At 42.0% G+C, this 72089-nt stretch overlaps 1 protein-coding gene across 1 annotated transcript; it reads right to left on the bottom strand.

The window, feature by feature from the left end:
* Window positions 1–31265: 31265 nt before the first annotated feature.
* On the bottom strand, window positions 31266–56783 carry LOC108696050 (tumor necrosis factor receptor superfamily member 6). The gene is made up of 11 exons (XM_018225038.2): window positions 56636–56783; window positions 47781–47946; window positions 44517–44654; window positions 43955–44075; window positions 43170–43225; window positions 38009–38059; window positions 37899–37915; window positions 36772–36804; window positions 34240–34260; window positions 34002–34023; window positions 31266–32735 (listed from the first exon to the last, which is right to left on the bottom strand). The coding sequence occupies exons 1-11, from the start codon at window positions 56669–56671 to the stop codon at window positions 32452–32454; spliced, it is 945 nt and encodes a 314-aa protein (XP_018080527.1). The 5' UTR covers window positions 56672–56783; the 3' UTR covers window positions 31266–32451.
* Window positions 56784–72089: the final 15306 nt, after the last annotated feature.

Here is a 72089-nt window from a genome sequence, read left to right as displayed (position 1 = left end):
CCTGTCCGGATTTCACCCAGACCGTCCGGTTTTTGGAAGGGCTGCCGGCTGAACAGTGCCTGTCCAGATTTCCAAATTTGAATAACCCGTACAGGACATTGAAGTCAATGACATGGCAATCAGCCAAACGCTTCTAGCCATGTCATCTGTCCCGCCCCCTTTGTCACCCACGGAGCCCCCGACATCATCCGGCCCCCAGCCCGGTTTCCCCAAGGAAAAAAGGTGGCAACCTTAAATACGACACTGTCTGTCTCTGCGGTTAACTAAACTGAGATGGGAGTCTTGGGACAGCAGCTGAGATTGGGGTGAGATTTGGGACAATGTCTATTGGCTCTTGTAGCAGGGACTCATTTATATACTATTATAACTATGAATAATTTTTAATATATCTGTATCCTTGTTATGAGCTAAGGGGTCCTGACCAAAGGTTCCATTTCTAAGGGCAGGGCTCCATTGAAAGTTTTTGGATGGAGTTCCCCTGAACTAAAGAAATTAGTTGTAAAATGCGCGAGTGAGACAAAACACATTTACTGCAGGGAAATCCCCCATATATGCTGATTAGTTCATTACCTTGAAGGCTTCGCTCATACAGTGACACAAATACTGTATATGACGGGTTCATAGTGATTGAGATAAATAGAGCAGCTGGGCAGGGCTGTGCCAGATATACAGGTATATTTATATAGGAAAAAAGAAGAATAATTGATCAATGCACATTCCCTGGTCCCCAGTCATATCAGTAATCTATGCAGATGCATGTATTTACAAAGACAGGGGGTTTTTTAGTTACAAAATTATGATCATAAGATTGATAAGCCACCATACCACGTCAAGGTAAAACCCATATGGCGGTCCCTAACTATTTACCTCTGGTCATAATTTCAAATGCTAAAGCCTCCCGGCATAAGAGCATTACCTGAAAAATAAGGTCTCCCGACCTGGGCGTTGGTTTTCATCATAGGGCTTAGTCCTCCCCCCGCCATTAGCTTTCAAAGGGTAGAGATAACCTAGACCCCAGCATTGGTTCCATGAGATTAATCCTCCCCCGCTTGCGGCTTTTAAGAGAGAGAAACTGCCCAGACCAACACCCATTTCCAAAGGCCTTGTTCCACCATTTAAAGAGACAGGTGTGGGGGTGCTACAACCACATGGAAGCCTGGCCTGCAGCATAGCTGCAGGCCAGGCTAATTAATTTGATTAATTTGGCCAGATCACTTCCAATGTATTTTAGTACATTTTTATTAAGCCATGGAGTGCTCTCACAATTTTTCCTTTTTGTATTTTATATTTATATAGGAACAAATATACAGGAATACAGTACTATGGCCTCAATCAAATTCATAGCTATTTCATTATACTGGATACTGCTGCCTTTTCCCATTAAAAGAGGGGCTACTATAAAGTGTAAAAGGAGTTTGCAACATGGATGCGTTTTTGCAGATGAGAGAAAATTAACTCTAAAAAACACCATTTCAGTTAGGGAATATTTTACATGCAGGGAATGGAATCCGTTATCCAGGAGCTCCAAATTACAGGAAGGCGGTTTCCCATAGACTCCATTTTATCCAAATTATCCACATTTTTAAAAATAAGATATAATTAATCCCTAAGCCTATTGTGTTTATCATTTTTTTTAATGTTACATGATTTTCTAGTAGACAAAGTATGAAGGTCCAAATTATGGTAAGATCTGGAATTCCCAAGCATTCTGGATAACAGATCCCATACCTGTACAGCTGGCTCTTGTGACTTTGGCCTGTGAATGTTCATCTACCTATTGCCCCAGTCCCATACAGGTTGCTTGGGTTACTGCAGCAGTTTGGAACGTTTGGGCTTCACCACCAGCCACCGAAGTTCATAGAAGACCAACCCAAAAAACTGGTTATAGATAAAGGAGAGTAATATAAGAGTAATGAGTAGTCCAGACACAGTTCCAGTTATAAGACAACAAACAATAGCAGTCATTTACAAACATTTACACAACATGCAAAGTACAGTTGTCAACAAAAATTGCTACTTTTTTTACTTATAATGTAACATGTTGTCGACAATTCCAGCATAATTGCACTTGATCTGAACCTACAGCATTTGCCTACAATGAGGCAAAATATATTCAAATGCTCTTGCGCTTTACAACAACCAATCAGGTGCAAGTTGTGCCTACGATTTTCAGAGTAGGAGGTGGCGTCACTTCCACCACATGAGTTCCTAAAGTCGCTAGAATTACTATTAGGTCCAGGGTTCCTGAGAGGAGCACTTGCTCATCCATCAGAAGAGACACCTTACTTGATTGCACCAACACATGCTCTCAATTTTAGAGCTGGTGTGTTCATAAATTACCCCTATTGTGTTGACCCCCTTAGTATTAAAACTTATTTTGGCAAATTATCAGGCCATTCTCCCCAAATCTGACCCAGCCTGGGAACCAAGAATCTAGTATCTAGACCAACCTGTAGACCAGAAGAGCCCTATCTTTAACGCCTAAGGAAACCCAATGAAGTCATTTATTGGAAAACTATGGATCTGTCAATGGACTTTGTATACACAATCATGTGCAGAGAGCCAAATACGAATGTCATTAATATAATGTACCCAAACGGGTGCTGTGGTCACTGATGCCAACTCTTTTTTTATGGAAAGTTTTTACTGTTGTTAGTGGTGTTATGTTAGGGGTTGGGAGAAAGGTACAGGCTGCTGCAGAGGTAGAAGAGACATCTCATTGCCAATTTGTTATGTTTTGGGTAACCAAGAATGAGTAGAGTATAACAGTGCTTTATTAGCAGGCTCATGCAGCCATTACACAACAGTAAGCAACTCTAACACCACAAGCTGTATATAAAGTATGCCCAGTTTACGTCTTGAGCACAGTGACATCTACAGGCCATTTTTATAAACACCACAAGTGGAATATCATCAAAAACTATAGTGCACAAGTTTTTTTTACCCGTGAGCCACATTTATATGTAAAAGAGTTGGGGAGCAATGCAAGTATAAAAATGTTCTCTTACTGAAGACAATAGGGTGGAACCTGGGGAAATAAAACGCTTTGCTATTTTTGTTCAATGTTCCATTACAGATGTGAGGATGGGGTGAGAACTTCTTATTAACTGTGTAACAAGGAAGGTGTTGAGACTCGTTTCATGAGAGATTGGAAGCTGGCCAATGGAAAGGCGGAATTTTCATCACTTCCTTGCACACACAATAGCTGTTGTTTCCTTCTGAGCCAGAAGAGAAGAAGCGATCGCAGAACGCACGAGATACTGACATAATATTTCCTTTCCCTATCTCACATTCCGTCTCCCAGCGGGAGTTCATTGAGAAGCAAAATCTCGTCATGTGGAGCCAATATAATAATTCATGTGTTTAAGACAAAAAAAAGGGAAAAAAAAACCTAAAAAAATGTTTCTCTTTAACATTAAAGGTCAAGTAAAAGCCTAATAAACTCTTTCTAATTTATTCTAAATGTTTAGCTTTAATGACAATATTTCCTGCAAAGGCTGGTGTACATTTACATTTGAAATCTGACTTACAGGGTCGCTAAATTCTCAATCCCTATACTTAGTACTTTGCTCAGGGAAATACCTGTGCTGCCATATGAGCCTAGGGTCTCAAAATTTTAGTGGCAGATTGCTGCCTGCAGACTGCTGAATTGTGCTTAGTACAGGGAATACCTATGCTGCCATAGTTTTATGGGATCTCTCTGTACAGACTATGAGCAAACTTAGGGGACTGTTCCTGCTGAATTGTGCTTAGTACAGGGAATACCTATGCTGTCATAGTTTTATGGGATCTCTCTGTACAGACTATGAGCAAACTTAGGGGACTGTTCCTGCTGAATTGTGCTTAGTACAGGGAATACCTATGCTGTCATAGTTTTATGGGATCTCTCTGTACAGACTATGAGCAAATTTAGGGGACTGTTCCTGCTGAATTGTGCTTAGTACAGGGAATACCTATGCTGCCATAGTTTTATGGGATCTTTCTGTATAGACTATGAGCAAACTTAGGGGCTGTTCCTGCTGAATTGTACAGGGGAATACCTATGCTGCCATAGTTTTATGGGATTTCTCTGTACAGACTAAGAGCAAACTTAGGGACTGTTCCTGCTGAATTGTGCTTAGTACAGGGAATACCTATGCTGCCATAGTTTTATGGGATCTTTCTGTATAAACTATGAGCAAACTTATGGGCTGTTCCTGCTGAATTGTGCTTAGTACAGGGAATACCTATGCTGCCATAGTTTTATGGGATCTCTCTGTACAGACTATGAGCAAACCTATGGGCTGTTTCTGCTGAATTGTGCTTAGTACAGGGGAATACCTATGCTGACACATTATGTAGACATTAATATTCTATGACAATTTTCATTTCTTATAGTGAATTATTCCTCTTATTTTCTATTTTACACTGCTATCCATTCGCAGGGGGCAAAGACTCAGGGCCAATAAAGTAGTGAATAGATTTGCAGAGCTATTATTAGTGTTTATTGCTTATTTTTCTCATCAGGCTCCGCCCTCCCCATCTTCCTGTCTCATTAGCGATAACAAAGCAGGTCAGCCTGGTGCTTTATTAGGGGTCACAGGCGCGACACCTTCTCCCTGACTTCTCGGATTTTATTATCTGGAATTTATGAGCACAAAACAAGTGGCGGAGCAGCAGGAGTGTAGGCAGAATAGGGGGAAGCGTTCCTTAACTTTACTCTTATATTTATATATACACAGACTTTGGGAAGACTGAATATTCCCGCAATTGCTTGGGGTCTGTCTGAGTATTTTGGCAGCTGTACAAGTATGTTACACTGAATCCTTTACCTTTTCATAGTGTTCTCTAATTCATCTTGTTTATTTTAAAGGGATACTGTCATGGGAAAACGTGTTTTTTCAAAACACATCAGTTAATAGTGCTGCTCCAGCAGAATTCTGCACTGATATCTGTTTCTCAAAAGAACAAACAGATTTTTTATATTTAATTTTGAGATCTCACATGGGGCTAGACATTTTGTCAGTTTCCCAGCTGCCCCCAGTCATGTGATTTGTGCTTTAATAAACTTCAGTCACTCTTTACTGCTGTACTGCAAGTTGTAGTGATATAACCCCCCTCCCCCAGCAGCCTAACAACAGAACAATGGTAAGGTAACCAGATAGCAGCTTCCTAACACAAGATAACAGCTGCCTAGTAGATCTAAGAACAACACTCAATAGTAAAATCCAGGTCCCACTGAGACACATTCAGTGACATTGAGTAGGAGAAACAACAGCCTGCCAGAAAGCAGTTCCATCCTAAAGTGCAGGCTCTTTCTGAAATTTTATATTGTAGAGTGAATTATTTGCAGTGTAAACAGTGTCATTTAGAAATAAAAACGACACCATAAAAATCATGACAGAATCCCTTTAATGTGACATTAGGGTTAACCCTATTGCAGTTGGCCATATCTTGGCATTAATGCCTCTGCAGGGATTACCGACAGGCAGGTTGAAGTAATGCAAGTTAATGATTGGATGACCCTATATGAATATGAAATGCAGCCACACCATGAACCATGATCAGTCTCATGGTTACTCGTACATAGATAGACTTCATGGCATGATCAGTCTCGGTTCTGCGTACATAGATAGACTTCATGGCATGATAAGTCTCATGGTTCCTCTTACACAAATAGATTCCATGACATGATAAGTCTTGTGGTTCCTGTTACATATCCTGTGTGGGATGCTCAGTATCCTGGTTGTTCTTAATTACATGATTACAAAGTTAATTTTGGGTTGACATAAATGTACATATAGCTATACCTACACACACACACACATATATATATATATATTCATACCCACATATAGACAAATGCAAACATACATATACTATATACTGTTTATATACACTGACATACATACACTAGACTAACATTGGATATTAATGTAGCCTTGGACTGTACTAAATTATTCCCCACTAATTCCCCACTAACATATTTGTGTCCATGTATAAGCCGTGAGATGGTTAGTCTCATGGTCCCTGTTGCATATCTGTATAGAGGGAAGGACTCATGGTTCATTTAATATATTGTGTATATTCAATCTAATAATCCTTTTTATAGTCAGTTTGATGGTTACAGATACTGTATGTTGTGTGGGATGGTCTGGTTTGTGGTTCTATTAATGGTACATTGTGTGTGGGATGGTAAATCTCATGTTCTCCATGTGATTCACCTCTATGGCTCCTGTTACACACACTGCATGGAATGGTCTATGTAGGCTATATACTGCACTAATAGTATGCATATTAACATAGTATAGTCTCAATATACCTGGGTCCTAGTGATGTGTGGGCTGGCCCGAAACCCACAGGACCCGCTGTTTTACCCGAGGGTCAGATGGGTTCACGCCAACTCCTGCACAAACTCTTCGGATCGCGGGCGGGTCCAGGTTGAGCTCTTCTCCTGCTCTCCCCACCCTCAACCGAGCACTTCCAGCTTCCAGACCCCTAAATTTATAGACTCGCGCCCGTGATGTCACTGCAGGGGGGGAGCCAGGTGAGGATTGGGAGGTTAGGGTTGGATGCTGAATGAGAATTTCTTGACCTGAACACCACTACTGAGTCCCCTTTATTATTTCCCCTTATTAATGTTTTACATGGCAATTTCTCCCAAATAATGAAAATCTGACATTTTGCATAGTGAAAGAAATTGTTACTCCCAACAGCTTTCCAATATGAATTAATAAAACATGTATTTGCCATTATAGCAGAAACCAGCTCCGCTCCAGCCAAGACTCCAGTTGACACAATGACATCACAGGTCTGCTCCATTGTTTCAGTAGTCAGAACTAGCAGTGCACAGAACAGCACAGGGCAGACAGATACGGCTTTCACTAGCAATTACATTTACACATTTTAAATGAGCTCAAAATGAGATTTTCTTTCAACTTTTCCATTATTTGGTTGCAGCTTCCCCTTTAACATCATAAACCGAGGGGACCTACCGGATCAGAAAAGGGAACTAAAATATGAATCAACCCCAATGCAATAGGAAACTTTATGAGACGAAAACAGGAACATTGAAAAACAACTGTAATACTTCCAGTTTGGTTCTAAGGAAGAAGAATCTGTACTACTCAGCAATGGGCACTAATTCATGTCAGCCCTATTTCCAATCTATATTTCAACTTTTTCCATATTCAGGATGTTTGTTTGTTCTTAGAATCATTACTCAGTAATGTTACACTTTGTTAAGGACTAGTTAGCAACTAGATGTCACCATGACATGGATGAGGCTATAATAAGTTTTTTGCCATGGCTTTAATTACTTTTTTATGGCTATAGATTATAATTAGTGATGGGTGAATTTCTCCTGTTACCAAAAAAATTGCAAAATTCATTTTCATGCGAAATTCACTTTCATTTGAATTGGCACCCTCACCTTAGTGTCCTCATTTTATACTCTTTATACAAAAAGAAAATCCATATATTATATGCAATTAGATATACAATCACCCCATAGACCTGGGGTTCATGTTAGGAGACCCACCCGGCATCCAGAAAGGCTCCATCTCCTTTAATAAGAATCCTTGATGAGATGGACATGGGGGTGAAAAGTGGGAAGCCGGAAGCCACCGAATGAGAGCCGAAGCCAGGAGCTATTGAATCGGAGCTGAAGCTAAAGCCACCGATTGGGACCAGAAGCCAAACCAGTAGAAATGGGAGACAAAAACGCTGAATGGGATTCGAAGCCATAGAATGGTATCCAAAGTAGAAGCCGCAGAGGAGAATGAAGAAGCAGACCACATTATTGAAATCACGGGCCACCAAAGTTTTTTAAATTTTTTGAGGGGGAAACGTGACCACCACTTTTTTTTTTTACTTTAATGGTTTTATGGGGGGTCCTGACCACCAATGTTTATTAGATGTGGGCTGCTTTGATTTTTGCCAGGACTGCTTTTTACACCCAGCCTGGCCTTGCTCCTACCCTCACTTAATCAAATTCTATAGAGATGGTTGCCGGTTAACCAAAGACACCAATCCTGGTTCTTACAGGGTCTCATGGTCACAATGTCTCATTTGTAACCCAAAAATAATACTTCCAGCTTTAGCCCATTATGAAGTCATTTGTAATTGCTTCCACATTTAGCGTCATTCTTTTGTTCTGGGATTTGCCATTGAGCAATGTAACCCTTCCTCGTTGACAAGCTAGCAATTAAATGTCAGTATGACATGAATGAGGCTATAATAAACTCATTTGCCATTGCATTTGGTATGGATTATAATTATAATTTTGGTTCTGAGACTCTACAGTTGCTCCTAGATGCCCCAGTCGGCCTCCATGTCTTGTGTTTCTTGAGGAGCAACTCATAAGATCCAACTCTCGTAAAGCTGATCCTCATTCATGGGATCCTTTCTCCCTGATTTCCACCGAAGCCTTCTTTTAAACAACAGTTCACTCATTTTAATTCCATTTATTTATATGTGTAGAAAAATGTACTATTGTCAAGAGTAATACAATAATAATCATTTTTGGATACAAAATTTACATTAAAAAAATTATCAATAGTGTTAAATAGTGACAAAAATTGAGTATAAGAACAAGCAACATTGCAAGAAAGTTTGTCACTATGTACGTAAAAACAAGAAATGAACTTGTTTAATGAAAGACAAAGGGGCCACCAAATAGCCAATTGCAGCCCTTATTTGGCACCTTAGGAAGTTTTTCCATGTCCATTTTGCTCCCCCAACTCTTTTTATTTTTGAATGTGGCTCACGGGTAAAAAAAGGTTGAGGACTCCTGGTCTAAGCTTTGTAGAAACCTCAAACTTTAAGCGGTTCTTCGCTTTGCCAAAACTTTAGTATATGGCTTCCTTGGTGCACAGGTCTTGTTATTCTAACAAGGCCTCATTAAAAGTGGGAGGAGAAGACTCTATTTTTTGAAAATAATTCTGTGAGCAGCAGCCAAGATCAGTCTGACAAACGAGGAAAAATGAAGGTAGTTGGAATCTTTAGATTTGTGTTTTAAAGAGGAAAGATTAATATCAGTAATGTCTCCTAGAAGAGCTAATTCTGGTGTTAATGGGAATCTTTCATTTAGGGGCCGATTCACTAACTTCGAGTGAAGGATTCGAAGTAAAAAAACTTCGAATTTCGAAGTGTTTTTTGGGCTACTTCGACCATTGAATGGGCTACTTCGACCTTCGACTTCGAATCAAAGGATTCGAACTAAAAATCGTTTGACTATTCGACCATTCGATAATCGAAGTACTGTCTCTTTAAAAAAAATTCGACCCCCTAGTTCGCCATCTAAAACCTACCGAACTCAATGTTAGCCTATGGGGAAGGTCCCCATAGGCTTTCCTATGTTTTTTTGATCGAAGGATATTCCTTCGATCGTTGGATTAAAATCCTTTGAATCGAACGATTCGAAGGATTTAATTGAACGATCGAAGGAATAATCCTGCGATCGTTCGATCGTACTATCTGCGCTAAATCCTTCGACTTCGATATTCGAAGTTGAAGGATTTTAATTCCTAGTCGAATATCGAGGGTTAATTAACCCTCGATATTCGACCCTTGGTGAATCGGCCCCTTAATGTTGTGCTCAAAAATGTTTCCATTTCTTTCCAGATTTTCTGAATTAATGTACGTTGCCAAGTCAAATGAAAAGTATTTGGGGATGATGAATCACGTTTGGGACAGATCCAGTGGTCCCTTTCATCTCCCCTGGGCTCTGGAATCTCTCCAAACTCCTCCATGAAGGGAACCGTACAACAAGGACACGGCTGTTCCCCTTCCCTTTTTTACACATGGGTAGAGAAAACCACCTTGCTGCTGTGCCAATGGGATTCTAATATACATAATATATGATTTGGTGAGGCTACACTAGCTCCTACCTATACATATTTAAGGAATCATCTTCTTTATGGGCGGCCATTGACTGCCCATTGGCACCAATCCTGGTATTTACAGGGAAAGAGAACTTGGTTTTCCATTCAACTTATTTTGTTTTTGACAAGGTCAAGCCAAGTTCCCTAGGGTTTTAAATTGATAAAACCCTAGGGATTACTCGTACTTCAAACTTCTCTTTATTTTCCAAGTTCCTCCAAGTTTTTCTCTGGGAATTCATATGTGTCGTTGAGATCAAAATCCCTGCCCCACAAGAAGCCTCAATTTTTCCCATCAGTCAATCCTATAATTAGTCCTATATAATAAAGGTCCTTCCAGATCTGAGCTTATCGCTTACCAACTAATAGCCTTCATTTCTGGGTTTCATGTACAGTACCTATCCATAGACACATATATTTCTAATAGTAAAGTAAGGCTTGTGATCATCATGGTGCACCGAGATAATTCTTCTCTTTCCTTCATACCAGGATCATATACGTCACTAAAGGGCCAAACTGTACTGCTGAGAAAACAAACTCTGGAACTAAAAGAAGTAGTGGACCCTGATACTTTTGGGTCAGCCATTGAGGTCCCACATGCAATATATGTTTCGAATTCTGATTAGCCAACAATTGATGACATTAAAATCTGTTAACATGTCTTCAGCTCTTGGTCTGTAGCTTCATACTAGGCATTCCATTAGCTTTTGATGGAGAAAATCATCAGAACCCATACACACTATGGTCAAATATTCCACTGGTAGCAAATACTGATGCAGTAAATACTTGTAGTAAAATTAGGTCTAGGTACGTAGTGCCTCCTACACTGACTGGGAGGCCCACTGGGGGTGTCAGAAGAAATCAAAAAGGAGGAAAGGAATATAACTATAGGCAATATAGACTATGCTTTCTTGGGGCCCAGTTTCCTTGAACTGAGCGTCTGTATATACAACTGTCCTGCTGATATGTATTTAGTGGGCAGAATGTTGGTGCATCAGATTGAATTATTGCTGTGCACCTCTCGGCTCTTGGGTTTAGCCCAGTGGGTACATGTCCTTAAGCTGTAGGGGGGGCCCGTCATTGTTGGGGCTTTAAAAAACTGATATGTAGCAGCCTGTTATCATATAGGCATTTTACACATGCATCTGAATAATATTCTAAGTGTCCTTGCTATTTAGTGAAGAATTTTCCTTATTTCCATCATAGAGATGTTCAGCTACTTGGAAACAGTGAAAGCCATTATAAGCCATGGCCAGATGAAAACAAGTTCTCCAGCAGTCTAGTAGAAGGCCAATCTCAAACGCTGCTGAAAATGTTTAGCATTCTGAATAAATTCCCTCGTAATGGCTGTCTATGGAATTGTCTTTCTCAGAATAGGATTTAGATGATTTTAATCCAGAAAAAGTTCTTGCAATCTCCACCTCATTTCCATGTGGATAACGGAGCTTCTTGGCCCATGGCTGAATCTCAAAGCAATAAATGATGGTTAATAAGCCTGTAAGGGTTTAATATCCCTCCCTCTGGTTGTTTTTGTATCTTTCAAAACAATGAACTATTCTCTTGGTAACATGTCTCTGCCCATGCTCCCTCCCTACTGCAGGAATAATTCATTATATAGATAGTTTAGTATCACATCCATGTGTGAGAAGGACCAGGCCCATTTCCCAATTACTCTCAAGGCTCTTTTTAGATTGGAATAATAGAGTGCAATGCAAGGTCAGAGCATAGATTGGACCCTTCACGACTGATACAAAACCAGAAAACAAAGTTCTCTATGTTGTAATTTAATTTGACTAAAAACAGAACCTGGTGGATGTAATCTCAATCAAAGAAGTGATATTATGGATGGACATGTAGGAGCTCATTTACCAACCCCATCGTCAGTAGGGCACCTTGTGGCCCTTAGCGCTACCTAGTCAGTGAATCTGAATGATGCCAAGCTAGAAGCTTCCAGGAGGCAACAACATACTGCCAACTTACCACCAGGATCAGACTGGGCCAGTGAGACACCAGTTAGAAACTTGGTAGGCCTCGACCCTCTTTGGCCTGGCAACCCTTACCAGCCTGGAACCATGGGTGCTTTCTTGTCATTGGCGAATTTGTCCCATTTTGCTTTGCAGAAAAATTTTCAGCGAAACGGTGAAAAATTTTGTCCAAATGCATTAAAGTCAATGGGTGTCCAAATAATTTTGACGGCCGGGGGGGTCCGGAGGAGGGGCCCAGCGGGGCTGCTGTTCAGGGCCCCTCCTCCCAGTCCACACCTGGTTGGGCCCCTGATTCCCCCTCTTGATCACAGCCACAACACAGAACCTTATGACTGCAGCTGGGGCCCCGGGGGTTGGAGTGGGAGTCCCTGAGGTGACAGCCCTGGTGGACCCTTGACCCTAAAGTCCAATGCTACTTACCACCCCTTTTGAATGCAGGGCCACCAAATTCAGACAGACCAGCTCACAAAGATTCAGCCTCGGGGCCCAAATAGCAGTGCAACCTACAAAGGAGAGAAACAGTGTGTCTTGTGCCTGTTATTTGCACTTTGTATATTGTACCATTGGTAACAACAATCAATTAGGCAATTTGTCTGAAAACATTGTGTCCTGGTCTCGTGGGCATTCAATCAATATTAAAGGAGAAGGAAAGGTTAAAACTAAGTATGCTTTATCAGAAAGGTCTATATAAATACACCAGTAAACCCTCAAACTAATACTGTTGTGAGTCCTCTGACAAAAGAAACATCACATTTCTTTCCTTCTATTGTGTACTCATGGGCTTCTGTATCAGACTTCCTGTTTTCAGCTTAAACCTCCAGGGCTAGGGCTTGAGCATGCTCAGTTTGCTCCTCTCTCCCTCCTTCCCCCTCTCCCTGCTGTAATCTGAGCCCAGAGCTATAAATGAGCAGGGAGAGACTCAGGCAGGTGGTGATGCCACACCAAGCTAATATGGCAGCTGCTATCCTAAACAAACATAGAGCTTCTAGAGCTAGGTATGGTAAAGCATTCTGCAGAATAAATACAGTGTTACAGCTTGCACTGTTGTGGCTAATCTATTGGCAATAATCTGCCTCAGTAGCTGTCCTTCTCCTTTAAATGGCTAATATAACTAGATGTCACCGAGCCCCAGAGCAAATATATTTTAGGGCCCCAAAAAAACCTTTGACCTGTTTTACCAATATTTACTGAAATTTCTTATTAATAAGGGCCACACTGGTCCCTCACAGGCTCAGTTAAACCCATGGTGAGAAGAACCATGGAAATTCCAGCCGAAGCCTCTGCTCAGGAGCCTTCTCTCACCACATAATATCAGACGTCTGTTACAGTTTTGAACTTAGGGAACGGCACCTGCAAAACTCCCTGTAGTTCCAGCCGCAACACCACAACTGAGAGAGAGAGAGATAAAAGGTCTGAGAAGCTGCGGGACATTTACTCTCAGTTTAGGTGATTTCTGGGACTTTTGCTTATAGGGAACTTGTTTTTCAGCCATTGTAAATGTCAGCGACCCGTGGGGAAACAAAAGGGCAAACAGGATTTCCCTAGAATATTTACACTCAGAAAAACTGCAAGAATTAAATGTTATCAGCGTTCCCTTTCTAGAGACAAATAAAGGCAAAATGAAAACAACTACAAGTTGCAGTTATGCGGAAATAAATAGATATATACAGGAATAACAGTAGGGAAGCCAACCTCATGCTTACAGGGGACCAAGGGCCACTTTATAACTTTGGAGGATATTCTTTTTTAAAGGGGTTGTTCACCTTTAAATTAACTCTTAGTGTGATGTAGAGAGGGATATTTTGAGACCATTTGCAATTGGTTTTCGTTTTTTATTATCCAAATATCCCTAGCAACCAGGCTTTGATTTGAATCAGAAACTGGAATCTAAATAGGAGAGTGTCTGAAAAGAATAACTTGTAATAAATGGTATTGATAACAATGCATGTGTAGCCTTACTAAGCATTTGCTTTATTAGATGGGGTCAGCGACCCCATATGAAAGCTGAACAGGGTCAAAACAAGATACTTTAAAAATGATAATAAATGAGGCCAATGGAAACGTTGCTTAGAATTAGCCATTCTATAACATACTAAAAGTTAACTTGAAGAAGAAGCACCTTTAAGAAGGGTTGTATTCTTCTGAAACCTCCCACTACAATAAAGGGTCATTGGCCTTTAAAAAGTGTGTGGAGGATGTAGGTTTCCTAGATGAATTAAATATTGGCCCCTATATAAGCTAAAACCATCGCAAATAAAGCCGCTGTTTGTACATCATTTTTATGTTTAGTAAAGAAACACAAGTAAAATGATAAAGCAGTGCTCTTAAAGGAACAGTAACACTGGTAAAACTGATGTATTTGCTTCAGAAACACTACTATAGTTTATATTAACAAGCTGCTGTGTAGCCATGGGGGCAGCCATTCAAGCACAGGATACACAGTAGATAACAGATAAGTACTACTATAGTTTAAATAAACAAGCTGCTGTGTAGCCATGGGGGCAGCCATTCAAAGGAGAAAAGGCTCAGGTTACACAGCCGGTAGCAGATAAGGTCTGTAGAACATAATGGTGTTATCTGTTATCCAATATTTCACCTTTTTTCAATTTCCGCCATTGCTACTCAGCAGCTTGTCTGTATAAACTATAGTAGTGTATCTGAAGCAAACACACCAGTTTTACCAGTGCAGGGCAACACTGCATTATATTTTTATTACTTTAAAACAATTTAATTTGTTGATGTTACTGGTCCTTTAACCCTAATTCCCTTACAGCACATCTCTGTTCTCTTGCCTGTACTGTGAGTGGCTCCATTAAGATCAATGGGAATAATATCACCGGTGCATTCCCCTAACTCAGTGGCACATGGGGGCTTAACAACGGACTTGGAATCCAAGATGTCCGAGCTCACAAACACGCTTCCAGGCCATTCCCGAGTTTCTGAACAAAGAGAATGTTCCGTCCAGCTCATCTTCTGCCTAAAGTAATTTACTTTAATTAAGGTTGGGTGAGAGAATTTGCCAGAACTAAAGGCATGAGATGAAATTCCTTCATTAAAGCAGTAATGTAAATATGACATAATAAGATTGCCAGGTCCAACTAATTTATAGGAGAGTAGTAAATTTCCACCCATCCTGCAATTAATCCATGATGAGTGTCAGCTCCCCTTACAAAAAAGGGACGAGAGTTTGCATGGGTGGGATACTTAGCGACTTATTTACTAAACCACAAATTTATCTGGCCATTCTTTTTGGGGCAAAAACTTAAATTTTTCATGGAATATTTGAGATTTATTATACCCTGATGCTGCAAATAGGCCGAATCTGAAAATCCCCCATCTCAGACCTGTCGAGGTCACGTATAAGTCGATGGGAGATGTCCCTATCCCAATTTGAAGATATCATGGTTTGTTGCACTCACCCAATACGAAAGCCCCGCACAAAAAAAAGAGACGCCACAAGAACATACCAAAACGAAAGTCCAACAACAAAAAAAAAAAAATCAATCACACAACACCACGACAACAAATAACGCAACCAACAAACACACAAACAACAGAAACCAAAACAACACCGCCACAGACACGAAATCCAAAAAAAAACAAAAGGAGGTGTGCTAAAACATCGACCCCAGCCCCATCAACCCAAAAACTACACGCACCCCGCAAAATAACACCCCCCACCACAAGCCGGACAACAACAAAAAAACAAAAAACACCAAACAGAACACGAAAAAGAACCAAAAAACAACCACTAACCATGACAGAAAACATAAACAAACACAAAAGGCAAGGCCAACCAGACAGCCCGCCCTCACAAAAACACCAACTGTATCCAAACACCCCCAACACCAGGCGAAAAAACAACCCAGGAAAAATAGATAATTCAAAAAATGCAGGTGTTCTTACGGGCAAAAACTCACAGCACCGATCACGCGTCTCTATGGAACCAACCGGAATTCATAGTATATTTTCAGGTTTTCCCTTCAACTTGGTTGCTATCCATGTGGAGTGCAGGCAGCATAGTTGATGTAGTCCCCTAATAGTGGGCACCGCGTGTGGGTGACGACCGTCGGATAGTTAAGTGTTAGTTATACTAGGTAGGACTGTGACCACACGGTGCTGGGTAGTTAGTGTAGTCCTACTAGGTGGAACCTGTGGGTGATGAGATAGCGTTAGAGTGTTCCTACTAGCGCTCACCGTGTGTCCGAAGTGCGCTCACCGATTGTTAGTGAAATAGTACATACATAGGTGCTGATCCTAAGGCTGGGGTGAGGAGACCTCTTAGTGTAGTCCAACTAGGTGGACCTGTGGTACAAAGATGACGCCAGCGTTAGTGTGTACCTACTAGGTGGGCCCTGTTCAGCCTGCAACAAAACAAGACACTGTAACAAAAACCGCCCTGACCAAACCACCCCCTCCAACCACGCCCGGTCCACGACCCGTCGCGGACGGGCATCTCGCTCTCTCTCTAACCGCAGTATCGTACGGATCCCTTCCTGAGGGTTGACGGAGATAGTTAGTGGTCCCATATCCTACTAGGTGGAACCTTGTGAAGTGATTGAGATCTTCGTGATTGATCAACTACGCTGTGACCCTGTTGAGTGATGACCCATGTTGGCCCACCCTATTTCTCTTCCTAGCATGGACCCTCGTGGTCGCTGATTGGGCAATAGTTAGCCTCTAGTGCCTACCATAGGGTGACACATAAGTGGGTCTGGATAGTTGCAAGCCCCCGGACGTCCCATCAAGATCAACCTCGTAAGGTGGATCATAGATTAGAATACTAGATCCAAATTGCCAGACTGTATAAAGGGAGAGGATGGAGCTACTATACATTTTAGGTATGTAAGCTGTCCATACATGAAGTTGCCCACATTGATCCACAAAGAATAGATTAGCATGAATATAGACTAGTATAGATAGTCTAACTGTACAAGGCACCTGTTGCAATTCGATCAATACATAGTTAAATAAGATTTCATATAAAAACATACGAGGCCAAGTCATTGTTGAATCCCTGTTATAGTAGAAGGAACATGGTCTCCCATGAGTGGCCATCAGGCTGCTATTGTGGCCACCATGAAAGTATTGTTCCGCTTTCTCGGTTTACGGTAATATTGAGTTTCAGAATGGAGATCCTATGGTGATAAATTGTTCTATGAAGTTTAGCTCTTATGTAGAGACACGGATGAGACACTGAAGAGTATAAGAGCTGGGGCAGGAAAGACAAGAGTTGGACACGTGCCTTTGGCTGCCTGTTGTTATGTCTGGCTCAGTCTGCTTTCCTGTCATTCTTACTCCTTATGGTAAATAACAAGTTACTGGTAATCCACTTACATAACACTCTTGGCTGGATCTGCTAGAATGCTAAAGGGGTCATGGAAGTATAAGAGGCTCCCGAAATTCCCTAAAATGGGTTCTGGGTGGAGTCTCATTCATTTTCAGCTGCCTATAAACCCCACACAAAAATGTTTTTCCAGGTTCATCCCCCTTGCAAGAAAAAAGCAGGTCAACTGCAGCACAAAATCAAACGGAGGTCGGCCAGGATGAGCAACAAATTCCATTTCTTTGGATGTACCGAATCCAGGATTCGGCTCGGGATTCGGCCAGGATTCGGCCTTTTTCAGCAGGATTCGGATTCGCCCGAATCCTTCTGACCGGCCGAACCGAATCCGAATCCAAATTTGCATAACTAACTTTTTGTTAGAAAACAAGGAAGTAAAAAATGTTGCATATGCAAATTAGGGTTCGGATTCGTTTCGGTATTCGGCCGAATCTTTCACAAAGGATTCAGGGGTTCGGCCGAATCCAAAAAAGTGGATTTGGTGCATCCCTATCCATTTCCCTATTCCATTCCCTATAAGCAGAGGTGAATGTAATAGAGATATAGGGGCAGATTTACTTAAGTGGACTTTATTAGCGAAAATTTGCCAAAATGACAATTCGCAGGGACATCGCCAATTTACTAATGAGAAGCGGCCATTGCTCTAGAGAAAAAGTTATGCGCCGTTTCGTCAGGCTAATTTTCGCTCAGGCTAACGATCGTTACTTCCCAAGTTTATCAAACTGCGAACTTTCCAATCAGTTGCCCTTTTCACAAGAGTCTGTTTCGCGGTTTATAACCTGGAGAATTGATACGATGAAGCCACACCCTCAGCATCGTTATGTCAGTGACCTCATATCCTGGATGCCAAATCATAAAAATGCTGGAGTTTTTTCAGAATTGAATGTGGGATTAGGGTTAAGTTGTAACTGTTAAATATATGTTATTGACACAAAGCGAAAATTCCCCCTTTAGTAAATTTGTCCGATAGTCTCTATGGCTGTGGTTGTCAAACTTTTTTCATTTCATACCTCCAACATTTGGTCAGGGTCTCCTTTGCTCAAATAGGTCCAGATATCAGAAAATATTGGCGTAGTAGACATTCAGTCATAGTTTCAAAAATATTCAAACACATATTCACCTAAATTCTCACCCCAACTGACCTTCAAGATGGCCCTAGGTGTATCTAGGAGAGCAAATGGCCATTCTCCCCAATGCTCATCCTAACTGACCTTCAGACTGAGCCTCCTCTGCCCCTGCTCCAAGTGTCCCAGGGTGGAGATCCCCACAGATCTATGGAGCAGTCCCATGATGTTGAGAATGGACATCGTTAGCCAGGTTATCCCAGGCATTGACACTATTTCTTCTATACCTTAGGGCAGTGATCCCCAACCAGTAGCTCATGAGCAATATGTTCATCACCAACCCTTTGGATGTTGCTCTCAGTGGCCTCAAAGCAGATGCTTCTTTTTGGATTACTGGCTTGGAGGCAAGTTTTAGTTGTATAAAACCAACTGTACTGCCAAACAGAGTCCCAGGGGGCGGCCCTTATTTTTTAAAAGACGGAAGAGGATCGCTCCGAGGTGCTCACTGGTATAACCCCGGGCTGGTGCAGTTTTCTGCTGATAGGAGCACCGGCCTGGGGTTTCAGGTAAATCAATACAATCATTTGGGCGTGACTAACATGTGGCACCCCCAAGTGCTAACAGACTTTCCTTCTCCTTTAAAACCTAATAAAGGCAACCTCAGCACATAACCTATATGTATATTTCTGGGCAGACACCGTCGTGCCGACACATTGTCCTTTCTTTGTGCCTTTGAGTCTCGTACTCCATCAACCACAGCTGCTTTATTTGCACCATACAGATATCCAAATATTTCTATCTACCCAGAAGCTACTGAAATAATAAAAGCTTTGCTGATCTGTTTCTGTCTCTGAATAAACTGAATAAACATGATTATGTCTCATCAGCCAAAGTTTCATTATATAGGAATGTCATCCAGATTGCTCGGGGCCTGGAGTTTTCCGGATAACTGATCTTTCCCTTAAGTTGGATCTTCATACCTTAAAAGGATACTGTCCATTTCTCAAAAGAGCAAACAGATTTTTTTATATTCAATTTTGAAATCTGACATGGGGCTAGACATATTGTCAATTTCCCAGCTGCCCCCAGTCATGTAGCCCCATGTCAGATTTCAAAATTGAAAATAAAAAAATCTGTTTGCTCTTTTGAGAAATGGATTTCAGTGCAGAATTCTGCTGCAGTAGCACTATTTACTGCTGCGTTTTGAAAAAAACACGTTTTCCGATAACAGGATCCCTTTAAATCTTCTAGAAAATCCTTTAAATATTAAATAAACCCAATAGGCTGGTTTTGCTTCCAATAAGGATTAATTATATCTTAGTTGGGATCAAATACAAGTTATTGTTTTATTATGATAATGAGGTGGACATTTTTTTTTTTAAATTTGCATTATTTGTATAAATTGGAATGCATGAATAAATTGTAATTCAAAGCTTTCTGGATAATGGGGTTACCCATACAAACACACGCTTACTTTGGCACTTTGTTATTAGCCAACAAGCAATGAGTTGTTGACAATTAAAGTACATGGACAAATGTCATTTCATTCCTTGACCCTCTTTCTTCCAAAGAGTTTTCGTATATTCAGAATCTCATCCTCTCCTGTGAGATTATGTTGAATTAAAAAGACATAATAAAGGTTCTGGGAATCAGCCCCTGCCAAGGTTTTTTAGCTGAATCCAACCCTTAATGCCCAGAGTGACTTTCCTTGGAATCGCTATTGTTACAGATGTGCCGGAGCCACAAGTCGTTATCATTAAGTCTTGTGGTGTCACCGCAGGTTAATTAAGAGAAGATTTCATAATATGTTTTCAGTTTTCTGGAAATAAATGTAACACAAGAAGGGCCACAGAACAAGTTCACAAAATACAATCCAGTTCATTTTATTTAAAGGGCAAGTAAAGCTCTCATGTGCATGGAATATTCTGGTTGATCCAGAGTGGCCCTCCTTTAGGGATCACAGGGGTTCACTAACCATGCGTTACACCCCAAACAGTCATGGAGAAAGGGGGCTGCATCAAGGGGGCTGCATCGGGTTGCACAGAGAAATAACTGGCACCAACTATAGTTGGCTGTGGGTACCAGCATAACATTTAAAATGGGCATTTGGTGTGCACAGAGGCTCAAACAGCCCCCTAAAGACTCATTATAAAGAACTGGTGGTCTATGTGTGCGCATGATATGATGTGATTGGTGTCTCCAAAACATAGCTGAAAACACAAGATACTGTCAGGTTCAGAGGGGTTTGTTTAACCAGGGCTCATTATCTCTGTTTAAGGGCAAAGACACATACTGGCGACAAATCTCCTCTTCTTCGGTGACTAATCTTCTCGAACTGCCTTACCGCCCGCTAGAATCTAAATCGATGGCGGGGTGGCACTCGGAGTGCTTCGTTTTCCGGCGAGTCAGCCCGAAGTTGCCTCACAGGAAACTTCGGCTGACTTCAGAAAACGAAGCACTCCGAGTGCCACCCCGCCGGCAATTTACATTCTAGCGGGCGGGAAGGCAGGGGAGGCAATTCGGGGAGATTAGTCACCCCCAAAGAAGAAGAGAGTGTGTCTCTTCCCTAACGCAACTCTGTTAAGTGCAGAGGAGATAGTGAGAGTGAAAGGAAACAATGCTCTGTTACTCCTTGCACTTTCATCCATAGTCAGACATCCATTGTTCCTCTGTGTTAAAACACAGCAGCCTGCAAGAGACAGCCGGATAAGCACAGAGACATAAGCATGTGATTAGAGTGCTCATGTTCCTAGCGTTTCATATAATCCTTACTAAGGGCAACTAATCCTACTTACATTCCTACTTACATTCCTACTGTCCTTGTAAAGTTCCAGTACTTGCGAATCAGGAGTAGGGATGGGCCAATCTGTGCCGTTTTCTCAAAAAATTATTGAATATACCGGAAAATTTGCAAAAAATTTACGAAACGCATTGAGCGTCAATTTTAATTTGATGTGCGACAATTGTGATGCGAGGGACAATTTTTATCTGCGCGACTATTTTGTCCAAATGCAATAAAGTCAATGGGTGTCCGAATAATTTTGACGCGCAACAATTTATTTTTTTGGCGCAGCGGATTTTTCACCTGCGAATTTTCGCCGCAGTTTTACAAATGTGTTCACTGGCGGCGAGCCGTGTAAATTCGCCGTGAATTTGTGACTGGTCGATTTATTCGCTCATCATTAATCAGGAGTCAAAAAACTTAAACGATACTCGAAAACACAAAGTGATGTGTTATGAGAATAGGGTCGCTGACCCCCAACTACCAAAACAAATACCACATTGGCTGGGCTGTCTGAGTCCAGTCATTTGTAGAATCTTTCTCTTAAATCTCTGGACTCACAAGTTGACGGGATCAAGAGGAAATCATTGCGCAACTGTAACATGAGACGACTGAGCTGCACAAAGTCCAGAGTCTTTAGAATTAATGTATTTTTAGGGAAAATTTGTGGAAAGGGGAGGAGGACGTCTCAGTAAATCAATTAAATTTTCTATTTGTGTAAAAATTAGCTGGAATTGAATGACGTAACTCTCCCTTCCCCCCCCCCCCCCGCACTGCAAGAACAGCGATTATTATTAGTGGGATTGGATATGAGTCAGAACAGGAACAATGCAAATAATTGTAATTGTAATGAGGAAGGGGCACCCCGCCAGGCCATTAGTAAGTCCCCAGAACCACCTAGTTATTTCCTACCACTGGCTTTTAAAGATGTAGTTCACCTTTATATTCACTAAGGCAGATAGTGGTTTTCTGTCCTGGGCCCCTCAAAAACCTTAAATTTGTTTAGGATTACACAAGGCGCTTGACGTTCATCAACAGCTGGACAGTTGTCACTTACCTTATATAGAAGTTGGGATACTCGGAGTTGTAGTTCAACAAGAGCTGTAGGGCCACTGTTACATTTAAGGCTAATGCCAGATCATGTGAATTCATCAGTAAGAGCCTAGGCTAAAATAATAGAGACCTCTGCTTAAAGGAGAACTAAAGCCTAACTAAAGAAGTAGTAGAAATGTTGTACATTATGTTTTGTGCTTCTGTACCAGCCCAAGGCAACCACAGCCCTTTAGCAGTAAAGATCTGTGTCTCCAAAGATGCCCCAGTAGCTCCCCATCTTCTTTTCTGCTGATTCACTGCACATGCTCTGTGCTGCTGTCACTTACTGAGCTTAGGGAGCCACTCACAATATACAGTACACATAGAATAGAAATGTCACAATATAAGGCTGATTAGTAATTAATACACATAATTACTACATGGCAGCACAGAAACCAGTGCAATTAGCATCAGAATTGAATAATCAGCAAACCTGTAGCATCAGCTTATATTACAGCCAGGGAAGCTCATTTTCTGCTGGATAATTAGTGACGAGCCCTAAGCTTAGCTTCTCAACAGCCAATCAGAGCCCACTGAGCATGTGAGTGTCACAGACACTTTCCAAGATGGTGACCCCCTGTGACAAGTTTGAAGTCCTGGATCATTGCTGCTATTGACAAGCTGAAACTTTAGCCTCGTGCAATAAGTTCACTATATAAAATATGCCATTTTTAGCCACATTTATTTTTAGGGTTTAGTTCTCTTTTTAGGATGAGCCTTGCAATATGGTTGTACTACTAATATCTGTCAGATAAACAACACGGGTTCCTAAGCTTCATCAGTATTTATGGCTTTGCCACTTGCAGTACCATTTCTAGCCTGTAAATCTTTTACACAGGCAGCAAAGCAACTGCGCCACCAGTTGCAATTTGTGCTGTAGAACCAAAAAGCCGTCAAAATTGACTAACAGAAATGGCAGCAGTCTCAATGTAAACAGCACCTTGTATATAGTACCGTTATATTAAAGGTTACACCATCGTGTCATTGTTATTGGGCTGCCCACCGCAGGATTCACCACAGTATTTATCAGAGTGGGGCCCCTTCATCTAAAATTTCAACCCTCCTTGTCATATTTTATAACATATACAGTATCAAGTAATCCTATTAACTATAACCTGTTTGTAGTACTTTGGCGACACCTGCTGTTCCGTATTGAATTTTTTTACCATTTGGTTATAGTTACATTACCCAGGACTAATATTAATTATAATAATAATAATGTAGATTATGCAAATACATTAGCTAATGAAAACGATTGTTATCATTATTAGTGGTGTTGTTATTATTATTATTTTAGATTGGTGCATAGCAATTACACATAATACTGTTTTATACAGGAGGGAAAGAGGTCGCTTCTAATTAGAGTTAAACTATGTAAGTTACCAGGAGTAGGTGGATAAAACAATGGAGAGACAGGAGTAGGTGGATAAAACACTGGGGGGGATGGCAGTGGGTAAATAACACAATGGGGAGACGGGAGTGGGTGGATAACACATTGGGGGAGATGGGAGTGGGTAGATAACACAATGGAGAGACAGGAGTGGGTGGATAACACAATGGGGGAGACAGGAGTGGATGGATAACACAATGGGGGAGATGGGAGTGGGTGGATAACACAATTGGGAGATGGGAGTGGGTGGATAACACAATGGGGAGATGGGAGTGGGTGGATAACACACTGGGGGGGAGACAGGAGTGGGTGGATAACACACTGGGGAGGCAGAACACTAACCACATTTGGATCAAAAGCTGATCTTACCCCAGGCAGGGCCACATCTTCTGGAGCACCTATGCCTCCACTATGGGGTGCCAATTAGGGATGGGCAAATTTGACCCGTTTCGCAATAAAAATCGCCGCTGGCGAAATGTCGCCAACCCCCATTAAAGTCTATGGGCCTCAAAAAATTTTTGTCTCACGGCGACATTCAAGTCTATGAGCGTCATTTCCGCGGCGAAACAAGGCGGAAAAATTCTCCCATCCCTAGTGATGGGCGAATATATTCGGCAGGCACCTTTGGCCGGCAGCGAATAAATCTGGGAAGCTGCGATGAAAATTCGCCTGCAAAAAATACGCTGCATCAAGAAAATTTTGTCACGTGCATAAAAATTGTCGCACATCAAAATTATTCGGACACCCGTCGACTTTAATGCATTTTGCCTTCCCGCGAATTTCATTGGAAAATTCGCAAATGTTTCGCCAAAACAGGACACATTCGGCCATCACAATATTTCTGAAGTTTCTAGATAACGGGTTTTCGGATAACTGGTCCCATACCTGTACTAGGCATAGTTTTGTATACAGGGTGTATCTGGGACAACCAACACCACATTCTCCACAGGTGCAATTTCCTGAGAAAAAAAAAACAAATTCACAACAGGAATATGACTATTGGCAGAAAATATGCTCAAAAAAGTGTTTATTCGGCACAAACCAAATTTGTAGCCTTCTGGCTCTGTGTCAACACTCACAGCTCTTATGTGTCCCTGCCCAATGCAAAAAGAAATCACCAGATAATAAATCCAGAGCAATGGCCGGCACAGAATGAGCCGCTGTGTCTCTCATCAGTAGCCATAGTGGCAAAACACAGAAACATTGACATTCCTCCAAACATTTTAAAAAATAGAAAGAGGGGGAAAAAAATTTGCAGGCGGAGTGCGGCAAAAACATTTTTTAACCACGACCATTTTGTAGCTACACCCCTTAATTACTGTGTTCATTTTACAAAATGTGGCAGGATATGAAAGTGTTTTTATGTGTTATTACAGTTCTGCTAATGAATGCGAATTGCCCTTTTGAGCTGCAAGTCAGTTTCCCCAAGAGACCTGCTTATCTTAAATTGTTACAATCGTTTCTTTGCTTATCTTAAATCTTAACGAATGTATCTAAGTGCACCTGCCACGTATTCTAGGCTCTCTGCCAGACAGCCTTTTATTTAATTACATTTCAGAAACTTTGTATCTTTTTCTGACTGTTCAGTGCAGGAGATGAAAGAGAAAGTCGGGACATTTCAGTATCGGGACATTTCAGTAACAATCCGGGACTGCGGGTTGAGCTGTCAAAATCGGGACTGTCCCGCGAAAAACAGGATAGTTGGGAAGTATGCACTGGTACCAAGTTGTGAGTCCATGTACAAGTGGTGTACCAGGCATCCCTGCAAAAGAAATCTTTAAAGGGGCCTGGTATACTCCGATCCCCATCCTCCCGCCCACTTCCTGTCCTGCCTCCACCCACATACCACCTCTGCCCTGCTCCAACTTGGCTCCCCCTTTCTCACTGTCAAGAAAGTGGCTGGGGAGGAGGGGGGTTTCTTCCTCTATAGTTACGCCACCGCTGTGTGCCACGCCATGTATTCCATGTAAGTCTTTGATGTAAAGACTGTGCCAAGTCTTCTTGCAACACCAGGGCTCATCCCAAAACTCCCTGGGGCATGTTCCAAGCCAATGGGGGAGGAGGATGGAGAGACTGGGGAATGGGTGGATGGAGAGAAAAGGTGGGAGTTAGGAGACGGGGTGCAGAGAGAAGAACAAGGAAAAAGGAGAGGCCTGGAACCTGGGAAAATGCCAGAGAGTGCAATGAAAGCAGTTTTGCTCCATATAAAAGTATCCAAAGTCGTTAAAATGGGAGCACCTTCCATCATACAGAGAAGAAGCAGGTGGTGGGTGCAGGGTCAAGTCAAACAAGTATGAACGTGAGAAGAGAAATATAAAAGAGAAGGACCCCTTAGACCTGCACATTCCCATCATTATTGTCCAAACATCTCTCAAATAAGGAAATAGGATAAAACATATAAAACAAAGTACGTCTTTTGAATAAAATAAAGTCAAGAGCGCGGGAGAAGGGACCACAGGTTGATCGGATTAGCAATACTGGTGGGAAAACCATTAATTCTGTAAAAATAAAAATATCCGAACCAATTTGCATCCATCATTACATAGTACATGTTATATATTAAAATAAATGCTTCTTTGGTTTTCCCAGCCCACTTGCTGATAGGGATGTAGCGAACGTCGGAAAAAATGTTCGCGGACATGTTCGCGAACGTCCGGACAAAAATGCGAACGGTTCGCGAACGTCGCGAACCCCATAGACTTCAATGGGAAGGCGAATTTTAAAAGCTAGAAAAGACATTTCTGGCCAGAAAAATGATTTTAAAGTTGTTTAAAGGGTGCAACGACCTGGACAGTGGCATGCCAGAGGGGGATCAAGGGCAAAAATGTATCTGAAAAATCCATTGTTGACACAGCGCTGCGTTTTGTGCTGTAAAGGGCAGAAATCACACTACGTCACTCAGGTGATGTTTCTGGACACGGAATGTGAAAAAGCTCACACAGCTAGGTGGCACTTGGTTAAAGACTGGGCAAACAACGCCTGCAAGGGCAACGTATACAGTAGTGGATACGGAATATATTATTGCTGCTTGAAAAACGTCACTCAGGTGGTGTTTACGGACACGGAATTATTATTGTTATTTAGACAGAATGTGAAAAAGCTCACACAGCTAGATGGCATTACTAGCCAGCAAAGCTAACTAACCTAAAATGTCCCTCAAATCCCTGCAGAGTTCTGTCCCTACAATACAGAGCAGTATCAAGTAGATTACTAGCCAGCAAAGTTACTATCAACTGTCCCTCATATCACTAACAGCTCTCTCCCTACACTAGCTCTTCCAAGCACACACAGGCAGAATGAAAAAACGCTGCAGGGCTTCAGTTTATATATGGAAGGGGAGTGGTCCAGGGGGTGTGGGGGTGGTCCAGGAGGGAGAGCTTCCTGATTGGCTGCCATGTATCTGCTGCTCTGGGGTGAGAGGGCAAAAATAAGCGCCAGCTAAGGCGAACCCAAATTGGCGAACGTTGCGCAACGTTCGCGAACATTCGGCGGACGCGAACGGTCGATGTTCGCGCGAATTAGTTCGCGGGCGAACAGTCCGCGACATCCCTACTTGCTGAATCCGTTCCAAAGATTTAGCAACTTTTCATGATCTCCGACACGGAACCTACGGAAATTAAAATACTCAGAGGTGGGGCGATCATTTTGGTAAACGAGCAAAATTGTTAACAGAATTCTAGAATATAAGAAAAGCGCAGGGAATTGTCAGGAATCCCAGTCTCAACTTCAATAACTCTCCCTTTAGTCTTTTTAGCTTTCTGAAAGGCACCAGGTTTAGTGGCCCACAGCAGCCACTCATAGTCACCTCCTCCTGCTCAGGGCCGCCATCAGGGGGGGACAGGGGGGACAAGCGTACCGGGCCCGGGCATGAAGGGGGGTCCGGCAGCGCTGCATTTTTTTGAAGATCCGGGCCCCCCTTACGAGCGCCCGAGCCGTACGTCTTGCCTCTTCAGTGCCGAATGCGGAAGTGCCGAAAAGCCGAAGCCGATGCGCCGAAAAGACCCGAAGTCACAGAAAAAGCCGAAGTCACGAAGCGCCGAAAAGACCCGAAGTCACGAAAACAGCCGAAGCCGAAGTCCTGAAGTGGTGAAAAGACCCGAAGTCACGAAAGGAGGCGAAGTTGAAGTACTGAAGCCATGAGTTCAATCCTACTGAACACCAGTTTGTGTGTATTTTTTTTTTTAATCCCCTGGCCACCACTGTGTTATTTTAATATTCTATAGGCCCCTGCCACCAATCTTTTTTTAAAAACAATTTTTTTTGGGGCCCCAATTTTTTTTTTAACTCTTAACTGTTTAACCCCTTGCCACCATTGTTTTTTTTTGTTTTTTTAAAAAAAAAATTTAATTTTTTTTTGGCGGCCCCAATTTTTTTTAACTTGTAAGGGGGGCCCCTGCCACCAGTTTTTTTTTTTTCAAAAAAAATAATTTTTTTTTAAAATTTTTTTTTGGGGCCCCAATTTGTTTTTAACTTATAAGGGGGCCCCTGCCACCAGTTTTTTTTTTTTTAAAAAAAATGTTTTTTTACTTTTTTTTTTTGGGATCCCAATTTGTTTTTAACTTATAAGGGGGCCCCTGCCGCCAATGTTTTTTTTTTTTTTTTTTTAAAAATTCTTTTTTTTTCAAATTTTTTTTTGGGGCCCCAATTTGTTTTTAACTTATAAGGGGCCCCCTGCCACCAATGTTTGTTTTTTTTTTAGTTTTTTTTAAATTTTTTTTTGTTGGGGCCCCAAGTTTTTTTTAACTTATAAGGGGGCCCCTGCCACCAATGTTTTTTTTAAAAAAAAAAAAAATTTTTTTTTTTGGGGCCCCAATTTTTTATAAGGGGGCCCTGACCATCAATAGCTTTTTACAACTTGTGTGGGGGGGGTTACTTTTTTAGCGCTGATGTCAGTGTGGTCTTTTAACTGCGATGTGGAGTGGGTGGGATACGGGGTGGAGCTTGGGCGTCAGTGTGGGCGGGGCCCAGGGGGCCCCGAAAATTTTGTTGTACGGGGCCCCGTGATTTCTAATGGCGGCCCTGCTCCTGCTTATTGGTTTCTATGGGTTACTGGACCCGATGCTAAATTTGCACCTTTTATTTCATTACACCCTCTGTGCATGTAAATATCTAGTACTTGCATTATTTGTGTGGCTTGAGTTTAATCTTGGGAAGATTTTATAAAGGCAAAAAGTGCCCATTTCTTATCCCAAGTAACAACCGTTTAGGATAACGAAAGGCTGCTGTAAACTGTAAGCTCCTCGGGGGAAGGGCCTCATTTCTTATTGAATCTCCTCCCACTTTATTTTCTGTCGTCTAATAGATGATAACTATGCCACTGTTAAAGGGACAGGTCATTTTTAAGTTATATTTCAGCATGTGATAGAACGGCTAATTCCAAGCAACATTTCAATTGGCCCTTATTTGGACCCTAGCAACCATATTGTTGAAATTGCAAACTGGAGAGCTGCTGAATAAAAAGCTAAATAACTCAAAAAACAGAAATAGTAAAAAATGAAAACGGATGGCAAATTGCCTCCGAATATCCCTCTCTACGTACAAATAATAATAATTCCACTGGAGAGCTGGTTACAATGCAGTGTTGTGTTTTATTGAAGATGCATAAACACTACATGTTTCGGACCTCTAGGGTCCTTCCTCTGATGCAGTTGAAGAAATTTAAGCAAAGTGTGCCTTTTTAAAGGCCTTCACCCCCCACAACCCATCATGTGACCAATTAAAGGTGACCAATTAAATGTGAAAAAGAAAAAAAGGTACAAATAAACAATTCTTCCCAGGTACACCAGCTCCATCTAGTGGCCAGGTGTATGTATATACATTTCAGAAACTACCATTGGTCTATCACATAACCAATATTTAATCCTACCATCTGTTAGAGTTCAATGCACTCTAACAGATGGTGGGATTAAATACAACTTTGCTGCATATTGAGATGGTTAAACACTATTTGTTACCATGTGTGTTGGTTATTTTTATCTTTTTCACCTTTAATTGGTCACCTTTAATTGGTCACATGATGGGTTGTGGGGGGTGAAGGCCTTTAAAAAGGCACACTTTGCTTAAATTTCTTCAACTGCACCAGAGGAAGGACCCTAGAGGTCCGAAACATGTAGTGTTTATGCATCTTCAATAAAACACAACACTGCATTGTAACCAGCTCTCCAGTGGAATTATTATTATTTGTATCCTGAAGTTTATGTGGACCTGGCGAACCCCACCACTGTATGATTGAGCAATTGACACTACTACACCAATTTGTGTTTGAATCGTGTAAGTATCCCTCTCTACGTCATACCACCAGTTATCACTTAACGTGAACAACCCCTTAAACTCATAAAAATAATAAAATTCCACTGCAATATCTTCGTGAATTTATTCGGTAAAGCATAGTACTACATGTTTGAGGCCACAGGGCTCCTTCTTCTGGTGCAGTTTACAGAACAGCTCCATCTACTGGTCAGGTATACTTAATACCTTGTAATATAGGATATAGGGTTTCCCTGACCCGACCCTAACCCGCCCTGCTACAACCCGCGCCCGCTCCACGTTTCCGGGGTCCTTTTATAGACCCGCGCCGCACCACCGGTGACGTCACAATGAGCAGACGCGAGACTATAAACCGGAACCCGGAAGACGGATGCTGGCATTTGAAGGTGGCGACTGGGGAGAGCAGGAGAAGAGCTCAACCGCACCTGCCCACCACCCGTGAGGAACACTGCGAGGTCGACCCAAACGTGCCCGACCCGTGGGTATCTGGTCGGCCCGCACATCACTAATAGGATAGTATAAATGTGTCTGTTCAAGAAACCCACCTCTATTGTACACATTGTTTCTCATTTAGAAGTATCATAATATCCATAGTATAAAACAGGAGTGCTCATACTTTACTAATGTAAGATCTACTTTTCGGGGCACATTTACTTCGTTCGAGTGAAGGAATAGAATAAAAAAAACTTCGAATTTCGAATGTTTTTTTTTGGCTACTTCGACCATCGAATTGGCTACTTCAACCTTCGTCTAGGACTAAAAAAATCGTTTGACTATTCGACCATTCGATAGTCGAAGTACTGTCTCTTTAAAAAAAACTTTGACCCCCTACTTCGCCACCTAAAACCTACCGAGGTGCAATGTTAGCCTATGGTGAAGGTCCCCATAGGCTTTCTTAGCTTTTTTTCGTCGAAGAAAAATAGTTCAATCGATGGATTAAAATCCTTCGAATCGTTCAATTTGAAGGATTTAATTGTACGATTTTTCGTTTGATTGTTTCATTGAACTAATTGCGGTAAATCCTTCGACTTCGATATTCTATTTAACCTCGACAGTCGAATATCGAGGGTTAATTAAACCTCGATATTCGACCCTATGTAAATCTGTCCCTTAGTTCTGTTGCCCCATTATGATCTACATCCATAAAAGCATTGTTAGCATTCTGTTCCATGGAAAATATTACTTAAATATTGATTTATGCAAAAAGTATATTGTTATATTCAACAAACATCTATTTCTTACGTAACCTTAACATAATAAATATGTGAATAAAAAGCAAGAAACCGGAGGGTGATTTAGCTGTTTGTTGACAGAGTCTTGAGATCTACTGATCACCAGCTAAAGGTCTACTGATAGATCCCCGTCAACCTTTTGGGCACCCCTGGTATAAAATAAGATCATTTTTTCTTCGACTTTTGATAAATCTCCACAAAAAACGGGGGGGGGGGGAAAGAAGTGATAAAAGCATATTGAAAGAGAGCTGGAAAATCAGTCTATTTATTTCTGTAAGGTACAATATATATCATTTCATGGCATCTCTGTTTGACATGAATAAAAAAAAAATTGTTTCAAAGGCTCAGAGATTGGAGTTCAAGTTTTTCTGAAATTGTGCAGTCCATGAAATCCCCAGCGACTGATTTCTAAAAACCACCACAGGTATTATATGGCCTTTTTCCTGAGTAAAACAAGATAATTCCTATGTGACAGAAATGTATTTTTAGAGCCTTGCTTTTCTTGGCTACAGGTTGGCCTGGTAATTTAACCATCCCAATGATCTTATTGGCTACAGGTTGGCCTGGTACCATGAACATTCCATGATCTTATTGGCTAAAGGTTGGCCTGGTACCATGAACATTCCATGATCTTATTGGCTAAAGGTTGGCCTGGTACCATGAACGTTCCATGATCTTATTGGCTACAAATTGGACTGGTACCTTAACTATTCCAATGATCTTATTGGCTACAAATTGGACTGGTACCTTAACTATTCCAATGATCTTATTGGCTACAGGTTGGCCTGGTACCATGAACATTCCATGATCTTATTGGCTACAGGTTGGCTTGGTACCATGAGCATTACATGATCTTATTGGCTACAAATTGGACTGGTACCTTAACCATTCCAATGATCTTATTGGCTACAGGTTGGTCTAACACCTATGCCATACCAATGATCTTAATGGCTACAGGTTGGCCTGTGAAAAGAACATTCCATTGATCTTATTGCCTACAGGTAGGCCTGGTACTATGAACATTCCAATGATCTTATAGGCTACAGGTTGGTAGAGCACCATGGACATTCCAATAATCTTATTGGCTATAGGTTGGCCTGGTACCATGAACATTCCAATGATCGTATTGGCTACAAGTTGGTCTAGCACCATCTAATGATACTAATACTCCAGTAGAGTTAAATGCTGTTCTCCCTTCCACTTTTTCCTAAGAACCATGAATAATGAAAATGCTCCTAATATTCCCATGAAGAACACCCAGCTTGCATGGGCTGCATCATCTTCTTCCTCCAATTTGCATTTCTATACATATAACATGATGATGATTTGCACCACTAATATTCATGAAGAAATAGAGTCTATTCAAGATGCCCACAGTCAAACCACATTTTTTTTAGCAACAAATATCTGCACCTTTCTCCTGTGCAATCTCTTCTTAGGGCTGCACTTTACTTTTTAAAAAATCAATGATATTCTGTGCAGGTCTATTGAAGCCGCGCTCTTGGAGAGTTTCAATGAGTTGCTGAAATGCCCCCGTCTGGCCGTGATACGTATACCAGCTTCTCAGCAACTGGTACTTTCCTTCAAAGCCTTTTCCATGGCTGTTTTTAATGTCATCTATGACAGGTTCCGTTAGATCCATTTTTCTTACACATTGTACCATCTGCTCGTACAGCATTTTACCAGCCAGGTCTTGTAGATGAGGTTCCAAATCAATATCTAAGGGGAAAATACATGTTAACATGATCGGTTCGTTTTGAATTCACTTTAAGATACTGGTGCACCTAACGCAGAATTTGTAGCAAAGGATTTTGAGCCTGGAAAAAACATCATCCCATGTCAGAAATGGTTCTAGGGAGTGAAACTAAGGCAGAAAACTGTTTTTGGTTGAGGAACTGCTAAATGCAGGACACACAAATAACTGTGTGTCTACAACCAAATGGGCCCATACCAAAGTGAAATAATAATGGGGGTATTTATTATAAGATAAAATACAACTAAACTACTTTAGATGTCTCTGTGTCATGTCCACTTGAGGTGGATCATGGGCCAATTTGGATCAGTCCAAGTCCTAACAAATTTCTCTTTGGATAAATCCTAGTCAGCCCCTTCATGTAGGTCCAAGACTCATCCCCCCTTTCCCTGGCTATGGAGAATAATAAAGCAGTCCAGGAACTTGTGAGAACCAGAGCTCTGTACCTGGGTAAGAACCCAAGTAGGAATGGGTTCTTAAAGGGATACTGTCATGGGAAAAAAAACATTTCCAAAATGAACCAGTTAATACTGCTGCTCCAGCAGAATTCTGCACTGAAATCCATTTCTCAAAAGAGCAAACAGATTTTTTTATATTCAATTTTGAAATCTGACATGGGGCTAGATATTTTGTCAATTTCCCAGCTGCCCCTGGTCATGTGACTTGTGCCTGTACTTTAGGAGAGAAATGCTTTCTGGCAGGCTGCTGTTTTTCCATCTCAATGTAACTGAATGTGTCTCGGTGGGACATGGGTTTTTACTATTGAGTGTTGTTCTTAGATCTACCAGGCAGCTGTTATCTTGTGTTAGGGAGCTGTTATCTGGTTACCTTCCCATTGTTCTGTTGTTAGGCTGCTGTGGGGGGGATATCACTCCAATTTGCAGTACAGCAGTAAAGAGTGACTGAAGATGATCAGAGCACAAGTCACATGACTTGGGGCAGCTGGGAAATTGACAATATGTCTAGATTTCAAAATTAAATATAAATAAATCTGTTTGTTCTTTTGAGAAATGGATTCCAGTGCAGAATTCTGCTGGAGCAGCACTATTAACTAATTCATTTTGAATAAAAATGTTTTTTTTCCCATGACAGTATCCCTTTAATTGTATCCCTTCTCTCCCATATCATTTCCACCCTGTACATGCCAGGGAATGGAAGGCTTCCATTGTTTGCATTAAAACCTTATCAATATACCATGGAACATGAACAAATTAATACATGTTTTTTTTTACCTTTAAGGTATGAAGGATAAGGCTAGAAAAAAAAAGAAAAGAAATAAATCAAAATATTGTCCTATTGTCCTAAATATGGATATCACTGAACTAGTGGACATTTGGAGTCCAATCAAAATGAATGTAACATTGACAATATCACTCCTAATATATAATACATTAATGAACAAGAATTTACATTTGATACATAAAATGAGCAAGAAGCATTTTAACAGGCAGAATAGAATAAAATCATTACCTCAGCTTGGGGAGCTCGTGGCTAATGTCAGGAAAGGAAAAGAAAAAAACACAAACTGTCATATGGTCCTCCTGACTGTCACATGTCCCCCAGATGTACCAAGAAAACACACACATAGATCCATAGGGCAACTTGCTAAAGCAGCACTCGGGTTATTAAATAGATAACTAGCGCTCAACTTAGTCCTTCAGTGGGATTCTGCGGCACTCTATTCACTTGTATAGGATTTTCAGGGGTGTATTTTTCAGTGGCTGAAAGTTAAAGGGGTTGTTCACCTTTAAATTAACTTCTAGGGGCAATTTATCAAGGGTCGAATTTCGAAGTTAAAAATACTTATGAAAATTCGACCATCGAATTAAAATACTTCGACTTCGAATATCGAAGTTTTTTTCATCGAATTTGGGGTTCCTGCGGTCGAAGTAAAATCGAACGATCGAACGATTATATCGAACGATTGGAACGATTTTATCGATCAAACGAATGATTTTACTTTGAATACCAAAAACTTTAAAAAAAAATGCATTAGAAGGTCCCCATAGGCTAACATAGCACTTCGGCAGGTTTAATTTGGCGAACTATCGAAGTCGCAGTTTTTCTTAAAGAGACAGTACTTCGATTATCGAATATTCAAACATTTTTTTAATCGAATTCGAAGTAAATTCGAAGTAGTAGTATCCTATTCGCTGGTCGAAGTATCCAAAAAATTACTTCGAATTTCGAAAATGATGTAGAAAGTGATATTTTGAGACAATTTGCAATTGGTTGTCATTTTTTATTATTTGTGGTTTTTGAGTTATTTAGCTTTTTATTCAGCAGCTCTCCAGTTTGTAATTTCAGCCATCTGGTTGCTATGTCTCAAATTATTAGGGATGCACCGAATCCAGGATTCGGTTCGGGATTTGGCCAGGATTCGGCCTTTTTCAGCAGGATTCGGCCGAATCCTTCTGCCTGGCCGAACCGAATCCTAATTTGCAAATTAGGGGTGGGGAGGGAAATCACATGACTTTTTGTCACAAAACAAAAGTAAAATTCCCACCCCTAATTTGTAAAATTATCATTTGCATATGCAAATTAGGGTTTGGATTTGGTTCGGTATTCGGCCGACAAATTATCCTAGCAACGATGTACTGATTTGAATAAGAGACTGAATTGTTTTTTACAATTGAAAACTGGAAAGAATCACAAGAAGGCGGCAAATAATTAAAAATGATACAAAATAAATAATGAAGGCCAACTGAAAAGTTTCTAAGAACTGACGATTCTATAATATATTAATTGTGAAATTAAAGGTGAACAACCCCTTTAAGTTTGCCATACAAGTAAATACAGACTTGCGAAATTTTCCCTCTGATAGACTGTGGCGTGCTCTGTCTGATGTTCCCCCACATGTGACATTAGCTCCCTGTCACCCAAACCTTCTTAGTAATGGATCCTGCCTGCAATAGTACAGGCCCCATTAAGAAAAATAAAAGCAATCAAACTAGCGTTCATGACCACACCCCTGATCCACCCACACAACTAACTCCTCCCCACCCGCTCTCCTATCTGCGAGTGGGGAGGGAAGATTTAAGCGAGAGAAAGACGCTGGCAAGGAATGGATTGGCGAGGGACCTGCTAGGGATCGATGTGCGCCAGGATTTTTTTTCTGGGGGGGGGAAGGCACACACTTACTGCTATTGTAGTATCCACTGGGGCCTCTGATTGGTTTCCCATGCCTGGCGGTACCGTGTCAATACAAAAAGGTTTGTATCTGCTCCATGGGGCACATTTACTGCCATTCCGATTTTTTTTTAAATGTGAAATCAAAAATCTAAAATCTAAAAAAGTTAATAAACCGACCCATAAATGTGTGTTTTCTATACAAACCAATTGTGTCCCTTCTTCTAATACTAATGCACTATTTGCAGCTCATGATTAGTGACGGGCGAATAAATTAGCCAGGCATGAATTCACGCCAAATTTCCACGTTGCGCAGCCATTGAATAAATTCGCAAAACTGCCGCAAAAGTTCACTGGCGTCAAAAAATTTTGGACGCGCGCTGGAGAAGTCGCTCGCGTCAAAAACAGTCACGCGTCAACATTATTCGGACGCCCATTGACGTTAACGATGGAGTCAAAATGCGGGCATCAAAATTTGTGTTTCGTGAAAACGTTCAAATTTCCCGATTTTTTCACGAAAACGGTAGAACTTTTTTTGTAAACTTTCCGATTTCCAGATTTTTCGCTAATTTTTCGCCGTTTCGTGAATTTCACATGAAATTTGCTAAATTTTCGGCGAAGCGAAACAAATTCGCCCATCACTACACATGGTACACAATGCAGAACACAGTGGGGATCATTTATAAAACGATGGGTAGATTTGCTCCAGGGCGGCTTCCCATAGCAACCAATCACTAATTAGATTGGATTTGTCTGCAAACAGAACAATGGAACAAACATCTGATTGGCTGACATGGGTGATACTGCAGCACTTGAGCAGTGGGAACTACAAATAAAACGGATGCAATGATATATATGATGAAAGCAGCCTACCGGAACTATGATCCTTGTCTTTTGTCTGCATCTCTGCAAAGAGAAGAATTATGATTATTCAACAGCAGATCATTTGCTTCTTTTGCTCGTTTAATTGCGACTCTAAATACAGATTTTGTTTGTTTAGTTGCCCAAAAATCCTCCCTTGGTAACTTTAAGGGCAGAGACACACGCTCAGATTCGGGGAGATTTAGGGGGCCGATTCACTAACTTCGAGTGAAGGATTCGAAGTAAAAAAACTTCGAATTTCAAAGTGTTTTTTGGGATACTTCGACCATCAAATGGGCTACTACGACCTTCGACCACGACTTCGAATCGAACTATTCGAAATAAAAATCGTTCGACCATTCGATAGTCGAAGTACTGTCTCTTTAAGAAAAAACTTCGACCCCCTAGTTTGCCATCTAAAAGCTACCGAACCCAATGTTAGCCTATGGGGAAGGTCCCCATAGGCTTGGCTAACTTATTTTGATCGAAGGATATTCCTTCGATCGTTGGATTAAAATCCTTTCGTATCTTTCGATTCGAAGGATTTTATCGTTCGATCGAAGGAATAATCCTTCGATCGTTCAATCGCACTATTTGCGCTAAAATCCTTCGATATTCGAAGTCGAAGGATTTTAATTCCCAGTCGAATATCGAGGGTTAATTAACCCTCGATATTCGACCCTTTGTGAATCGGCCCCTTAGTCTATCGGCTCATCTTCGGGGCGACTAATCTTCCCGACCTGCCTCCCACTGGCTAGAATGTAAATCGACGGCACTTCCTGCCTCACGAGGAAACTTCGGGCGACTTTGGAAAATGAATCTCTCCAAGTGTCATCCCACCGGCGATTTACATTCTAGCCGGCAGGAGGCAGGTCGGGAAGATTAGTCGCCCCGAAGAAGAGCCGAGCGACTAAATCTCCCCCCGAATCTGAGTCTGTCTCTGCCCTAAGAAAAGGGGAGTGTGGAGGGACAGTAGAGGCAAATAAGCAGTTTGGGGGAATGACAGGCAGAAACTGATACATCAGTAAGTCAAGCAGAAAAGTAAAATATTTCCCAAATTAAAATGGCCACTGAACCTGCTCAGTAGTGAAAAACAATATATGAAATGTGCCACATTCAGGCATTGGAAATGTACTTACTACACACACAACTGCACCTAGGAGAAAAATAAAGAAATATGGTGTTTATTCAGCTGGATGGCAGTTGCATGGAGGAACTAGTTGACTTGCTGTATTGGCTCAGTACTTACACACAACCAGTGGTATCAGTGCTCCTAATGCCGCCCAGTGGCTCCGGCTACCTGCACAGGAGACATCAAAATACAAATATCTTAAAGGTTCTCACTGCAATATCCATACAGTGCTCTACAGATTAAAGGGAACCTCAGACTTATAGTATTTTCTTGGTTACGCTCATCCTATTGTTACCCAATCTTTAAAGGGATACTGTCATGGGAAAAAAAAAAAATTCAAAATGAATCAGTTAATAGTGCTGCTTCAGCAGAATTCTGCACTGAAATCCATTTCTCAAAAGAGCAAACAGATTTTTTTATATTCAATTTTGAAATCTGACATGGGGCTAGACATATTGTCAATTTCCCAGCTGCCCCCAGTCATGTGACTTGTGCTCTGATAAACTTCAATCACTCTTTACTGCTGTACTGCAAGTTGGAGTGATATCACCCCCTCCCTTTTATCCCACAGCAGCCTAACAACAGAACAATGGGAAGGTAACCAGATACAGTAGCAGCTCCCTAACACAAGGTAACAGCTGCCTGGTAGATCTAAGAACAACACTCAATAGTAAAATCCAGGTCCCACTGAGACACATTCAGTTACATTGAGAAGGAAAAACAGCAGCCTGCCAGAAAGCATTTCTCTCCTAAAGTGCAGGCACAAGTCACATGACCAAGGGCAGCTGGGAAATTGACAATATGTCTAGCCCCATGTCAGATTTCAAAATTGAATATAAAAAAATCTGTTGGCTCTTTTGAGAAATGGATTTCAGTGCAGAATTCTGCTGGAGCAGCACTATTAACTGATGTGTTTTGAGAAAAACATGTTTTCCAATGACAGTATCCCTTTAAGAAGACAGTCTGTAATTATGGTACAGGCATTTCTAGCACCAATATTACAGCTAAATACACTTGCTGGTTCAGGAATGACATTTTATATTGTAGAGTGAATTATTTGCAGTGTAAACAGTGTCATTTAGAAATAAAAACGACATCATAAAAATCATGGCAGAATTCTGTGCTTAATCTCCTCCAGCACAAGTGAAAAAACATCAGAAAATACCAATTCCCGCTGGTATCCGTGTAAATCACTGGCGGTAAAACATTGTAATCCAGTAAGAACCTTATTCTGAGGCTGATTCAAACGTTTTAGCAGCAGCACAGATCTAAAACTCAAGCCTTTACCAGGATTTGGATGCATTTAGCAGATGATAAAATAACTAAGGCAAAAGGAAACGTCTCCAATGTATTTCAAGTGAATAAAAAAAGGAATCGGACACGAAACAGGGTTTTATAAAGGTTAAAACAATGAGGTAAAAGAGCAACTCAATTAATTCTTAAAAAGTTAACTTCTCTTAGAATTCAAAATATAACTTGAATTTTTACTTTCACTCTTCTTATCTCCCCCACCCCCTTACCCTCCCTCAAAACTAAACTAAAGGTGACCATAGAGGCAAAGATCCTATCGTATGAATCGTGGATTCGTACGATTTTCGGACCATTTGTGGAGATTCCCAAATTTTTCGTCCGCCGGAGCTCAGTCGTTTGGTCGATCGGACAGGTTTGATTTTGTCCCGAAAGATCCCGCCGGAGCCCATTGTGCTCCCTATGGCCGAACGTTCAGATTACCGCCGATATAGCCATGCCCGTTAGTGGCATATCGGGGAAAGATCGACTCGTTTGGCGATGTCACCAAACGAGCGGATCTTTTCGTCTATGGCCACCTTAAGGCACTACAAGAGGCCGCTGGGTACAATGCTTCTATACTAATTGTATCAACAACTTGTAAGAGGGTGAACCAAATGTTGTAATTGAATTGTGGTTGAAAGTTGATTGAATAATGTGTGTGAGTATGTGTTAAAAATTGTTGAGAGTGTTATTTGGGTGAGTGGCCAGCAGGGTAAGAAAAGTGTAATTTATTCCCCATTCAGGGCCGGATTTACATAGTGGACGCCCCTAGGCCCACTGCTGTTTGTCGCCCCTGTCCCCTCCCCTTTTTTCGTGCAAATTTTCATCATCTGGACCAATGTGGGTGTGGTTGGGCAGCATGCCGCCCCCCATAAAATCCTGCCGCCCTAGGCCCGGGCCTAGGTGGCCATTACACAAATCCGGGCCTGTCCCCATTAGCAGATGGGAGGCACATGAACAGACTGAGGACCAGCACATACAGAGGAAGTGATACAGCAGTGACTGGGAAGCTGGGCAGGTATAAAAGAAGGCCACACCCTAGTTAGAGTCTGAATGGGAGGATGCTGTCAGAGGAGGAGCAGTCCTGAAGAAGAGCCACAGCAGAAAGGAAAGTAAGATAGAATTTAGCATAGTAGTTCATAGTTAGCAGGCACTAGGTGTCTGAGATAGGGAAGTTAGCATGGGTAGTCCTTGCCCCACCTAGGAGTGTAGTGGAAACTAGTTTTCCGTGGATACCCCACAAGTTAGGGACCCAGAATATAGGGAAGACACAGGAGAGGGTTAAAGGACAAGGAAAGTCTAAAGTAGAATAAGGCTAGAAATGCTGTATTTTGTACACTAAACATAAGCATGAACTGACTGCACCACAAGCCTAATCAAACAAATGATTTATGCTTTCAAAGTTGGCCACAGGGGGCTGTCATCTTGCAACTTTGTTAAACATCTTGGCCTGACCCTGACCCTGCACATGCTCAGTGTGGTCTGGGCTGCTTAGGGATCTTCATAAACAAAGCTGCTTGAGTTCTGCATGGCTGGGAAGTTAGACAAGGGCTCCCCCTGCTGTTCATAAGTATAATTGTTCCCCATAGCAGCTAGGGACCGTCTGACAATTCCTATCCACAGCAGTAAATGAAGGGAGAATTTCACTGCATACAGTCAGGTTTCTTAAAAAAAACGGTACATATTTTTTAATTAAAGTATATTGGACAAAGGTTTCTTTTTCATTAAAGAAAGTAAAAATGGGATTTTATTTTTTTGCCTTTCCTTGTCCTTTAAAGAGGCCTGAGGCATGAAGAAGGACTGTGAGTGGTCGCGGTCGGAATAGTAAAGGGGTGCTGGTCGAGCACTGAGACGGGAAGGCTTGGCGGAATGGTAAAGGGGTGCTACAGTGCACCGGATTACCGAACCAAGTGGTGGACGAGTCCGGAATGGTAAGAGTTAACCCTGCCTGAGATCTGGGAAAGGCCCTAGGAAATTGTGGTGGAAAATTAAGTAAAGTTGTGACACAGGAGTTGATGAACGCATGAATGCGTGTAACCAGCAAGTGTGACTGTACAAAATTCTTGTTACTCCAAATAAATCAGAAATATTTTTATTTAAAAAATTACTACATCTCACGATTGTTTCCTGTAAGGGGTTAACAGCTGGAGGGCCCCCTACAAACTTATTGTACAATACTATGGAATTGTGACATACGATGATACCACTTGACATGTCTCCATGTACCAATTTACTAGTATTACCAGCTGTTTAACCTACTATATTTGAAAACCAATAAAAACATTCAAATAAAAACAGTAAGAACTTCTAACTCCTTAACATGGAGATGCTGAATGATTCCCGGACACAAATTCCCAGCCAGGTCTCTGCATAGACATTTATGGCACAAAACTCTAATCGAACATTCAGGCCCGGATTTGTGGAAAGGCAACGTAGGCCCGGGCCTAGGGCGGCAGGATTTTAGGGGGCGACATGCTGCCCAATCACACCCACATTGGTTCAGAAACACTGGGGATGCTCAGGAGATAAAAATTTAATTTTAAATTTCCCGTCTGCAAATGAAAATTTGCCTGAATAAAAGGGAGAGGACAGGGACGACAAACGTCAGCGGGCCAAGGGGTGCTGCTATGTAAATCCGGCCCTGCCTACATTACCCATAGTTACATAATTACATAATAGAATTGGGTTGAAAAAAGACAAAGTCCATCAAGTCCAACCCCTCCAAGTGAAAACCCAGCCCCATACACACACCCCTCCCTACTGTCACATAAATTCTATATACCCATATCTATACTAACTATAGAGTTTAGTATCACAATAGCCTTTGTATTATGTCTGTCCAAGAAATCATCCAAGTCCCTCTTATAGTCATTAACTGAATCATCACCCGGCAGTGCATTCCCCAACCTCACTGTCCTCACTGTGATGAACCCCCTACTCTGTTCCTTTAAATGAAACTTCTTTTCCTCTAGTCTGAAGGGGAGGCCTCTGGTACGTGATTCTCTTTATGGGTAAAAAGGTCCCCTGCTATTTGTCTATAATGTCCTCTAATGTACTTGTAAAGTCTAATCATGTCCCCTCACAAGCGCCTTTTTTCCCCCAGAGAAAACAACCCCAACCTTGTCAGTCTCCCCTCATAATTTAACTCTTCCCTCCCTCTAACCAGTTTAGTTGCACTTAGTCTCTGCACTCTCTCCAGCTCATTTATATCCCTCTTAAGGACTGGAGTCCAAAACTGCCCCCATACTCCAGATGAGGCCTCACCAGGGACCTATAAAGAGACACAATTATGTTTCATCCCTTGAGTTAATGCCCTTTTTTATACAAGAACTTTATTTGCTTTAGTAGCCACAGAATGACACTGCCCAGAATTAGACAACTTGTTATCTACAAAAAACTCAAGATCCTTCTCATTTAAGGAAACTCCCAACACACTGCCATTTAATGTATAACTTGCATTCATATTATTTTTGCCAAAGTGCATAACCTGCATTTATCAACATTGAACCTCATTTTCCAGTTTGCTGCCCAGTTTTCCAGTTTAGACAAATCACTGTGCAAAGTGGCAGCATCCTGCATGGAACCTATAGTTCTGCACAATTTAGTCTCATCTGCACAAATAGAAACAGTACTTTCAATGGCCACCTCCAGGTCATTAATAAACAAGTTGAAAAGCAAGGGACCTAGTACAGAGCCCTGCGGTACTCCACTAACAACACTGGTCCAATTAGAAAATGTTCCATTTACCACCACTCTTTGTAGTCGATCTTTTAGCCAGTTCTCTATCCAGGTACCCATATTATTCCTTATCACCAGTAGATGGCAGTATCACCATAATCACCGAATTCCCCATTTCCCACATATACTGTAAGTGTAGAAGCACCAAATTATGGGATTTTTTTCTGCACCAAACAACAATACAATAGGTTTTGGCATAAATGTGGTGCATTAGACCTTATTCCCAAACATAAGAGCAAAGTAATATCACCTTTGCACACCGTGTCTTTTGTCGCTGTGCATTTTTCTGCAATGCCGTTTCCACACCTACGATGAAAGGCACAAACGTTAGAAACTGTCAATTCTTCTAATCAAGGGCCATTTCTTGCTACACTTTATACCGGTATACGACATTATAAAAAACCTTGTGTGAATTGCTGATAGTTAAAGGTGTTTTCCGCCTTTAAATTAACTTTTAGCACAATTGAGTGAGTGAGTCAATTTGCAATTCGTTTGAATTTTTAATTATTTGTGATTTTCTGAGAATGATATTTATTCATTCTCCAGTTTGCAATTTCAGAAATCCAGTTGCTAGGGTCAAAACTACCCTAGCAACCATGCACTGCTTTGAATAAGAGACTGGAATATGAATGGGAGAGGGAGTAATAGAAAGCAGCAATAACTAATCATGTGTAGCCTTTTTGAAAGCTGGAAAGAATCAGAAGAAGAAGGCAAATAATTCAAAAACTATATAAAAAAAAGGACTGATATCATTAGATACTCGCTCATGGAACAACAAAGGGCACCATATTGGCACCACAATGCCGATATTTATTTATCTGATTCTAATTCTGCAGAACTGGTCTTTGGAATATGCCACCACTAATATCATGGGACTTAGGGTTTTCCCTGGACTGCTCAAGGCTCACTTAAAGGAGCTGCAACACTAATATGGTGATGGTATTTTTTCGCTTGCACTTTTATGGCATGTGCCAAATCAACCTGGAAAACGGAATATAGTGATTCACACAAACAGTGCAGAACAATTGCACTCACTGGGTACAGGGCAGACAGTGATCGCAGATCCTGGGGTCTTGGCTGGTATTTGAACTGCAGAAATAATTGGCTTTGCATTTACACACCGTATCGTGAAAGACTGTGCAAGGGGAATCAACTTCTGAAAAAAAAAAAACATTACAAGGTATTACAGGTGTTATCAGGAAACCAGTTATTCAGAAAGCTCCAAATTACAGACTCCGTTGCATCCAAATAATCCAAAATGATTTTCCTTTTTCTGTGTGATAATAAAACAGTCGCTTGTACTTGATCCCAACTAAGATATAATTAATCCTTATTGGAAGCAAAACCAGCCTATTGGGTTTATTTAATGTTTATATGATTTTCTAGTAGACTTAAGGTATGAAGATCCAAATTACGGAAAGGTTTGGTATCCAGAAAGCCCCAGGTCCCCAGCATTCTGGATAACAGATCCCCATTTAGAGAGCTCAAAGTGAGTACTAAGCTGCATGCAAGAGAGAGCGCCCCTGGTGAGCACACATCTGTCTGGGGTCTAGATGTGCCAAATCGTTATGGAAACCCAAAGTCAACTTATACCCACCTTGTTCCTGGTCACATGGTTTGCAGCGGAGGCACTGATTGTAACCATTGAGTTGGTCCATATAATCCTTCCCTTCAGTGCAAGGTATACAGGTGGAGTTCTCGTGTTCTTTCTGACAGTCATTCTCTACACGGGTCCCTACATGAATAAATCAAGAACCAAGTAAGTGGTAACCATAAACCCTCACCATATACTGTCACAAAAAGTCACAAGATTTTCCTCCCCGCCCCTAATTTGCATATGCAAATTAGGAGCAGGATTCGGGTAGAAGGATTCGGTTGAATGGCGACAGGGCGACGATTCATCGTGCGGCGCTCGATTTCTCTTGCCTTGCTATCTCCTATAAGGAAGGCAGGGAGGAGAAATCAAGCACCGCACGATGGATTGCCCGATCGCTTTCTGAAGAAGAGCACAAGTAAGTTATTTCTTAATAAAGACTTTGTGGTTTTAAAGTTTAATTTGTCTTGGTGCTTTTTGTTTCGATGTATACTAACGAATATTTTATAAAAAATGTTGATGTTACTGGTCCTTTAAGGGGGGCCACGTGGGATATAACTGTTCAGTGAGTTTGCAATTGATCCTCAGCATTCAGCTCAGATTCAAAAGCAACAGATATGACCCATGTGGCCCTCCCTCAAGTTACTGATTGGTTACTGCCTGGTAACCAATCAGTGGAAAGCAAGAGAGCTGAAAAGCAGGAAGTAGTGTTCTGGCTATTATGTTACACATCCAGTCACTCCAGTCTTTATACATTACATTTTTGGCTAACTAACTATATTAGAAACATTTTTTATTTTGCACAGTCTATCTATTTACCCAGTTTTTATTTTTATACCGAATTAAACCAAAACCAACTCATGGTTTTACATTTCAATTTGAAAATTTACAACAAGGAAGTGGAAATAAACAGGTATAATTATCCCTGGAATCCCCTGAGTTATGTGTGAGCACAAATACTTACCAAAAAAAAATATGCTGCAATATGTTAGTGGTGCAAGTTAATGATTAATAGGGGTACATACCAGGTTCTTATAGAAACCCTTCAGACATCCAGAGACAAGCAATAAAAACAGAGAGATAGACAAGTCATTGCTAGATAGGCATTTTATATTCGATGTAGGAGGCTAAAGAGATATCATTATTCATTACTCATATTTTAAACACCATTTTTTTTTTTTTTAAATCTAACACTATTCCATATAGATGACTTGAGTAATAATCAGCCTGCAGCCTTGTGCCTTCATATTAGTGATGTGCGGGCAGACGCGATACCCTTGGGATTTATGGGGGTCGGGTGGGTTCGGGCCGACCTTGTACTCTTCTTCACGGGTGGCAGGTTGAGCTTTTCCCCTCCCCCCCCGCCCACCAGCTTGCACTGCCGGCTTCTGACTTCCAGCTTCTTCTTTTATAGACACTGCGCCTGCATGCCCCGCCCCTTTTGTGAGATCATCAGGGGGCGCGGGTCTATAAAAGGAAACCGGTAGGAGGGTGCGGGTCAGGAAAAACTGACGTGCTCATCACTACTTCATATCCGAGGTTTCAAACCTTTTATACACATGAGCCTCATTCAAATGAGCAACCCACACATGAAAAAAGTACTGGGGTGCCAAATAAGGGCTGTGATCGGCTATGTGGACTGAAAGCCTACATTTTGGAATTACACCGGGTTTTTTGTATAAGTTCCCTGTATAACTCAGTCTGCAGCCTTGTGCCTTTATATGGTCACAGAACAACCCCTCAGTGACTTCTAATATCCTTATCATTTACAGTAGGGGGTACATTATCCCTTATAATACATGAGTGATACTCAGAGTTCCCTGTATAACTCAGCCTGCAGCCTTGTGCCTTTATATGGTCACAGAACAACCCCTCAGTGACTTCTAATATCCTTATCATTTACAGTAGGGGGTACATTATCCCTTATTATACATGAGTGATACTCAGAGTTCCCTGTATAACTCAGCCTGCAGCCTTGTGCCTTTATATGGTCACAGAACAACCCCTCAGTGACTTCTAATATCCTTATCATTTACAGTAGGGGGTACATTATCCCTTATAATACATGAGTGATACTCAGAGTTCCCTGTATAACTCAGCCTGCAGCCTTGTGTCTTTATATGGTCACAGAACAACCCCTCAGTGACTTCTAATATCCTTATCATTTACAGTAGGGGGTACATTATCCCTTATAATACATGAGTGATACTCAGAGTTCCCTGTATAACTCAGTCTGCAGCCTTGTGCCTTTATATGGTCACAGAACAACCACTCAGTGACTTCTAATATCCTTATCATTTACAGTAGGGGGTACATTATCCCTTATAATACATGAGTGATACTCAGAGTTCCCTGTATAACTCAGCCTGCAGCCTTGTGCCTTTATATGGTCACAGAACAACCCCTCAGTGACTTCTAATATCCTTATCATTTACAGTAGGGGGTACATTATCCCTTATAATACATGAGTGATACTCAGAGTTCCCTGTATAACTCAGTCTGCAGCCTTGTGCCTTTATATGGTCACAGAACAACCCCTCAGTGACTTCTAATATCCTTATCATTTACAGTAGGGGGTACATTATCCCTTATAATACATGAGTGATACTCAGAGTTCCCTGTATAACTCAGCCTGCAGCCTTGTGCCTTAATATGGTCACAGAACAACCCCTCAGTGACTTCTAATATCCTTATCATTTACAGTAGGGGGTACATTATCCCTTATAATACATGAGTGATACTCAGAGTTCCCTGTATAACTCAGTCTGCAGCCTTGTGCCTTTATATGGTCACAGAACAACCCCTCAGTGACTTCTAATATCCTTATCATTTACAGTAGGGGGTACATTATCCCTTATAATACATGAGTGATACTCAGAGTTCCCTGTATAACTCAGCCTGCAGCCTTGTGCCTTAATATGGTCACAGAACAACCCCTCAGTGACTTCTAATATCCTTATCATTTACAGTAGGGGGTACATTATCCCTTATAATACATGAGTGATACTCAGAGTTCCCTGTATAACTCAGCCTGCAGCCTTGTGCCTTAATATGGTCACAGAACAACCCCTCAGTGACTTCTAATATCCTTATCATTTACAGTAGGGGGTACATTATCCCTTATAATACGTGAGTGATACTCAGAGTTCCCTGTATAACTCAGCCTGCAGCCTTGTGCCTTTATATGGTCACAGACTTGTAACATCCTTATCATTATAGTAGGGGGTGAATTATAAAAAGCAAATATACATAATAAAGAGAACTCACCAGCTGGACATTTCCCACAGCAGAATTGATTACCAGGATATTGCCAATCTAGACATTTTGATTGTCTTTTAAAAACCTTGTGCAGTGACAATGATGGTTTAGCAATGAATGTGTTTGAGGAATCTTCTATATTATGTATTGCAGATGCAGAATTCCTTTCCACTGCCTGTGGATATAAAATATAACACAATAAGTTGAAATACAAGTATAGATAACATCTGGAGGTTATTCTCTTCATACTACATAACTGAATGGGGTTTTTACATTCCAATAAAAGGTCTGATCCCTGGGCTTATCTGCATTAGACCCCTTAGCAATCCCCCTGGGAAACTGGAACTAGACTTCCATATTACTTGCATGGGTGATGCACCAATGAGGCAAGTTGAAAAACGGGTTACCTGGGATGGCAAAAAATTATGAGCCAAATTTCCCGGTTTTAACCTGGAAATTCTGTACAAGAGAGCACACTTGCACCCCCAAGACCCCCTCCAGCACAGGTACAGTTAAGTGCTTGTAAGGGGGTGAAATGTGAATTAATATATAACTAGTTTGACCACTAAGTGGGAGTGAGTCCAAAGTAAACTGTGAAATTGTTGGTAGTGAAAAGTGAATAAAGAAAACAGGAACAGGAAATGTGTGGCCATTTTGGCAATGATAGTGGAAGGGACAGCAGCCTATGTCAGGGAAAGGTGAGGAACTAAGATTGTGCTGCAAATGAATATGTTTAATTACCCCCAATTACATTTTGGGCATAAATAAATGCTTAGTGAGTTAGTAGAAGTCATAGATATCAGCACAGTCGCCATCTTGGTCAGACAGATGGGTGTCCTGTAGTCCCTTGGTAGTAGGGGGTGGAGTTTGCAGCAGGATTGGGTTGGTTTTGGGTGAGAAATGTGTGTGGGTGGAACAAACTGGGGCAGATGGTCAGAATGAGGTTGGCAGCCCAATTCTACTCCGTAGGCAGGTCCCATTTACTTCCCAGGGGAATGGACAGTGGAAATTTACCCAGGGCCCCTGAGAGGCAGACCCTGTGAAGTAAATATTAAGAGGTACAGTATGTGTTTATTTTGATGGTGAAGGTTCTAGTGATGAGATACTGGCTTATTGTGCAGTTTCAGCCTCCGCTACACACACGCTCATCCGAAGCCTTCCTTATTATTTCCCACAGAAGTATTATTTATTATCACCTATAATCAATCTAAGGACTCAGGGGATAAAGGATAGAATGGCTAGTCCAAAGATAGTGAAAGAGTCACCACTGTCATAGGAATTATTTAGGGATTGGGATCTCCCTTTGCTATTTGGCGTCACTTTTTCTTAGTGAGTCGATAGAGCCGCAGTATGAGTACTTTGTTCCTATAATTCAAGCCTGCCTGGGAAATCTAACGCATAGGGTGAAGTTCACTAATATTACCTACCTGATCCCACCTATAAACTGGTGTTAGTGCACGGTGCTCCAGGTTAGTGATCCAGATCTCTACAACATTCTCCATTGCTTCATAAAGTCACCACTAGGGGCAGAATAATACCCTTTTCTAATCCCAACAAGTCGGAATCTTTTAGACGACATCCCTGTTCTGCTTCTGCCTAAAACCCAGTCCACTTTTTTTCCCCTCTGAGGTCCAGTATTTGGGATTGTTCTACCTGTAACAGGGCCGTTGAGTTCAGGGGGATAACTATAGGGGGACCAATGGAACTATATTAATTAGCCATTTCCGCCTATGTTTGGGGTCATATTCCCATAATTTACAGGGGCCCTAAATATATTTAGCAACTTCTAGTTACAATTGAATTTCCTTTGCCGGGTGGAGCAATATGGCCGGCACAAGCGATTTACATGCAGGTGAATTAAACTGTTTAAAACCCAATCAGAGCAACATAAAGGGGAAGTAAAACTAACCAATAACATATTCTTGTCATTATACTGTAACATTGTGTTTTTGCAGCACACCCCCAGCCCAGCACTGAGGGTTGCACTTTTGTTTTTTTTAACCATGTTTTTCCTTTTCAGATGTAATCTCGTTAACCCTCGCAACCCCAGCAAGATCAAGCCACTGACAAATATAAAGTACATTGAAGCCATTGTACAAAGCAATGCAAAGTGGAACAGGGACATGGCTCCAGGGCTCTCTTTTCTTTCCCCCAAAGAGAACACAAGATTATCCGCAAGGTTCCATTTTATTATTATTCACCCTGTATAGAGAGTTGCACAAAAGCAGGATGTGGTTTCCTATGAGACCACAGTTCTCACAAACACACAGCTGTACAATAGAGATGTTCTTACTATTGGCTGTACTGAGTCGCAACCTCCCTTCCTACTGTAACCACATATACAGCACGGCATCTGCCCACCTAACTAACGCCATAGGCAGGCATAAAGCACAGGGGTCTCCCCAGTACCATGAGTTCCCCGGCTCCCCCTATAGACAAGAGTGATGTTTTAGGGGATGCCCATGTGCTGCCCACTTAATAAAAGCCGACAGGGATGAATGCAGAGAGAGGAAGAGGGGGCAAGGTGCCAAGTGCAAAAAAGCACATTTTGTAGCTTTGTTATTTCTCCTACTCAATGTAACTGAATGTGTCTCAGTGGGACCTGGATTTTACTATTGAGTGTTGTTCTTAGATCTGGAAAAGGAAATACTGGCACACAGAGTGTTTGCAGCAGGTAAACCTTGCTTTTATTCAAAAAGTGCGGAATGTGCAACGTTTCGGGGTCACGCCCCTTTCTCAAGTTTGAGAAAGGGGCGTGACCCCGAAACGTTGCACATTCCGCACTTTTTGAATTAAAGCAAGGTTTACCTGCTGCAAACGCTCTGTGTGCCAGTATTTCCTTTTCCTGATACATTTGGGAGGCTGCCGTGTCCTCTCATACTGGGCACCAGGCTACAATCGCCAAGGACTGCTGTGGGTGTGCGATCGCTCTATCTTGTTTGTTCTTAGATCTACCAGGCAGCTGTTATCTTGTGTTAGGGAGCTGTTATCTGGTTACCTTCCCATTGTTCTGTTGTTAGGCTGCTGGGGGGAAAAAGGGAGGGGGTGATATCACTCCAACTTGCAGTACAGCAGTAAAGAGTGACTGAAGTTTATCAGAGCACAAGTGACATGACTGGGGGCAGCTGGGAACCTGACAATATGTCTAGCCCCATGTCAGATTTCAAAATTGAATATAAAAAAATCAGTTTGCTCTTTTGAAAAATGGATTTCAGTGCAAATTTCTGCTGGAGCAGCACTATTAACTGTTGTGTTTTGAATAAAAACATGTTTTCCCATGACAGTATCGCTTTAAGAGATACATATACTGTTAATATGAATGAATTTTGTTTCAACAGCGCCACCTACTGGTCAGTTTCCCACCAGTCTGACCAGCAAGTAGTCAAGGAAGTTGTCAGGAGAAAGAAAGAGGCTGATGTTCTTCTGCTTAGGAATAAAATTAGAAACCTTTCTCAAATTTTTCCTAAGCAGAAGAACATCAGAGCAGCCTCTTTCTTTCTCCCAGCCTCAGACACCCCTGCTCCCTTGCTGCGCCGCGTTGTGTGCTCAGTCACTCCCTTAATTTATATGCCAGCACGGATGTGTAGGTGGCTCGGATCATTTTAATACAATGATCGAGGGGTCTGGCCCGGCAGGGGCCCATCACGGGTCGGGACCCACCGGATTTTTTCCCGGTTTCCCGCCGGGCCAGTCCGACCCTGCTTTCTCCTGACAACTTCCTTGACTACTTGCTGGTCAGACTGGTTGGAAACTGACCAGCAGGTGGCGCTGCTGTAACAAAATTCATTCATATTAACAGTACATGTATCCCTTAATATCTTGGAATTAAAAATAAATAAATAATGAATGTACATTGCAAAAGTGCTTAGAATAGAACCCTCGTTAATTTTCCATTCACTTATTTTTAAGGTTTACTTATCCTTTAACCTTTAAACACCTCCAGCTGTGGACTGTGCCTTATTACAAACCCCTTGCACTTACCCATCATAGTTATCCCCAGTACAAATAATTGAAACTAATGATTTTTGGGGCTGTACAGGAGTTGGGCAACAGAATTTCATTAGACTAAAGTGGAATTTCCCTTTATAAAAATCCCCAATTTGGCCCAGCCCCCCCTGCTCCAGAACTGTGCCCCCTTTTATGTGTCTCGTGCCTTGATCATTCTGTGGTTTTACTGCTGTAAACTAGAAATGTTGCCGGATCTGTAATAACAAGTTGAGACTTTCAGCAGGAAAGGGGAACTAACTGATTCACTTCTTCACATTCTGGTGTTTGTCTTATGGTTTTCTGGTCACTTCAGGGAAGTCATAAAGCAGTTCCGTCTTTCTATGACCCTAAAACTGATATTTATACAAAACTAATCTCTGCATCAGCCATAAAACATAAAGATGTCTCAGTATATTAGGCCCGATGAAATCATTATTATGGTTTATATTATTTTATTATTATGATTATATATTATAGCTTAAAATCCTATAATATTATTTTATTGCATAGAATCCTTGCCATAAAGCAAGCCCAGATTGCCGTTTTTGAAGGAAAGGAAGTAGAAGTCCTCCTGTGGAAGGGGAGGGAGGCAAAGGGACCAGAGGAATTATGGGTACTTCTTAGGGTTTATGGAAAGAGGGTCGCAGGCTTCAGATTGGAACGTGAAATACTCAGGTTATAGCGCCCTTTAGGAGTGTCAGCGACACCCTTTTGAAAGCTGGAAAGAGTCAGAAGAAAAATACAAATAAAACGATAAATACTACAAACCAATTGAAAAGTTTAGAATGGGCCATTCTATAACGTACCGTATATACTCGAGTATAAGCCGACCCGAGTATAAGCCGAGGTACCTAATTTTACCTACAAAAACTGGGAAAATGTATTGACTCGAGTATAAGCCGAGGGTGAGTGGGTTAAAGAAAACTGGTACATTTCACAAGTCTAAGCCAAGGCAGTTTGTCAGCAATGGAGAATGGGTTGAAGTCTCTTGTACACACACATAACACATATTTATGGTGCCTCAGTCTAGCTATGTATATCCATCAGTGAAGAGATAGTGTGTGCCATACAGGGGCAGCAGTAATTAGGCATGGTACATGGCTCCTAACAAAAAATGGAGGCTTTCAAGGAGAAAGAAAGGCTGGAAACACTTGGGGTGCCAAACGTTAGGCATCCCCAAGTGATTGTAGCGACATACGGGGCAGCAGTCATTACTGTAGGCATGGTAACACAAAATGGAGGCTTTAAATGAGAAGGAACGGCTGGAGACACTTGGGGATGCCAAACGTTAGGCACCCCCAAGTGATTGTAGCGACTTACCAAAACCCCAGGACCTATAGGAGTGAGCACCACGGAGAAAGCTATGGTACTTCTGTCTTCGCGCAGCTGCGCATTTCCCTCTACTGGCGCATGCGCATTTGAACAAAAAAGCCGACTTTACAGTTAAAGTTCGGCTTTTCGTTCTAATGCGCATGCGCAGCTGCGTGAAGACGGAAGTACCGGTAACTTTCTCCGTGCTGCTCACTCCTATAGTAAATCGCTACAATCACTTGGGGGTGCCTAACGTTTGGCACCCCCAAGTGTCTCCAGCCTTTCCGTCTCATTTAAAGCCTCCATATTGCTCCATTCACACACCATTTGTTCTCCTGAAGCGCAGCCTTTCAGTTTTGCGTACTGACCCGAGTATAAGCCGAGGTACAGTTTTTCAGCACATTTTTGGTGCTGAAAAACTCGGCTTATACTCGAGTATATACGGTACTAAAAGTTAACTTAAGGGTGAATCGCCTCTAATGATTATAGATTAAAGAACCACCCAAATAACTGTAAAGTATGTGATAATTCAGGTAGGAGACCTTTTTCCGGCATTAAAAGAAATACAATACATATGGGTTATAGAAATGAAGGGACACCAGGTTCATTTAAGGACAAAGCAAAATGTAAAATTCAATGTATAGTGGGTGACGCTTAAAGGAGAACTAAAGCCTAGCTAAAGAAGTAGGTAGAAATGTTGTACATGGTGTTTTGTGCTTCTGTACCAGCCCAAGGCAACCACAGCCCTTTAGCAGTAAAGATCTGTGTCTCCAAAGATGCCCCAGTAGCTCCCCATCTTCTTTTCTGCTGATTCACTGCACATGCTCTGTGCTGCTGTCACTTACTGAGCTTAGGGACCCACTCACAATATACAGTACACATAGAATAGAAATGTCACAATATAAGGCTTATAAGTAATTAATACACATAATTACTACATGGCAGCACAGAAACCAGCACAGCACAGAAACAGTGCAATTAGCATCAGAATTGAATAATCAGCAAACCTGTAGCATCAGCTTATATTACAGCCAGGGAAGCTCATTTTCTGCTGGATAATTAGTGACGAGCCCTAAGCTTAGCTTCTCAACAGCCAATCAGAGCCCACTGAGCATGTGAGTGTCACAGACACTTTCCAAGATGGTGACCCCCTGTGACAAGTTTGAAGTCCTGGATCATTGCTGCTATTGACAAGCTCAAACTTTAGCCTCGTGCAATAAGTTCACTTTATAAAACATGCCATTTTTAGCCACATTCATTTTTAAGGTTTAGTGCTCCTTTAACTCCATATCTGCGCTTTCCCTGTAGTAAACAGCAGGTTTCTATTGAAGCAATAATAGTAGAGGAACTGGTTTGTGTATTGAGGGAATGACAAGTGTCTGAGCAGGGTTTGTTCTCTCACTATTATAAATCACCACGGCGTGGAACCATATTGTTTCTATGGTGAATCAGTGCGTTCTGGTGATATCAATCAGCCCTTTATAGGGTATCATTAGTTAACGAGGCTTATATAATAATGGTGGTTCAGAAGCAAATTGTAAGAGAAAACAATTTGCATAATTACACAGGGGGCGGAGCTCTGGTTAGTAAAAGTGCTCTCCCTAATCTTATGACCTTTCCCTGGAATAATATTGATATGGTTTTAACTATGCGCTAAAAATCTGAATATAGTACAGTATTTAGTCTCTATATAACAAAGCCGGCCCTCAAAAACCTGCAACACCTATACTACTAACAGGAACCTAATGTAGCAACTTATAGTAAGTACATCTGCTTTTCTTCTTATAGCTTGACTATGAAAATATGGAGGAAGAAGGGAAATTCCTTTGCACAGAAAGTACAATTGGCATTAGTCACCGATACACAAGGAAGAAGTATATGTTTAATTTCTTGTTATTCCTCAGTACTATAGGAGCAACTTTAGGTCTCTGCATTGGGCATATTCTGAGTTGGATACTATGTATAAACACAGACAAGGCTGCACAGACCTCTGAGTATCACTCATGTATTATAAGGGATAATGTACCCCCTACTGTAAATGATAAGGATATTAGAAGTCACTGAGGGGTTGTTCTGTGACCATATAAAGGCACAAGGCTGCAGGCTGAGTTATACAGGGAACTCTGAGTATCACTCATGTATTATAAGGGATAATGTACCCCCTACTGTAAATGATAAGGATATTAGAAGTCACTGAGGGGCTGTTCTGTGACCATATAAAGGCACAAGGCTGCAGGCTGAGTTATACAGGGAACTCTGAGTATCACTCAAGTATTATAAGGGATAATGTACCCCCACCTGTAAATGATAAGGATATTAGAAGTCACTGAGGGGTTGTTCTGTGACCATATAAAGGCACAAGGCTACAGGCTGAGTTATACAGGGAACTCTGAGTATCACTCATGTATTATAAGGGATAATGTACCCCCTACTGTAAATGATAAGGATATTAGAAGTCACTGAGGGGTTGTTCTGTGACCATATAAAGGCACAAGGCTGCAGGCTGAGTTATACAGGGAACTCTGAGTATCACTCATGTATTATATGGGATAATGTACCCCCTACTGTAAATGATAAGGATATTAGAAGTCACTGAGGGGTTGTTCTGTGACCATATAAAGGCACAAGGCTGCAGGCTGAGTTATACAGGGAACTCTGAGTATCACTCATGTATTATAAGGGATAATGTACCCCCTACTAAAGAATTCCAATATGACATATCAGGAATATAATTGTATGTGAAGTACAGTGGGCTTTCTGGAAGATTACATTGTATAACTGGTTACGTGCCCTAGATCTCCTTGGCAGCTCTTTCTGCAGGTAATAGATCATGTATATTTAAATATATAGAGATGGAATTTCCAACCCTGTAATTATAGCAGAGGGTAATGGCCCAGACATGTTGGTCTGTATGTGAGCCATTGCACATGCATTTATACAATTCTATATAAATATATTTCTTTCTTTTTTTTGCAACCACTGGTCGGGCCAAGGCATAGAATACAAATGCACCTCCATTACATTTATAAAATCACTTCTAGTCTAAGTTGTACTGGTGTAGTAGTTTCTATGCACATCACGTGCCCCGTCTATTGGTCTTTGATAGGGAGTAACTTATTGTACTCAGACTCGTAGTGAGCAGTCAATGGACAATATATGGAGTCCAGCTTGGACGTCAGCTGGTGTGACACTTAAAGTGATACTGACACTACAAATTTCAAAAAAATTAATCTACATTAAAAGTTGCCTATAGGTCGTGTTGATCGTTTTTTGCAGATAGTTTTGCTTTTGTAATTGTTACTTGAAGTTCCTAAACCTGACAGTTTTGCCAACCTGACTGTCCCATCTCAGTCTGTCGGTTAAAGTTTCTAATACAAATATGGCAGCCCCCTCATACAGTATTTCCTTATTCATGTCTCCTTGTTATGAGTTAACAGTTAGTAACGGCCCCTTGTAACTGCCCAGTATTTCCATCACAAACCTCTATCTCCTGCCTCACTCTTCCCTACAGACCCAAAATGTCCAGTTACAGAGTCTAAACAAGTTCAGAGGCTGTATAAGCTTACCAGTGTGATAAACAGGCAGATCCAGGGCAATAACATATTGTCGACGGCAAATAGACTCAGAAGGACGTGTCTCTGCTTCTGCCAAATAAACTGAAAGTAACTGACTCAGCTCCTTATGTCACAAGCTAAACAAACAACTGGCGGAACGGAAACCCCTCCCTTTAAGGGAAGAGTCTGATACTGAACATTCCCCAAAGCTTTCCCTTCTCTTCTCTACCAATAATAGTCTCTGGGAAGGGAGTGTGACTGTGGGATAGCAGGTATAGTAGGGAGAGATGGTGTCTATAGTAACAGTGGATAATAGTCTCTGGGAAGGGAGTGTGACTGTGGGATAGCAGGTATAGTAGGGAGAGATGGTGTCTATAGTAACAGTGGGATAATAGTCTCTGGGAAGGGAGTGTGACTGTGGGATAGCAGGTATAGTAGGGAGAGATGGTGTCTATAGTAACAGTGGATAATAGTCTCTGGGAAGGGAGTGTGACTGTGGGATAGCAGGTATAGTAGGGAGAGATGGTGTCTATAGTAACAGTGGGATAATAGTCTCTGGGAAGGGAGTGTGACTGTGGGATAGCAGGTATAGTAGGGAGAGATGGTGTCTATAGTAACAGTGGATAATAGTCTCTGGGAAGGGAGTGTGACTGTGGGATAGCAGGTATAGTAGGGAGAGATGGTGTCTATAGTAACAGTGGATAATAGTCTCTGGGAAGGGAGTGTGACTGTGGGATAGCAGGTATAGTAGGGAGAGATGGTGCCTATAGTAACAGTGGATAATAGTCTCTGAGAGGGGAGTGTGACTGTGGGATAGCAGGTATAGTAGGGAGAGATGGTGCCTATAGTAACAGTGGATAATAGTCTCTAGGAAGGGAGTGTGACTGTGGGATAGCAGGTATAGTAGGGAGAGATGGTGCCTATAGTAACAGTGGATAATAGTCTCTGGGAGGGGAGTGTGACTGTGGGAATAGCAGGTATAGTAGGGAGAGATGGTGTCTATAGTAACAGTGGGATAATAGTCTCTGGGAAGGGAGTGTGACTGTGGGATAGCAGGTATAGTAGGGAGAGATGGTGCCTATAGTAACAGTGGATAATAGTCTCTGGGAAGGGAGTGTGACTGTGGGATAGCAGGTATAGTAGGGAGAGATGGTGTCTATAGTAACAGTGGATAATAGTCTCTGGGAAGGGAGTGTGACTGTGGGATAGCAGGTATAGTAGGGAGAAATTGTGCCTATAGTAACAGTGGGATAATAGTCCTCTGGGAAGGGAGTGTGACTGTGGGATAGCAGGTATAGTAGGGAGAGATGTGTCTATAGTAACAGTGGATAATGTCTCTGGGAAGGGAGTGTGACTGTGGGATAGCAGGTATAGTAGGGAGAGATGGTGCCTATAATAACAGTGGATAATAGTCTCTGGGAAGGGAGTGTGACTGTGGGATAGCAGGTATAGTAGGGAGAGATGGTGGCCTATAGTAACAGTGGGATAATAGTCCTCAGGTGGGAAGGGGAGTGTGACTGTGGGATAGCAGGTATAAGTAGGGAGAGATGGTACCTAATAGTAACAGTGGATAATAGTCTCTGGGAAGGGAGTGTGACTGTGGGATAGCAGGTATAGTAGGGAGAGATGGTGCCTATAGTAAACAGTGGATAATAGTCTCTGGGAAGGGAGTGTGACTGTGGGATAGCAGGTATAGTAGGGAGAGATGGTGCCCTATAGTAACAGTGGATAATAGTCTCTGGGAAGGGAGTGTGACTGGTGGGATAGCAGGTATAATAGGGAGAGATGGTGTCCTATAGTAACAGTGGATAATAGTCTCTGGGAAGGGGAGTGTAACTGTGGGATAGCAGGTATAGTAGGGAGAGATGGTGCCTATAGTAACAGTGGGATAATAGTCTCTGGGAAGGGAGTGTGACTGTGGGATAGCAGGTATAGTAGGGAGAGATGGTGTCTATAGTAACAGTGGATAATAGTCTCCTGGGAAGGGAGTGTGACTGTGGGATAGCAGGTATAGTAGGGAGAGATGGTGTCTATAGTAACAGTGGATAATAGTCTCTGGGAAAGGGAGTGTGACTGTGGGATAGCAGGTATAGTAGGGAGAGATGGTGCCTATAGTAACAGTGGATAATAGTCTCTGGGAGGGGAGTGTGACTGTGGGATAGCAGGTATAGTAGGGAGAGATGGTGCCTATAGTAACAGTGGATAATAGTCTCTGGGAAGGGAGTGTGACTGTGGGATAGCAGGTATAGTAGGGAGAGATGGTGCCTATAGTAACAGTGGATAATAGTCTCTGGGAGGGGAGTGTGACTGTGGGATAGCAGGTATAGTAGGGAGAGATGGTGTCTATAGTAACAGTGGGATAATAGTCTCTGGGAAGGGAGTGTGACTGTGGGATAGCAGGTATAGTAGGGAGAGATGGTGCCTATAGTAACAGTGGATAATAGTCTCTGGGAAGGGAGTGTGACTGTGGGATAGCAGGTATAGTAGGGAGAGATGGTGTCTATAGTAACAGTGGATAATAGTCTCTGGGAAGGGAGTGTGACTGTGGGATAGCAGGTATAGTAGGGAGAAATTGTGCCTATAGTAACAGTGGGATAATAGTCTCTGGGAAGGGAGTGTGACTGTGGGATAGCAGGTATAGTAGGGAGAGATGTGTCTATAGTAACAGTGGATAATAGTCTCTGGGAAGGGAGTGTGACTGTGGGATAGCAGGTATAGTAGGGAGAGATGGTGCCTATAATAACAGTGGATAATAGTCTCTGGGAAGGGAGTGTGACTGTGGGATAGCAGGTATAGTAGGGAGAGATGGTGCCTATAGTAACAGTGGGATAATAGTCTCTGGGAAGGGAGTGTGACTGTGGGATAGCAGGTATAGTAGGGAGAGATGGTACCTATAGTAACAGTGGATAATAGTCTCTGGGAAGGGAGTGTGACTGTGGGATACGCAGGTAATAGTAGGGAGAGGATGGTGCCTATAGTAACAGTGGATAATAGTCTCTGGGAAGGGAGTGTGACTGTGGGGATAGCAGGTATAGTAGGGAGAGATGGTGCCTATAGTAACAGTGGATAATAGTCTCTGGGAAGGGAGTGTGACTGTGGGATAGCAGGTATAGTAGGGAGAGATGGTGCCTATAGTAACAGTGGATAATAGTCTCTGGGAAGGGAGTGTGACTGTGGGATAGCAGGTATAATAGGGAGGAGATGGTGTCCTATAGTAAACAGTGGATAATAGTCTCTGGGAAGCGGAGTGTAACTGTGGGATAGCAGGTATAGTAGGGAGAGATGGTGCCTATAGTAACAGTGGGATAATAGTCTCTGGGAAGGAGTGTGACTGTGGGATAGCAGGTATAGTAGGGAGAGATGGTGCCTATAGTAAACAGTGGATAATAGTCTCTGGGAAGGGAGTGTGACTGTGGGATAGCAGGTATAGTAGGGAGAGATGGTGTCTATAGTAACAGTGGATAATAGTCTCTGGGAAGGGAGGTGTGGACTGTGGGATAGCAGGTATAGTAGGGAGAGATGGTGCCTATAGTAACAGTGGATAATAGTCTCTGGGAGGGGAGTGTGACTGTGGGATAGCAGGTTATAGTAGGGAGAGATGGTGCCTATAGTAACAGTGGATAATAGTCTCTGGGAAGGGAGGTGACTGTGGGATAGCAGGTATAGTAGGAGAGATGGTGCCTATAGTAACAGTGGATAATAGTCTCTGGGAAGGGAGTGTGACTGTGGGATAGCAGGTATAGTAGGGAGAGATGGTGCCTATTAGTAACAGTGGGATAATAGTCTCTGGGAAGGGAGTGTGACTGTGGGATAGCAGGTATAGTTAGGGAGAGATGGTGTCCTATAGTAACAGTGGATAATAGTCTCTGGGAAGGGAGTGTGACTGTGGGATAGCAGGTATAGTAGGGAGAGATGGTGTCTATAGTAACAGTGGATAATAGTCTCTGGGAAGGGAGTGTGACTGTGGGATAGCAGGTATAGTAGGGAGAAATTGTGCCTATAGTAACAGTGGGATAATAGTCTCTGGGAAGGGAGTGTGACTGTGGGATAAGCAGGTATAGTAGGGAGAGATGTGTCCTATAGTAACAGTGGGATAATAGTCTCTGGGAAGGGAGTGTGACTGTGGGATAGCAGGTAATAGTAGGGAGAGATGGTGCCTATAATAACAGTGATAATAGTCTCTGGGAAGGGAGTGTGACTGGTGGGATAGCAGGTATAGTAGGGAGAGATGGTGCCTATAGTAACAGTGGGATAATAGTCTCTGGGAAGGGAAGTGTGACTGTGGGAATAGCAGGTAATAGTAGGGAGAGATGGTACCTATAGTAACAGTGGATAATAGTCTCTGGGAAGGGAGTGTGACTGTGGGATAGCAGGTTATAGTAGGGAGAGATGGTGCCTATAGTAACAGTGGATAATAGTCTCTGGGAAGGGAGTGTGACTGTGGGATAGCAGGTAATAGTAGGGAGAGATGGTGCCTATAGTAACAGTGGATAATAGTCTCTGGGAAGGGAGTGTGACTGTGGGATAGCAGCGCCTATAGTAGGGAGAGATGGTGCCTAGTAGTAAGCACGTGCGATAATAGTCTCTGCGGAAGGGAGTGTGACTGTGGGATAGCATGGTATAGTAACGGGAGAGATGGTGTCTATAGTAACAGTGGATAATTAGCTCTCTGGGAACGGGAGTGTGACTGTGGGATAGCAGGCCTACTGTAGGCGAGAGATGGTGCCTATAGCTAACAGTGCGATAATAGTCTCTGGGAAGGGGAGTTGTGACTGTCGGATAGCAGGGTATAGGTAGGGGAAGATGGTGCCTATAGTAACAGTGGATTAATAGGTCTCTGGGCAGGGGAGTGTGACTGTGGGGATAGCAAGGCTATAGTAGGGAGAGATGGTGCCTATAAGTAACAGTGGATAATAGTGCTCTGGGAGGGGGAGTGTGACCTGGTGGGATTAGCAGGTATAGTAGGGCGAGATGGTGTCTATAGTACAAGTGGGATAATAGTCCCTGGGAAGGGAGTGTGACTGTGGGTATAGCAGGTTATAGTAGGGAGAAGATGGTGCCATATAGTAACAGTGGATAATAGTCTCTGGGGAAGGGAGTGTGACTGTGGGATAGCAGGTCTACGTAGGGAGAGATGGTGTCTATAGTAACAGTGGATAAATAGTCTCTGGGAAGGGAGTGTGACTGTGGGATAGCAGGTATAGTAGGGAAGAAATTGTGCGCTATAGTAACAGTGGGATAATAGTCTCGGGAAGGGAGTGTGACTGTGGGATAGCAGGTATAGTAGGGAGAGATGTGTCTATAGTAACAGTGGATAATAGTCTCTGGGAAGGGAGTGTGACTGTGGGATAGCAGGTATAGTAGGGAGAGATGGTGCCTATAGTAACAGTGGATAATAGTCTTTAATGATATAAATAATCTTGCTCCCAATCTGTGTTTTACTGGCTGTCACTAAGTACTAAAATATTAATCCCCTGGCCCTTAGCCCTTACAGAAGAAATATCTGTGTAAAATGCCCATAATGACATAAAGAAACTTCTTCCCCAAAGATCAGTGATTTCTTTGAAACTGTTTTTTTGTTAGTTTTTAAAGCAGCTCCTCCAAATGAGTCATCACAACAAATCTAAGTGCTGCTTTCAACTTATCCCTTGTATATAAGTAAAGTACATATACAGCCAACAGCTTTAACATGTGCAGATACAATTACTGGTTACTAATCAAATCTTTATTTGAGTTCTAGGGGACTGTTCCTGCTGAATTGTGCTTAGTACAGAGGAATACCTATGCTGTCATAGTTTTATGGGATCTCACTGAACAGACTATGAGCAAACTTAGGGGCTGTTCCTGCTGAATTGTGCTTAGTACAGGGAATACCTATGCTGCCATAGTTTTATGGGATCTCTCTGTACAGACTATGAGCAAACTTAGGGGACTGTTCCTGCTGAATTGTGCTTAGTACAGGGGAATACCTATGCTGCCATAGTTTTATGGGATCTCTCTGTACAGACTATGAGCAAACTTAGGGGACTGTTCCTGCTGAATTGTGCGTAGTACAGGGGATACCTATGCTGCCATAGTTTTATGGGATCTCTCTGTACAGACTATGAGCAAACTTAGGGACTGTTCCTGCTGAATTGTGCTTAGTACAGGGGAATACCTATGCTGCCATAGTTTTATGGGATCTCTCTGTACAGACTATGAGCAAACTTAGGGGACTGTTCCTGCTGAATTGTGCGTAGTACAGGGGAATACCTATGCTGTCATAGTTTTATGGGATCTCTCTGTACAGACTATGAGCAAACTTAGGGGACTGTTCCTGCTGAATTGTGCTTAGTACAGGGAATACCTATGCTGCCATAGTTTTATGGGATCTCTCTGTACAGACTATGAGCAAACTTAGGGACTGTTGATAGGGTTACCTCCTGGTTATTATATAACTGGCATAGCCAAGTTTGGGGACAGTATTAAGATTTCATGGTCAATGTATTTGCAGCTAAATTTGTAATCCCGACTTGCACTGCCCCAGTCTCAATTGATTTGCTGTTCAATCTTTGCCACAATTGCCCAAATTTGAAATGTACCGGTATCTAATTAGGGTTGAAGTGAATCTAGGGGTCACTTTGGAATTCAGTACCAGGACTGGATTTGGATTTTAGAGCAGAACCAATACACTTTACTAATAATCATGTGACTTTAATGCACAGGACAGCGTAAGGACAGCGTAAGCCAACACATCTTTTTTTCGTATTTGATACTTTTTTGGTTGCTTTTGCCTCCATTTTAACATGCAAAGTATCTTTTAGTGGGGTATTTATAACTCACTTTGGTAGTGTCAATAATTGTAACACTGAAACAGAAGGAAAGCCATGAGGATGTAAAACATATTAGGGCTCATTTGTAAAATGCAGAGTTGGGTGAAAAGTCCAATAAACTGGCACAATCCAATCAGCTCTCTGCACTTTACAGCCCTGAATTTAAAAATTCCAATAGGGTTGAGCTCAGAGACCTGTGTTCCCCCAATCAGACTCATAAGTGCATATTCGACCCCTAATCTTAGTTTCTCAACAGTATCCGAGAGCACACTGAGCATGTGCAGTGTCACTGACACTCAGAAGTTGGCCTGACAAGATCCAAGATGGGGAGCTCCTGTGCGCAAATTTAAAGCGTTGTTAACATTAAAGTAAGACTTTTAGTATAATGTAGCGAGTGACATTCTGAGACAAACTGCAATTGGTTTTGATTTTTTTTTTATTTGTGGTTTTTGAGTTATTTAGCTTTTTATTCAGCAGCTCTCCAGTTTGCCATTTCAGCCATCTGGTTGCTAGGGCCGAAATTACCCTAGCATCCTAGATGGGGTCAGTGACCCCCATTTGAATGTGTCAGAAGAAGAAGACAAATCATTTTAAAACAATAGAAAATAAATACTGAAGACTAATTGAAAGGTCGCTTATAATTGGTCATTCTTGTAAGGACTTATCCTGGTGGTCTAGTGGGACCTTTCCTCTTCTTCGCTGCTTCTCCTATGTCACTCACTTCCTGGTTTTATGTGCTGGTGCATTATGATGTAATCAAGTTTTGAATATTTAAAGTGGCCTTGGGCTAAAAATTATTTCCCATTGTTAAATCTAATTTGATTAGTTCCTGGGTGCGATTTGTCTGTGATTCTGTGGGTCGGGGGGCCAGCAGCAACTACGCATCGAATTTGGGTGCGCATGCATCCAATTCGTCACGCAGGCATCCAATTCGGCGAGCCGGCGTTAATTGCAGGCTAGTCTCGGCGACCCAATTCAGGACTGTCCAAGGCCCGGTTTTGGGATGTAGCCCGGTTATTGGGGCCCCCTGCCCTAGGCAACCTGGTCAGCCACCTCTCACGTGGACTGAGGATAAGGCGGTGTAGTTAGAGATGACCAGCAAGTGGTGGGGGGACAAGAGCCCGGACTAGGTGACAGACAAAAGCGAGAAAGGAAGAGAAAAAAAGAAAAATAGAGGGAAGGGTAGAGCAGCAGAGGGGACATGGGGTATACAAAATACTCTTTAATTGGTACCAGAGATCATTACCCTATCATTGCGCCTTAGGCAAGTGCCTTTTCTGCCCATAGTTCCAGCCCTGCCCTGATCTGCCACAACCAGGAAAGAATGAGCCCAGACATGCCCATAAACTGTTCCAGACCCAGTTAGCGCCACCTCTTTTGGGATCCTGATTGTCCTGGAATTGGACTAGAACTGGACTGTCAATGGAGGAACAGTATCTTACTCTTCTGAAAGTCTTTAGTATCTCAACCATACCACAGTTTCCACCAGTCAGAGCAAATCCTTACTTATTGCCTGAGTCCTTTTTATAACATATCCTTACTACTAATCTGAAAGTGAGATGTAGAGCTGTATTATGTCTAAGTTCTGCAGTAGCATAGGAAGCCCTCTAGATGTCACCACAGAAACAGATCTTCTTCAAAGAACTAAGATTCCCATGAATCACAAGCCATGAATTGTTCTTGAGTGAGAAAGGAAGGCAAAAAACGAATGTCCAAAGTTTCCAAAACAAAATCGCCATTTTCCTCAAAACACATCATTAAACATTCCATGTAATTTTTAAAGTCACGCTGACTTCAATTCCTGGTGACCATACATTTGTCCCGTGTTCTTTTTGGATCTCCAGGCTTCTCAATGACATATTCATGAGTCTATCTATCTTGTTGTTGGTCTTTCTCTTCCAAGAATAACTTTCTTTCCAAGGAATTGTGTCTCCTCACAATGTGTCCAAAATACGCTTCAGTCTTGCCATGTGTGCATCCAAGGGAAGGTGGTTTGGTCAAAGATCCATTTGTTTGTTGTCCACTATATTCCCAAAAATACTTGCTTCTTCTCAAAAGGCATCTTTTTCCTTCTAGTTACAGCAGATCCATATAGTCTTTCCATGTCTGTCATTCTCGGTATCTATACACTCGGCACTCGGAGGCAAAAGCTCTCTGTCTTCCAAATCTACAGTTATTATTCTTTTTGGTATAATATAAATATTTGTCTGGGTCTTCCAGTCTTCTATACTTTCAGCAAAAAGTGAAACCTCATCACCTTATCAATGATGTCTCTTGCACTAATCTTGAACCCTAAATCATATTTCTCCAGTCTTGCTTGTCTCATTATATGATCTTATGTCTAACTATGGTCTAACAAATCTTCTAGAGAACTTTCCAACCCATTCCATCTTTGATGCCTTAGCACAGTGAACCCTAACCAGTGACTCGTGCGCAACATAATGATCTCCGATCCCTTGGATGTTGCTCCAAGTGGCCTCAAAGCAGGTGCTTATTTTTATATTACAGGCTTCAAGTCAAGGTTTAGTTGCATAAAAACCAGGTGCACTGCCAAACAGAGACTTTTAAGTTGCCAGTCCTCATGGCAATAGCAATAGCAAATCACATACTATACCTTCTATCCCACAGTCACACTCCCTTCCCAGAGACTATTATCCACTGTTACTATAGACACCATCTCTCCCTACTATACCTGCTATCCCACAGTCACACTCCCTTCCCAGAGACTATTATCCACTGTTACAATAGACACCATCTCTCCCTACTATACCTGCTATCCCACAGTCACACTCCCTTCCCAGAGACTATTATCCACTGTTACTATAGGCACCATCTCTCCCTACTATACCTGCTATCCCACAGTCACACTCCCTTCCCAGAGACTATTATCCACTGTTACTATAGACACCATCTCTCCCTACTATACCTGCTATCCCACAGTCACACTCCCTTCCCAGAGATTATTATCCACTGTTACTATAGGCACCATCTCTCCCTACTATACCTGCTATCCCACAGTCACACTCCTTCCCAGAGACTATTATCCACTGTTACTATAGACACCATCTCTCCCTACTATACCTGCTATCCCACAGTCACACTCCCTTCCCAGAGATTATTATCCACTGTTACTATAGGCACCATCTCTCCCTACTATACCTGCTATCCCACAGTCACACTCCCTTCCCAGAGATTATTATCCACTGTTACTATAGACACCATCTCTCCCTACTATACCTGCTATCCCACAGTCACACTCCCTTCCTATAGACTATTATCCCATTGTTACTATAGGCACCATCTCTCCCTACTATACCTGCTATCCCACAGTCACACTCCCTTCCCAGAGACTATTACCCCACTGTTACTATAGACACCATCTCTCCCTACTATACCTGCTATCCCACAGTCACACTCCCTTCCCAGAGACTATTACCCCACTGTTACTATAGACACCATCTCTCCCTACTATACCTGATATCCCACAGTCACACTCCCTTCCCAGAGACTATTATCCACTGTTACTATAGACACCATCTCTCCCTACTATACCTGCTATCCCACAGTCACATTCCCTTCCCAGAGACTATTATCCACTGTTACTATAGGCACCATCTCTCCTACTATACCTGATATCCCACAGTCACACTCCCTTCCCAGAGACTATTATCCCACTGTTACTATAGACACCATCTCTCCCTACTATACCTGCTATCCCACAGTCACACTCCCTTCCCAGAGACTATTATCCACTGGTACTATAGCTACTTATGCACTGGACTGGACAGTAAAGGAATTAATATGTTTTGCATTACTAAGACTTCCCATGCTATTCATAACAAAACAACAACTGATGCATTGATGGGTCCTATAGTAGATACTCTACTTTAGCCCCCACCACATGAAAATATTACAGCAGCTCCACGATAACGTAAACACTAAAAATATGGGACAAGTTGAAAACAACACACCTTCTCACTAAACAACCCCACTTTCCCAGTGAGCCTTGATCCAGGATACTTTCAGCACTGGCAGATACAAGGGAACCTGCAACTGACACACTTTATAGAAAAAGACGAACTAATTAGCAAACAAATATTTCATAACATCAAGCCCTTCACGGCTCTAGACCATCTAAATTGCACACTATTACTACTCCCTTGGGGGCACAGCAACACTAGCCCTCCCATTAACAACCTATGAGAAATATTGTACTGCTTGACCCAGCTAGACATAACATAGCGATGATATATAGTGATGGGCGAATTTGCGCCATTTCGCTTCGCCGAAAAATTCGCAAATTTTGCGCGAAATTCGCGAAACGGTGAAAAATTCGCGAAGCGGCGCCGGCGTCTCGTTTTTGACGCCAGCGCCCGTTTTTGACGCCAGCGCCCGTTTTTGTTGCTGGCGTTTCGTGAATTTATTCGCTGGTGGCGAATCACGCAAATTCGCCACAAATTCGCGCCTGGCGAATAAATTCGCCCATCACTAATGATATATAAATGCCTTCAAAAAACGACAGACCTATCCAATGTACACTTTATCCAAGCATGGATAAGGAGCTAAATATTACATTGACATATCTGAAGAAATCTTAAACTGTACACTTGATAGACAGCCTGCCTACTACCTGTTGTTCCACATGGATAAACCTATCTCAATTCTGCACGGAAATCCATTTCTCAAAAGAGCAAACGGGTTTTTTTATATTCAATTTTGAAATCTGACATGGGGCTAGACATTTTGTCAATTTCCCAGCTGCCCCAAGTCATGTGACTTGTGCTCTGATAAACTTCAGTCTCTCTTTACTGCTGTACTGCAAGTTGGAGTGATATCACCCCCTCCCTTTCCCCCCCCCAGCAGCCTAACAAAAGAACAATGGGAAGGTAACCAGATAGCAGCTCCCTAACACAAGATAACAGCTGCCTGGTAGATCTAAGAACAGCACTCAATAGTAAAATCCAGGTCCCACTGAGACAAATTCAGTTACATTTAGAAGGAAAAACAGCAGCCTGCCAGAAAGCATTTCTCTCCTAAATTGCAGGCACAAGTCACATGACTAGAGATGTCGCGAACTGTTCGCCGGCGAACTTGTTCGCGCGAACATCGGGTGTTCGCGCTCGCCGGAAGTTCGCGAACGTCGCGCGACGTTCGCCATTTTGGGTTCGCCATTGTTGGCGCTTTTTTTTGCCCTCTCACCCCAGACCAGCAGGTACATGGCAGCCAATCAGGAAGCTCTCCCCTGGACCACTCCCCTTTCCCTATAAAAACCGAAGCCCTGCAGCGTTTTTTCACTCTGCCTGTGTGTGCTGAAGAGATAGTGTAGGGAGAGAGCTGCTGCCTGTTAGTGATTTCAGGGACAGTTGAAAGTTTGCTGGCTAGTAATCGTTTTGATACTGCTCTGTTATTGGAGGGACAGAAGTCTGCAGGGGTTTGAGGGACATTTAAGCTTAGGTAGCTTTGCTGGCTAGTAATCTACCTTCTACTGCAGTGCTCTGTATGTAGCTGCAGTGGGCAGCTGTCCTGCTTCTGATCTCATCTGCTGACTGCTGCAATAACAGTAGTCCTTGTAAGGACTGCTTTTATTTATTTTTTTGTTGTTTTACTACTACTACTACTACTACTACTATAAGAGCCCAGTGCTATTAGTCTAGCAGTGTTGGGGAGTGGGACTGGTGTGCTAATCTGCTGCTCCTAGTAGTTCAGCAGCACCAACTTTAATTTTTTTTTTTAATATTCATTTTTTTTTTATTTTACTTTTTTTTATTTTACTACCGCTGTAGTAGTGTATAAGTTGACCTTTTAGGCATTATTTGCCCTGTAGGCATTATTTGCACACTGTTTTCTTCAACCCGCCATCGAGCTGTGTGACCTTGTTCACATTCTGTCTAAATATCCATAATATTACCGTCTCCAGAAAAAACACCGGAGTCACTTTTTTCAAGCAGCCATAATATATTTTACGTAATCCGTATCCACCGCTGTAGTAGTGTATACGTTGACCTTGTAGGCATTGTTTGCCCAGTTTTTTTGGCCGCAGCCACTGAAGCACAGAGGCCAGAAAAAATATGCCATATAAATGCTGAAATAGTCATTTTTTGCCATACGTTGACTCAACGTATATGGCAAAAAATGACTATTTTCAGCATTTATATGGCATATTTTTTCTGGCAACTGTGCTTCAGTGGCTGCAACCAAAAAAACTGGGCAAACAATGTCTACAAGGTCAACGTATGGCGAAAAATGACTATTTTCAGCATTTATATGGCATATTTTTCTGGCAACTGTGCTTCAGTGGCTGCAACCAAAAAAAACTGGGCAAACAATGTCTACAAGGTCAACGTATGGCGAAAATGACTATTTTCAGCATTTATATGGCATATTTTTTCTGGCAACTGTGCTTCAGTGGCTGCGTCCAAAAAAACTGGGCAAACAATGCCTACAAGGTCAACGTATGGCAGTTGTTTAAAGAGAACAGCCAGCAAAGCTACCTAAGCTAAAATGTCCCTCAAATCCCTGCAGACTTCTGTCCCTCCAATACAGAGCAGTATCAAGCAGATTACTAGCCAGCAAACTTACTATCATCTGTCCCTGAAATCACTAACAGCTCTCCCCTACACTATCTCTTCCAAGCACACACAGGCAGATTTTTCAGATACATTTTTGCCCTTGATCCCCCTCTGGCATGCCACTGTCCAGGTCGTTGCACCCTTTAAACAACTTTAAAATCATTTTTCTGGCCAGAAATGTCTTTTCTAGATGTTAAAGTTCGCCTTCCCATTGAAGTCTATGGGGTTCGCGAACCGTTCGCGAACCGCTCGCATTTTTGCGCAAGTTCGCGAATATGTTCGCGAACTTTTTTTCCGACGTTCGCTACATCCCTACACATGACCAGGGGCAGCTGGGAAATTGACAAAATGTCTAGCCCCATGTCAGATTTCAAAATTGAATATAAGAAAATCTGTTTGCTCTTTTGAGAAATGGATTTCAGTGCAGAATTCTGCTGGAGCAGCACTATTAACTGATTCATTTTGGAAAAAAATGTTTTTCCCATGACAGTATCCCTTTAAGCATTCCATTGAACCTTTTCTCTACAATGCAGCAAAGTATCTCATTCCCCTGCACTGGAAATCCAGGTACCAACAGTGAAAGACTGGTTTGCCAAAATAGAAGATCTGTATGACTTTGAGGAACTCTTGGGGAGCACAGAGGACCAAAACATGAACTTCATGGCTACCTGGTGGAGGTGACTATCCTTCAAAGAAACAGAGAGTTATAAAGCTCATATCTAGATCTCTTAACCCCCTTCTCCTCTCTTTCTTCCCTTCCTTTCCTCTACTTATATTTCCTGGTTTACTCTATCCTCTCCTACAATCCCTGGGTTAATCCCACACACACCATTTCTTGAATTTATTTTAGAGTTTACTTTGTTGAGAACATTGACACTGAATACGAGATTGTACTTTATTCATTCTGTACCATGTCGGATTTTTCAATAAAAAATGACCGTATGAAAATATTACAGCAGAATAATTTAATGAGACACAGTTTAATGCTTTTATACCATTAAGTTTATACAGATAAAAACAACTATCGCGTGACCCGATTAATGTGCAATATTATCCCTATATTTGGTACATGTGCAGAGGAATTTTTTAGACGATATACAATGTTGTGTTCCTTGTGTGGAAGAGGAATTCTTTTAATCAGAACTTTTTTATTTGTCTCCGTTGGGTATTTCTGTGAATTGGAAAAGAAATTGGCTACGGGCCACGGGTTCCTCCCAGCCAATCGGCTCATTGTTACCATAAATGTAGATCTGTGCCGTTTCCTTGGGGCTCTGGGCTTGTCGCTGGGAAGTCGGGAGCTGCTGGGAGATTGTCCATTTGTCTGTCCTGAGGAGCAGGGAAAGTAACAGCTTATAATATTCATTCTCTGCAGATGGGATTTATATAAACGTGAGGGTTCTGGGATGTGTCGGGCACATGTACTGACAGGGGAAGGCAATTTGCATAGGAACAAAATGAACAAAAATCTAGATCGGTACTTTCCAATTGTCCCCATTTACTATTACTATTAAATACAATTATCTATGAAATAGTTTCTTTGGTGCACAGAAATGGAACGAGGGCAAATCAATGGTTTTTTAACATTGTCCTGGTCCTTCAACTGCTTTTTCCAAGTGGCGTCTCTCTTGGTTCTTTAATAATATGAAATAAAGCTGCCGAGTGCAAGACTTAGAGTTCTCCTATAAAGGGACAGTGGGTGAGGAGTAGGCAGCAGGGCAAGAACTCAATGGTTCCCTTCCCTTAAGCCCAATAGGGAAATACTTTATTGCTTTGCAGTTGGTCTCCTTTAAAGTTTTGCAGCAGAATTCAGACATGGGGTCACATGACCAGAACAAATTCTGAGACCAGTTATGGTACCGGTGGGAGATTCGAGCTCTCACTGGTGCGTTGTGTTTAAAGACACGGCAGGGCCCCCTGAGAAAGGGGGTGGGATCATGTTGGAAGAGTAAACACTCGCACACAGGCAGCGCAACTGTCAGTAATGTAGTTTGTCTAATACTCCATCAAACGCTTTGGGGTTGTCCTGTCTGCACTGCCCAGAGTACTTGTATAAATGTCATATTCAATTTCCCCCTTTGGTCCACT

The sequence above is a fragment of the Xenopus laevis genome, chromosome 7L (genome assembly GCF_017654675.1).
Source record: "Xenopus laevis strain J_2021 chromosome 7L, Xenopus_laevis_v10.1, whole genome shotgun sequence".
In the NCBI taxonomy this organism is placed as follows: domain Eukaryota; kingdom Metazoa; phylum Chordata; class Amphibia; order Anura; family Pipidae; genus Xenopus; species Xenopus laevis.
Note: the sequence above shows the minus strand (reverse complement) of the source record. Positions and strands in the feature narration are given on the sequence as shown.

Excerpts from the sequence above, each read along its gene's own strand:
- LOC108696050 (XM_018225038.2), bottom strand. The coding sequence starts at position 56,671 with ATGTTATTGCCCTGGATCTGCCTGTTTATCACACTG. Across the intron at positions 47,947-56,635 it reads TCTGCCTGTTTATCACACTG|GCAGTGGAAAGGAATTCTGC; the intron begins GTAAGCTTATAC and ends TTATATCCACAG. Across the intron at positions 44,076-44,516 it reads ACCATGTGACCAGGAACAAG|AAGTTGATTCCCCTTGCACA; the intron begins GTGGGTATAAGT and ends TTTTTTTTTCAG.